The sequence below is a fragment of the Phaseolus vulgaris genome, chromosome 2 (assembly GCF_051622355.1).
Source record: "Phaseolus vulgaris cultivar YP4 chromosome 2, ASM5162235v1, whole genome shotgun sequence".
Taxonomy (NCBI): domain Eukaryota; kingdom Viridiplantae; phylum Streptophyta; class Magnoliopsida; order Fabales; family Fabaceae; genus Phaseolus; species Phaseolus vulgaris.
In genome coordinates this window covers 13247190-13319278 of record NC_143499.1, presented here as the reverse complement: position 1 = coordinate 13319278, position 72089 = coordinate 13247190, and the positions used below count along the sequence as shown (strand labels likewise).

The window sequence follows — 72089 nt, the reverse complement described above, 5'->3', positions numbered from 1 at the left end:
TACTTACCACAATTAATTGTTATCAAAGGGAGGTTACTTACCATTAATTGATTTTATTATTGTTGTCTCCTAGAACCACTATATATAGTGGCTTCCTTCAAGCAATGTAACACAACAAACAACAACATACACTTGCTTCCTCTCTCTTTTCATATACTCTTTATTTCTTATCTTGGGTGTAAGTGTTTAACCCATATAGAGAATTTGTTTTGGGACTATTTATCTATTAGCCTGAGAGGAATTCATTGTACTCCCAGTACCATTATAGTGGAAGTTTTGGCTCTCTCACCGGTGGTTTTTTACCTCTATTGAAAGGGGTTTTCCACCTAAAAATTTATGGTATCATTCTCATTTTCCTTATTACTTTAATTTCTCATAATCTTTGGTTGATATTATCACGCTTCCACACACGATATCCCTACAAATTAGCATCAGATCTTTTCGATAATTCAACCAGGATTTGTTGTTCAATAATGTCGAAATTTGATGGTAAAATCAGCTTTGCTATCTGGCAAGTCCAGATGCTAGCTATTCTCACCCAGAATGATTTAAAGAAAGTTTTGGTAGGTAAAATGACGAGGCCAACCACTATGACGGAGGAGCAATGGGATGAGATGGATGAAAAGGCATTGTCTGCAATCCAGTTATGCTTGTCCCGTGACGTGTTGCATGAAGTCATCAACGAGAAAACTACAGCAGGCATAAAGAGTAAATTGGAGTCTCTATACATGACCAAAAGTCTTGCAAACAAACTCCGGTTAAAGAAGCGACTCTTTACATTCTGAATGTCTGAAGGTACTCCCATCCAATCTCACCTTGATGAATTTAATTCCATCATAATTGATTTGGAAAATTTGGATGTTAAAATTAATGATGAGGATAAAGTCGTTCGACTTACTGTTTCTCTACCACCCTCGCATCGACAATTCAAATAAATTATGTTATACGGTAATTATCTTACCTTAAGCTTTGATGATGTCAAGACTAATTTACTAGCCAAAGAAAAATTTGATACTCAAATTCATTCTGAAAGTTCTGGTGAAGCATTAGTAGTTAGAGGGAGAAACCAAGAGAAAGGTAGGAATAGTAAATATAAATCTAGGTCAAAATCTAGAGGCAAAAACTCTAAATATTGTCGTTATTGCAAGAAAAAAGGACGCGAGATCTCTGAATGTTATAAATTGAAAAATAAGCAAGATAGAGAAGATAAGGGAAATGGTAAACAACCAGAAAAATCTGTCGAAGCTAGTATTGTTGAAACTGAATCTGATGGGGATTGTTTTGTAGCTTCCACATTGAACAAAGGTCTAAAAATGAATGGATTCTTGATTCTGGTTGTACTTTTCACATGTCTCATAATAGAGACTGGTTTACCACATATGAACCAGTTTATAATGGTCTTGTTTTGATGGGAAATGATGCTCAATGCAAAGTTGTTGGTGAAGGAACAATCAAAATCAAGACACATGATGGAACTGATAGAACTTTAACAGGTGTCAGATATGTCCCTGAGTTGAAACGAAATCTCATTTCCTTAGGCACCCTTGAATCTCATGGGTGTAGATACTCAATTGAAGGTGGAGTTTTAAAAGTGTCTAAAGGAGCTCTTGTGTTACTAAAGGCAATTCGATGTGATAGTTTGTGTGTGCTGCAGGGTTCAACAGTTATAGGTTCTGCAGTTGTTGTCTCATCCAACAAAGATAACACAAAGTTGTGGCATATGAGATTAGGCCACATGAGTGAGAAGGGAATTCTAATCCTCAAGAAGAAGGGTCACGTTGGTAACCATTGTACTGGAAAGGTTGATTTCTGCGAACATTGCATTTTTGGTAAGCAGAAAAAGGTTAGTTTTTCTAAAGCCATACACAGAACCAAAGGTACTTTGGATTATATTCATTCGGATCTTTGGGGTCTGTCAAAAGTTCCCTCCAAAGGTAAATGTTGTTATATGATGACAATTATTGATGATTTCTCACGAAAACTATGGGTGTATTTTCTAAAACATAAGAATGAAGCATTTTCCACTTTTAAAGAGTGGAAATTATTGATTGAGAATCAGTCTGGCAAGAAGATAAAGAGGCTAAGGACAGACAATGGCCTTGAGTTCTATTCAAATGAATTCAATGATTTCTGCAAGAAGGAAGGCATTTCCAGACACCTCACCATCCCAAGGACTCCACAACAAAACAGGGTTGCAGAAAGAATGAATAGAACTATCCTGGAGAGAGTTCGTTGCATGCTCACCCATTCTGGTTTGAGAAAATCTTTTTGGGCTGAAGCGGCTTCAACGACATGTTATCTGATAATCGTTCTCCTAACAGATCAATTGATTGCAACATTCCAGAAAAAGTTTGGTTAGGTAACCCTGTTGATTATTCTAATCTTAAAATATTTGGTTGCCCTGCTTATTCTCATGTAAACAAGGAAAAATTAGAACCTCGTGCTAAGTAGTGCATTTTCTTGGGTTATGGCTTAGGTGTTAAAGGCTATCGTTTATATGACCTAGAATCTCACAAAGTAATTCACAGTCGAAATGTGACCTATAATGAAAATGTTATGCTCTCTTCTGTAAAAGGTACTGTCATTTCCTCAATTGATACAGGTGACCAGGAAGATGCTCGAGAGAAGGTGGAGTTTGAGAAAACACCCGCTCATGAGGAAAACGTTCCCAATTCCTCCAGTACTCAAGATGATCAAGTCACTGTTATTGATGGTACAAATGAACATTTGAGTCCACATGAGCAATGTCCACCTCAATGACGAGGGTTACCACAACCGTGGTCTATGGCTCAAGAACTTCCACAACAGAGACCAAGAAAACCGACTCAAAGATTAATTGTAGAATCTGCCAACATTGCTTATGCTTTAACTATTGCACAAGAGATGTGTGAAGAAGGTGAACCTAAGAATTACTCTGAAGCTATCTCTAGTGACGACTCAACAAAGTGGATTGTTGCTATGCAAGAAGAAGTTGAGAGTCTTCTCAAAAATGAAACATGGGAATTGGTGAAGTTACCAGAAGGAAAACGAGTCATTAGTTGCAAGTGGATCTTTAAGAGAAAAGAAGGGATCCTTGGTGTTGAGAGTACAAGGAATAAAGCAAGATTTGTTGTAAGAGGTTTTGATCAAGAGAAAGGTATTGACTTTAATGAAGTATTTTCTCTTGTTGTTCGTCATACTTCAATATGCATATTACTTGCTTTAGTTGCCTTGTATGATTTGGAGTTGGAACAGTTAAATGTCAAAACTGCTTTTCTTCATGATAATCTTAAGGAAGAGATTTACATCCAGCAGCCTGAGGGGTTCATTGTTCCTAGAAAAGAGGACCATGTATGTCATTTGAAGAAATCTCTCTACGGCTTGAAGCAATCACCAAGACAATGGTATAAGAGGTTTGGTTCTTTCATGGTTGGACATGGCTACTCCAGAAGTAGCTATGATAATTGTGTCTATTTTCAAAAGACATCTGATGGGTCATTTATATTCTTGTTGTTATATGTTGATGACATGTTGATTGCCACAAGAGATAAATTTTTAGTTAACAAGTTAAAGGCCCAGCTTAGTAATGAATTTGATATGAAGGACTTAGGTCCTGCCAAGAAAATTTTAGGAATGAAGATCAACAGAGATCGTCAAGCTAGAAAAATCTTTCTATCACAAAAGAAGTATGTTTTTAAGATGCTTGACAAATTTGGAATGCGAAATTGCAAAGATGTTAATACTCCAATTGCCGCCCACTTCAAGTTGTCATCAGATCAGTGTCCAGAATTAGACGAGGGCAAAAGGCGCATGTCACATGTCCCGTATTCAAATGCAATTAGAAGTCTCATGTATGCTATGGTATGTACTAGGCCTGATTTAGCTTATGCTATTAGCATTGTTAGCAGGTTCATGCATAATCCAGGAAAGGCACACTAGAAAGCCGTTAAATGGATACTTCGTTATCTGAAAGGTTCTCCAGATCTTGGTTTGGTATTTGATCAACATAGAGTTGATCCTAGAGGAGCAATTGGTTATGTTGATGCTGACTATGGTGGTGATTTAGATCGGAGAAGGTCACTTTCAGCCTACATTTTTACCCTATGTGGGTCTACTATCAGCTGGTATTCTTCACTTCAAGCCATTGCGGCTTTGTCCACCATTGAAGCAGAATATATCGTTGCTACAGAAGGTATGAAAGAGGCTATATGGCTTTGAGGTTTGGTAAGTGAACTTAGTCTTCAACAAGATGTTCTTGTTATATTTTGTGATAGTCAGAGTGTTGTCCACTTAACCAGGAACAACAAGTATCACTCAAGGACCAAGCACATTGAAATTAAGCACCATTTCATCTGAGACATTGTTGATACGGGAGATATAATTGTTGAAAAAATTCATACGGTCGAAAATCATGCAGACATGTTGACCAAGCCACTTCCACCGGCTAAGTTCGATCATTGCCTGAACTTAGCTGGTATTATCCATACTTAATCAAGGCTTCATGGTGAGAGAGTGTTCCAGTCAAAGGCAAGTCACAGTGGAGATTTGTGGGTTATGACTCACCTTTCCATTTTCTTGGCATAATTGGGAGGTTACTTACCACAATTAATTGTAATCAAAGGGAGGTTACTTACCACACTTAATTGTTATCAAAGGGAGGTTACTTGTCATTAATTGATTTTATTATTTTTGTCTCCTAGAACCACTATATATATAGTGGCTTCCTTCAAACAATGTAACACAACAAACAACATACACTTCCTTCATCTCTCTTTTCATATACTCTCTATTTCTTATCTTGGGTGTAAGTGTTTAACCCATATAGAGATAATTGAAAATTTGTTTTGGGACTATTTATCTATTAGCCTGAGAGAAATTCATTGTACTCCCAGTACCATTATAGTGGAAGTTTTGGCTCTCTCGCCGGTGGTTTTTTTACCTCTATTTAAAGGGGTTTTCCACCTAAAAATTTTTGGTATCATTCTCATTTTCCTTGTTACTTTAATTTCTCATAATCTTTAGTTGAAATTATCACGCTTCCACACACGATATCCCTACAAGAAAGAGACTTGAAGGAAGGAGTAAGGAGGCTACCGGCATATCAACAATTGTACAATCATATCTAAGTTCCTCTTTATCCATATAGGTAGAAAATGTATACTTTTAAAATAATAAATATAAAAAATAAAGGAGGAATAACAAGACTAAGGCAATTATGCAGAGGATTTTAGGTTTGGGGAACACTGTTAACAAAAGTTATTAAAGATATATATATATATATATATATATATATATATATATATATATATATATATCAGAGTATATGTAGATACTATGTTGCAGAAAATAGCTTAGATGATCAACCATGTCAATTTACAGAAAAATCTACTCATCTCGTCCACAAACATGCAAGTAACAACTATTAGTAGGTTTAAAAAACTCGCAGCTACTCACAAGTATTTATTATTATTAAAAAAATAAAACGATTGTTTTTTCATTTTTCATAAAAAATAAGTTAAAAATCATAAAGTCAAATTCAAATTAGTTACTTAATTCCAATTACATCAATTTATAAATAAATTATTGTCTTTAAACAAAAAAAAAATACACGAGTATCAACTAAAACAAATTAATTAATTAATATTTTTCTCTTCCAATTAATCTCACTTTAATAATCTTTACTTTTAAAAATTGTGACAAAAAGTAAAATAAATTCATTAAAAATATTTTATTAATTAATTTTAAACTATCATTTGAGGAGAATACAAAATAGTTTTACATACAGATGTGACAATTGAACTATAATAAAAGTATAAGCATTTTAATGGATAGAGGACACCAGGTGTTTTTTTTTTCTCACCGGTGAAGAATGAAAGCGATATCCAAGAGAAGATACCTCGTAAAACAAAAAGATTAGTCGTGCAAATGTGTAAGATTCCAAAGTAGTCATAAAGGAATCAAATATGAAGTCTTTTAGAATTCTTCAAACAAGTGAAGTTAGGGCAAAATTCTTAGATTTGAGATTTTTTTTTAATATTTTTTATAAGCAAATAATAAAATTTGAGAATTAATATGAAGAGAAAGATAAAAGTGAATAATGACTCAGAAGCAGTTTTTTTTATCAGAAAAATAATGATATAATGAGTCATTTGAAATGGTTTCAATCCTTTACAAGAAGAAGAAAAGAGAAACTCTAAAGGAGAAAGTAGTGACAAATATGGATTATTGGCTTTGAATTGGAAGGTAGCATGAGAAAAGGTATGAAGGAATGTTGATGAGATGTGTGGCCAAAGAAAGAGTGAAGAAAGGCAAACAAATGAAGACAACATATGTGGGAAAAAGCACATCCAGGCTTATACATAAGCATGTTGTTGTTTGGCATTTATTGGCTAACGACCTAGCATGAAGGAACATTGTGATGCTGTGGAAGTATATACCTAAGCTTCCAAGAGACAATGGAAAACATGGAGTTTGAAAAGGTTGTAGAAAACATTTTCCACAAATACCTTAAAATTGGACATAATATTGGCAATGGCTTCTATTCATCTATTTTATCATTATTATTTTTCTAATATTGTCTCTGTTATACTAATAAGTCAATGTTTAGTACTTGATCATTGAACTACAATAAGATTTCAATTGTGTGTAGAAAAGAAAAGTTATAAATTGTAAATATTTTAACTTTTAAATAATTGTATATTTTAACCTTATGTTACCTTTGGGTTTTCTAGGTAGATAAGAAGTGTTTTCAGTAGCTTATATTTTACTTGAGATATATGCTACTTCTAGGTTGTTTTTTTTTTTTGGAAAGTAGTGCAATATCTTTTTGTACATGGGTATTTTTTTTTATAAAAAAAATATGTAAATAGTAGACAATGTGAAAGACTTTAGAGTGAAAGTACGTGTATGTACGAATTCATAAAATAATACAGTTAAATTTGGATATGAATGGTATAATTTCAGTTGTACTATTTTACATTAAAGTCGTACAGGTCATGTATGACTTCACTTAGAGTTAATTTTAGAAAGTTGTCAAAGTGTCATACGTTGTTTAATGAAATTGGCAAAATCGTACTTGTGGAGTATGATTTCCACGTAGAGTCTTTTCTGATCTAAATTTGTATCCATGGAGTATGACTTTCACTTTAAAGTTGTGAACATACGACTCACTCATTTTCATTAAAAAAAAATTAGCCAAAATCGTAATTTACTAACAAAATTACATTACTTTCTTGAAAAAAAAAAACCTACTTCTAACTATTAATAATAATAATAAATCACACTATTAAAAAAATACTTTATTTGCAATTGAAGTTAGTGAATTTTTTTTGTATTTTTTATTATGTTATTGGTAAATTCTAGGTAATTAATTAATTTATGAAAAGTAAGCTTATCCATTTTTTTAACATATTTCTTTTCACTTGTGTTTATTTTCCTACAATATTTTATCCTAAAATTTTGTTAAAAAGTTGAATTTAATTTCACTCAAAACAATGATATAACAAATTTGGGATGTATGGAAGTTAAAGTAATTTTACACATAAGATAAAGTTATAATAAGAAAATATTTAGATTTATAGGAATATGTGGGAAGGAGGAAGAGTCAACTTCACAAATCCTCATTATGTGTAATGTTTCAAATTCAGTATGAAATATGTGCAATAGTTGACTTTGGATTAATATGGTAAACCACAATGTCTTGGTTAATCATTTTGATCATTTTTCTTGTATGTTCTTTAACAAAGAGAATAACAAGTTGTGGAAAAATATATGGGTTTATGTGATTTGATGCATCTGGAAGCATAGGAACAAGACTGTTTTTAATCAAGCAAAGATTGATGCTGAGGAAATCCTTACCTTGGTACAAGTACAATGGGCAAGGATGAAACATAAGTAAGGAAAGACAACTTCTCCTTCCCCCTCCTTAATTTGCATTAACATGGTTACTAAATAATCTGTTTAGTTTAAAAGCTTGACTTGCCTTGTCTTAGCTTTTTTTTTGTTTGGTATTGTTGGTTTTGAGTTTTAAAAGTGGTATATGGGTTCCTTATAGCATAAAGGTATTTTTATGTTTCTTTTTTGAGATGACTGTGAGGTGGGAGAGATATGGTGTTTTTTTGGTGCAGATTATCAAGACAAATGGAAGGTTGGATTGGTTTTGGAATTGATTTGTTGCATTGCTTTGACAACAGTCTTGCTGTGGAATTGGTGGGAGATTCATTCAAAGTTGATCGTTCCATGAGTGGAAGCATCCCAGCATTGTTAGTTTCGTGAATGCATAAAAGCCCAAGCAGTAGCAACAAGGAGATATCTATGGTGGATGTGTGATTTGCTATCAATAGAGGACAATTTATTAAGAATGGAAGCTACATTATGCAACAGTTCAGAATTATAATTAAGGATTTGAAGCAAAAGAAGGAATGAAAATGCATATTTGCTAAAGTGAAGGAGTGCAGTAGCAATAGCTCGGTTTTGTGCAGAATAACCTTTATGTGATAGGTCTTCTTTTGCTTCTTGTTTTGTGCGTCTCTACTAACTATATTGATGTTGTAATGATTTCATAGAATATTTGTTGGTTGATGTAAATGTTATTCTGATTCTTGAGACATCTCTAAAATGTTTTTTTAATTTATTAATTATTTGTTGAAAAAAAAATATTATATAAAAATTAATTATGTAATTTCAGTTCAGGGTTTAGGGCACTAAACCCTAAACTTAAGTTCTAACAACTTGTAGAGTAATTTTAGAATCTTCATGCTCGAGTAATTTAAATTTGATTCTAAAACATACGTTAAATTTTATGTTGGGAAAAACGGGTAATTTTCCCACTAAAACAGAACCCTAACAGAGCTACCCGACAAATAATATTGAATAAACAGAGCGGAATAATAAAAGAGATAAAGAGGAAAAAACACACCAGAAAATTGTTAACGGAGTTCGGCCAATTTAGCCTAATCTCCGAGCACAACAAAAATAACTCACTTTTATTATTATGGGAGAAGATATTACAAATTGGGATATATAACAGTGGAGGAGGAAAGTTTAATTTATAACCCTCAAACCTCCTTCCCAAACAATGAACCCACCGATGTGGGACTTGGGATTAAGCCAAAATCAACAAATCTCCACCTTGGCTTAATTTCAAGTCCCACCTAAAACAAATCTTCTTAAAACATAACAAAAACAAACTTTACAGTGCTTCAAATTTGCGCCTCCGGACGCCAACTTCAAATGTGCAAGATATTAACCAAGTCTAAACAGTGTTCAAGGTCCTTGTAACCACCTTGGTGAGCATATCTGCAGGATTCTCCGTAGTGTGAATCTTCTGGAGAACAATCTCCTCTTCTTCGAGAATCTCACGCACAAAGTGATAGCGAACATCAATGTGCTTCGTCCGTGCATGAAAGACTTGATTCTTTGCTAAATGAATAGCACTCTGACTGTCAGAATATAACTCAAGTTGTTTCTGACCAACTCCCAAGTCTTTAAGCAACCCATGAAGCCAAATTGCTTCCTTCACAGCCTCTGTAATCGCCATATACTCTGCCTCTGTCGTAGATAAAGCTACTGTAGACTGCAAGGTAGACTTCCAACTAACTGGCGCTTTTGGTAAAGTGAACAAATAGCCAGTTGTAGACCGTCGCTTATCCAAATCACCTGCATAATCAGAATCACAATATCCAACTATGCATTGACCAAGTGATTCATCTTGCTCAAATGTCAATCCAACATCTAAGGTATTTTGGAGGTACCGTAGAATCCATCTCACAGCTTGCCAATGTCCCTTGCCCGGATTATGCATGTACCTACTAACAACACTCACAGCCTGTGAAATATCTGGTCTTGTACACACCATTGCATACATCAAGCTTCCAAATGCATTTGCATATGGGACTTTCGCCATGTATTCTCGTTCTTCATCAGTCGTCGGAGATAAACGGCTACTCAATTTCAAATGAGGAGCAAGTGGGGTACTTACAGGTTTTGTATCTTCGTGTATACCAAAACGTTGTAGTACCTTCTGCAAATACTGCTTCTGTGACAGCCAAAGTTTTCCCCTCTCCCTGTCCCTGTTTATCTCCATGCCGAGAATCTTTTTGGCTTCCCCCAAATCCTTCATCTCGAACTCTTTACTCAACTGAGCCTTTAACCTGTCAATCTCAACTTGGCTCTTTGCTGCAATCAGCATATCATCAACATATAAGAGTAAGTAAATGTAGGAACCATCTTCAAGTCTGCGCAAATACACACAGTGATCATATTTGCTTCTCTTGTACTTTTGATCCTTCATGAACTTATCAAATCGTTTGTACCACTGTCTCGGAGATTGTTTCAGTCCGTACAACGATTTGCTAAGTTTACAAACCCAATCTTCTTTACCATCAACCTTGTATCCTTCTGGTTGAGTCATATAGATTTCCTCCTCCAAATCACCGTGTAGGAACGCGGTCTTTACATCAAGTTGAGCAAGCTCCAAATTCAATTGTGCTACCAAGGCCAACAAAATTCGAATGGAGGAATATTTAACAACTGGAGAAAATACCTCATCATAATCAATTCCCTCCCTCTGAGCAAAGCCTTTAGCAACCAACCTTGCCTTGTAGTGAACATCTTCTTTATTAGGAAATCCTTCTTTCTTTGCAAATACCCATTTGCACCCAATTGCCTTCTTACCTTTTGGTAATTGTGTCAGCTTCCACGTCTTGTTCTTCTTCAAAGACTGCATCTCCTTTTCCATCGCACCTGCCCAATTACCACTCTCTGAACTCAGAATGGCTTCTGGGTAAGTGGATGGAATGTCATCAACAACTGGAAATGCATAGGCAACCATATCCATGAAATGAGCAGGCTTCTGAATATCTCGTCTCTGTCTTCTAACTGCAATTGGCGCTGATTGTTGTTGAGATTCTTGGGTAGGAACCTCTTCCTCATCTGACTCTTCTTCTGCCATAGGAGAGTCACTTATAGTATCTCGTGTTGGGATCACCACTGTCTGCTCAAACTCCACCTGCTTCCGAACACACTCCACCTGTTGTGGAGTACTATCAGCTCCTTCTGGATTTACCTTCTTTAACATGGCAGATTCATCAAAGGTAACATCCCTGCTGATAATCGTCTTCTTTGCCTCTAGACACCATAAACGGTATCCCTTCACTCCAGGACTAAAGCCCATGAAAAGAGCCTTCTTTGCCCGTGGATCCAACTTTGATTGAATCACATGATAATATGCAATAGAACCAAAAACATGCAAAGAATCATAATCAGTTGCATGTTTTCCAGACCATACCTCTAACGGGGTTTTGCCATCTATAGCAGATGATGGCAAACGATTGACAAGATGTTGAGCGTATGTCACAGCCTCAGCCCAAAACTCTCTGCCTAACTCAGCATTAGACAACATATAACGAACTTTCTCCACAAGTGTCTTATTCATACGCTCCGACACCCCATTCTGTTATGGTGTTTTTCTAACAGTGAAGTGTCGAGCTATGCCACAATCTTGGCATACCTTCAGGAACGGATCACTCTTGTATTCTCCTCCATTGTCTGTTCGGAGAACCTTAATCTTCCTTCCTGTCTGGTTTTCAACTTGAGCTTTCCACTTAAGGAAAATTTCAAGCACATCATTTTTGTTCTTCATAGTAAACACCCAAACTCTCCTGGAAAAATCATCTACAAAAGTGACAAAATAATGCCTACCTCCGATTGACGAAGTCTTGGCAGGTCCCCACACATCTGAATGCACATAATCCAAAATACCCTTGGTATTGTGAATTGCAGTGCCAAACTTCACTCTTTGTTGTTTTCCCAGAACACAATGCTCACAAAATTCAAGTTTGCAAGCCTTCGTACCTTTCAACAATCCCTGCTTGGTAAGAATTTGCAAGGATTTCTCTCCAGCATGTCCCAACCTCATATGCCACAACTTCGTTGCCTCGACATCCTTCTTAGTGCTAGAAGTTGTTGTCGCTACTGTCCCCACCACTGTACTACCTTGGTAGTAATACAAATTATTCTTCCTCACGCCTTTCAACATCACCAGTGCTCCTGAAGTTGCTTTAAGAATTCCATCTCGCATCGTTACAACTAGGCCTTTAGATTCTAAAGCCCCCAATGAGATGAGATTCTTCTTCAACTTTGGCATGTACCGTACATCCCGCAAAATTCTGGTGGATCCATCATGATTCCGCAACTTGATTGAACCTATCCCAGTTGTCTTACATGGATTATCATTACCCATGTAAACAACCCCACCATCAAGTTCTTGAAATTCAAAGAACCAATCTCGAATGGGACACATATGATAGGTACAACCTGAATCCAATATCCACTCATCTGGATACGATGATGCTGAAAGCGAGACAATTAAAGAGATATTTGATTCCACATCACTTTTGCATTCTGCAACATTTGCATCTTGTGGAGCCTTCCCTTTCTTCTGCAGTTTTGGACAGTCTTTCTTCCAGTGTCCTTTCTCATGACAGAAAGCACACTCATCTTTGGCAACGACTCGACCTTTAGACTTAGACCTCCCTCTTCTCCCCTTTGTATGGCTTTGTTGACGACCTCTTGCCACCAATGCTTCTTCTTCTTGATTTGCCATTACAAACTCAAAATATAATATTCAATATTACAAATAATTTCAAACAACCCAAGGCGAACCTTTGGCTCTTGATACCACTTGTTGGGAAAAACGGGTAATTTTCCCACTAAAACAGAACCCTAACATAGCTACCCGACAAATAATATTGAATAAACAGAGCGGAATAATAAAAGAGATAAAGAGGGAAAAAACACACCAGAAAATTGTTAATGGAGTTCGGCCAATTTAGCCTAATTTCCGAGCACAGCAAAAACAACTCACTTTTATTATTATGGGAGAAGATATTACAAATTGGGATGTATAACAGTGAAGGAGGAAAGTTTAATTTATAACCCTCAAACCTCCTTTTCAAACAATGAACCCACCGATGTAAGACTTGAGATTAAGCCAAAATCAACATTTTATTATGAATTTCATATATTTATATGCATAAATTTTTTTTATCAATTTTGTTTTGATCTGTCATTTCTGAAGTTCACCATATTCATCTTTGTCGTCACTAGTCCAACATACCTTTATCTCGTGTCGTTTTGCGTGATAGTGATATCATTGGAACATGTATGATTGAACAACCTCTGCCAATGAACTTAGGTTTTTTATTTCCTTGGCCAGTGATGAAGTTTTAGTATGTATATAACTTTTAAATTAATTTTAATTTATTTAAAACTTAATTATTTGTAATATTATGATAACTGGTAAAGACGGTTGTTAGTAATTATTTTTTTTACCAATTTATTGTGTTTTTTTGTACAATAAACTAACCATTTATTAATATATTCTCTGATATGTAATTAAATGTTAATAAATTTAATGATTAACATAAATCAAGTTACACGATCTTCTATAAAACTATGGAAATTAATTATAAGTGTTAATATGTGATGAGAAACATTATATAAAATTAACTCAATTAGTTAATTGAATATAGATTTTACTTTTTATTAATTAAATAAAATGTTGAAATTGTCGACATTTAAGACCTCTTATTATCTTATTATTGAAGGATAAATATATGAAAGACATTCGGGTATAATCAACTTCGTGTTTTCAAGTATTTATTATGATATTTTTTTATTTAAATATACATGAAAATATTGTTTTCACCTTTTGGTATTATTTATTTTTGTCAATGTTTATTATTTTGGTATAGTTCATATTTGTTTATTTACTTCAATATATTTTTTATTTTTAGTTAAGCTACAATAATAATATCTGTGTGAATATTGAATATTATTTAATTAAAAAGAAGATGGGTGTCTTTGAGAATTATGTAATGTTATATCCAAATCATCTATATTTAGGAGGGAGGAATCACCAAACCAACAAATTAAAAAATCACTTTTATTACTATAATTAATATAGAAAATGTGAATACAACAAAAAAATTGGAAAACCTAAATGAAATTATAAAGAAAGTATGATTATATAAGTTCTTTAGTTTTCGAAACTAAATGAAAACAAAAGATAGTTTTAGAAATTAAATTCACTATTTATTCAAAATATTTACATCCTAATTAGGACACTAAAAAAAATTATTAAATTAGAAACAAAAATAATTAGTTGATATATTGATTAAGTTATATATTATTTTATAAACTAAAAAAATATCGGTATTTAATTTTTTTTATTATTAATAAAAAAAATTAATTACTATGAATATTTTAACTACCAATATTTTAGTTACTAATTATTTTTAGAAATTAGTCACTATGAAGACCAATTTAGAATCTAAAATAGTTAGTAAATAAAACTTTGGTAGCTAATATTAGATATCAATTTAGAAACTAGTTTATAAATTTTTATTAATAATATAAACTATTTTAGATACCAATAGTTTTTTAGTTTATAAAATACTATCTAACTTACTCAATTTTCCACATCTAATAACCATAATTTACAATATATATAACTCTTTTATTCAGTGTTTCAAAATATATCTCTCCTCATAAAGATTTTAAATATTTACATAAAATTAAAACAAAATATTTCAAATAAAATAAACATTTCCATCATTCAGGTTCTCAAATCAACCTCCTTTTACTCTCACCAACTGAATAACTTCATCTATGTGATCCCATTATATCAGTAGAATCAGGATCGTCTCATTCACATGACACTCACAAATCAATACACTATAATAACAATCTCACAGGACACTCACCATCACTTCATTGCATACATCATTTAACACATCAATGCACCATTCAATCACATCATATTTTAAACTTTCTAAACAATCCAAATATATCTCAAAATTCACTTAAATACATAACTAAGTTCCTTTAATCGTACTTTTAAATAAAATTTAGAATTTTCACTTATAAACAATAGGCAATAATAAACTAGACTTTCAAAAGCAAAAATAAAATTTTAAGTTTTTTTTACTTGAGCGAAAATTTGCTCGTTTGGGTGAGAATGGGTCTCGTCCAAGCGAAAATTATCTTGAGTGAGATAGATAGAACCCGGGAGCACTTAGAATTTCATCTGAAGCCTCGCCTGAGCAAAATTCCTTCTTGCTTAGGCGAAAATGGACCTGAGAGCACCCCATCTTTTCATTCTATTATCACTTGAGCGAGAATTATCTCGCCTGAGAGAGATATGCAGAAAAATTTGCATAATTTTGTCTAATTTCATCATTCGAAGTCAAACAAAACAAAATTCAATAATTCATTCACTTCAAGAATAACTTACACTATATCAACTATACAATTCAACCAATATTTTTATATTCAAACAAAAATATCTACCATAAATCATCCCTATCAAAATCAACATATTCACATTTTATTTCAAACAATACCCTGCATTATTCATAAACAATAAATCCTACAACAAATATTTGGAATTGTTGACCACGTCACCCCAAGATCCATATCTTCTAACCTAAGGTTCTATTTGAAATTAAAACTAGCTTCCCTTACCTGAACTTGAGCAGAAGCCCACTAAAAGCTTCAAACCTACCAAAAGCTCAATGGTAGCTTAACCTGCACCACATAGTCCTAATAAAAAATCTATCTATATCACTAGGACTCTAAGCTAGTAAAGACTAATCTTGAAGCTAAAAGAGTCACATGCAAAACCTAGATTGAGACAAACCTAACAAGTTCAAAATTTGACTCAAAGAGAAAAACAAAAATGAACTCACTTTATCATAGATTCTGATCGAACAGTCTTGTAGTCTTCACTGCTAGGAATGGCAGACTCCGATCGTCAAACTAATGAGCGAGGAGGTCAGAATTTTAGAGAGAATGGAGAGAAAAGGAAAAGAGAAGCTTTAGAGAGATGGTGGTTCTTTTAAAATGAAACATGAATAACTGAATTTTCTATTTATAAATCTTTTTATTTTAATAATAAAATATTCAAGTGTCATTTAAAATATATCACTTATACTCTAAGGTTATTTTATAGATCCTTACATTTTCCACAACAAGGAAACATTTTCATCTCCGAAAATTGACTTACCTAAAAAGAGATAGGGACAAGTTTTTCATATGGTTTCTTCTAATTCTCAAGTTGAATCACTAGATTTATCATCCCACACCACCTTCACCATATTTATGGTCTTTCATATGAGTTGTTTGTTATGATGATCTTCAATTCTAATTGGTTTTGCTTCAAAAAAACAAGTTATCCTTGATTTGCACATTGTACATTTCCAATACGTGACTAGGGTCTGGGATTCATTTCCTTAGTTGAGATACATGAAAGACATTATGCAGGTTTGCTAACTCAGGAGGTAGAGCGATCTCATAAGTCACTGAACCTACCTTTCTCAGGATTTGATAGGGTCCAACAAACTTAGGAGATAACTTCCTCGATTTGATAACTCGTCGTACACCCTTGGTTGGTATCACTCATGAATACATGGTAATGGAGGACCATCCAAAAACCACCATACACACTAATAAAGGATAGAAGCACTATCTGTATAAATAAAGTAGAATACGATTGTATAGAAGTTGTATTTGTAAACATACTTTTTAAAAGGCGTGTTGTAGAGATATTAAAGAAACTCTAGGTGATCCTCATTTTTCACACAAGCAAGGATCTCTAGAGTATCTTAAAAGGATACAAGCGACCCCTTAAGCCACCAACCCTACCATGGTTAAGCAAACTTACCTAGGGTTAGAGTAACTTAAGGAGCAAACTACCTCATTCCCTATAAATACCTTGCCTAAACACTTTGTATTCAGATTTGACATAAATGTGAATGAAGATTTTTGAATTCAGAAATCATTCTCTCTCAAATCTCCTCTTATTTGCAAGCCTAGACGGCATAGGAAACTCTTGGAAGGTTGGCCTCACCAACTTACTCTTCATCCAAGTCTTTCATTGCCTCTTCATCCACAATTCCACAAGCAAGAACCTCACCCTACATCACATGGTCTCCAACTACAAACTCCAAAGGCTTTCTCCTCTAATATGCATATGATTTCTTCCTACTCTGAGAAGCTTTCATCTTTTCTTGTATCTGCCTTACCTTCTCAATGGTATGTTGAAGTAACTTTGGCCCAACCAATACTGCCTCATCATTTTGATACCAACATAAAGGAGTTCTGCACTTCTTCCTATAGAAAGCTTCATATAGTGTCATCCTAATACTGGCATGATAACTATTATTATAAGTAAACTCCACCAGAGACAACATCTCATCCCAACTTCCTAGATGATCCAATACACATGTCCTCAATAGATCTTCTAAGGAAACAATCGTTCTCTCAGAGTGCCCATCTGTTTGAGGATGATATGCATATCTCATTCTCAATTGAGTTCCCAATGCAACTTGTAGAATCTACCAAAACCGTGAAGTAAACCTGGGATCTCTATCAGAAATAATATTGCAAGGCTTTCCATGCAATCTCATAATCTCTTTGATGTACAAATGTGTTGATCAAGAGTGTTCATGTGCTTTGAAGAATCCAAATCCAAGGTGTTTAATGAAAGGTTGGTGTTGCTGCTATGTTTGGGTGGGATCTGGGTAGAATAAAGTGTGATCCACTCCTTTGTTGAATCTAAAATTGATGTGATTTAAAACCTTTTTGAAATTAAGTGTTTTTCCAACTAAGTGAAAACAACTTGTTGTTTTGTCGAATCAACCGGTTGTTTTGCTCTTAGGAGTTTTGAAAAAGGTTGAAAACTGTTTTTGTTTGGTTGACTTAACTGTCAAGCCAAACAGTTGGTTTTTTCGTGGTTTCAACCGATTGTTTCTTTGAAAATCCTATCAGAATTCAATTTTGAATGGTGAATATGTTTTAAATGTTTTCTAACTGAATACGCTCCTTCATTAATGAAACATATATAAATTGTTTGTTTATGTTTGAAAAATAAGTAAGAAACAACTTTGAGAAATTCAATTTGACAGATTTGATTCTAAGATTTCAAGATTCACATCAAGCTTTGGATTTTCAAGTGAGAGTGGAATAGGATAGCAATTGTATTCAATTTAGTTTGTACTGTGATTAGGTGTAATCCTTTCTAAACCTACTGTATTTCTGGTGTTGTGTTGCCAAAGAGTATTGTGTGTTCTTGAGGTGTTCAAGATCAATACTCTTGGTGTGGTTTGCCAAAGGTAGTGTGCTTCTTGAAGGGTTCAAGGTCACTGCTTTGGTGGTTTGTGTTTTGTAATCTGGTTTGATTGCTTAGTGGATTACCCAGTGGTATTCTAGGGACTGGATGTAGCTCTCGGTTTAAGAGTGAATCAATATAAGCTTTTTGTGTGATTCTCTCTTACCCTGAACTCATTTAAATTTTGTTTTTAGCTTTGCTGATATAAACAACTGATTGTTTCGAAGAAACAACCGATTGTTTTTCTGTGTTCTGCTATATAACTGCTTGAGTTCTTGGCTAACTTGATTCCTGTTCTGGATTTATACAAAGAATTTCATTAAACCTGAAAAAGTTTTCAAAAACCCCTTTTAAACAATTCACCCCCTCTTGTTTAAGGTCATATATTCTAACAAAATATGCCAACTTGGCCATATATATCCTCAAATTAATTGGAAGAAAGTGAGCATTCTTCGTCAGTCGATCAACTATCACCCAGATTGGATCATGAACCCTTACGGATCTTGGCAAGTGGGTAAAAAAATCTATAGTATTACTATCACATTTCCAGTTGAGAATATCTAATTGTTGCAACAAAGTTATAGGTCTCTAATGCTCTACCTTTTCCTTCTGACATGTCAAACATGCAACAACATACTAAGTTATTTCTTTCCTCATGCCTGACCACCAAAAAGACTCCTTCAAATCTTGATACATCTTATTCATATCGGGACGTAGACTAAGATGACTCTTATGACCCTCTTCTAGGATCATTCTCTTTAGATCTTCATTTGTAGGTATACAAACTTTGCCCTTGAATCTCAAGATACCATCTTCTCCCATCACAAAGTCCTTAGCCTGATATGTACCTAGCAACACTACAATACGCTTCCGACTAGGATCTTCTAATTGTTTTTCCTTGATCATTCCAAGGAAATCATTAGTTATAGTTAACTTACTACAACTAATATGATTAGTGTTCTTGCCGATTGACTAGCTTGTCGGTTGACTCTGAAGACAAGTTTTGGCTCTGTCTATCTCTGTTAGAATCTGCTCTTCCCTTTGTTACGTTGGAACGCGACTCCGTTTAGACAGAGGGAGCCCTACCTGTTGATTGCACTCCGACGATCAAGTTAGTACATGGCTTATAAGAAACAAGAAGTAACTAGTTTCAGTCTTAGAAACAACGTACCTTTAACCTGGGATCTCAAGTCCCTTTTATAGCCTACCTCTTGTAACAACTTTCTATCATGAGAATATCATCTCAACTAAAAGCATACTCAACAAGAAAATATTTTATTCAAGGGCACACTCTCCTAGTGTCGCAATCGAACATAAATTTTCCTCTCTAGAGTGCATAAAATCATAACAGAATAACCACCAGGGTACCAACTCATGTACCAGCATCAGGGGTCTAATCTGTTTCACGTAGCCACCCTCAGCGTGGCGCTACGCATCTTTTGAACACATGCAACCTAAACTCTTCGTGCCCTAGCACACATGGACTTAGGTTTTTTAAAGGAAACATGTACTTAAGCTAGACCTCTTGCGTACTAAGTACACCCCAAGGTCCAAAATTACCCCTCACTTAGCCGCTTAGGCCTTATGCACAAGGGTTATATGAGAAAAGAACTATCACATACATCTAGGGTCCAATCACATGGTCCACCAACTTGACCCAAGAGTCTAGCTAACCTGCCTACGACAAATGTTGAGGTCCGACCTCTGAGCGCTGAGCTCTGAGCGCTCTGGTCCAATACAATTAGCATGGAATTTTACTCTCAAATTCAAATCTCTGAACTGCTCAATCAACTTCTGTTCTTCAATCATCATGGATGACATCTATACTGACTTCTAGCTTAAAGCATCTACAACTACATTAGCCTTCCCTGGATGATACATCAGTTGGAAATTGTAATCCTTCAAAAATTCCATCCATATTTTCTTCCCCACATTCAACTCTTTCTGATCAAACAAGTATTTCAGACTTTTATGGTCACTGAACACCTAAAATTGAGCTCCATACAAATAATGTTTCCAAATTTTCAAAGCAAACATCATAGATGTCAACTCCAAGTCATGAGTAGGATATTTTCTCTCACAAACTTTTAGTTGCCTTGAAGCATATGCAACTACTCTATTCTCTTGCATCAAGACATAACCCAATCTCTGATGTGAAGCATCACAATAAACCTCAAAAGGTTTTCTTGAATCAGGAATCACCAACACTAAAGCACTAGTCAAGCTTTTCTTTAGCTCCATGAAACTCTACTCACATTTCTCTATCCAAGCTAAAGGTTGATCCTTACGAGTTAGTTGTGTCAAAGGTGCTACTACCTTGAAAAAATCTGCAATGAACCTTCGATAGTAGTCAACTAGACCCATAAAACTCCTTATCTTTATGATTGTCTTAGGGCATTCCCGCTTAAACATTGCCTTCACCTTGGCTAGATCCACTAAGATCCCCTGAGCTGATATCACATACTCTAAGAAGTAATTTCCTTCAATCAGAACTCACACTTAAAGAACTTAGCATATATTGCTTCTCCCTCAAAATTTTCAACACTGTCTTCAGATGTTTTTCATGTTCTTCCTCAGTCCTTGAATAAATAAGTATGTTGCCTATAAATATCATAACAAACTTATCCAAGAAAGAACGGAAAATTCTATTCATGTAATCTATGAACAAAGTTTGAGCATTTTTTACTCCAAACAACATCACTACATACTCATAGAGTCCATAACAAGACCTAAAGGATGTCTTATGAACATCTTCAACCTTTACCAAAATCTGATGGTATCCAGATCTTAGATCAGTCTTTGAGAACACTGAGGCTTCATGTAATTGATCCATCAAATCATCAATTATGGTCAGAGGATACTTATTCTTGATGGTAAACTTATTCAACTGTTTGTAGTCCACACATAATTGAGACCTTTCATCTTTCTTTTTAACCAATAACACTGGAGACCCCATGGAGATATACAAGGCCTGATGAACTACTTCTCTAACAACTCTTCCACTTGTTTCTTAAATTTAATCAATTCAGTTGGAGCCATTTTGTAAGGTGTCATTAACACTGGTCCAACTCTAGGTACCAGATCAATGGAGAATTTCACTTCTCTTTTAAGAGGTAATCTAGGTATTTCTTCTGAAATACAACCATGAAATCTTTAACTAAAGGTATACTACTCATTTCATCTTCATTCTTAACTCCCATCTGAGTAAAGATTATAAAGCAACTTTATCCTCCTTCAGTTCAGACCATACTTGTTGAGTAGACATAAAATCTAACTCACTGGAATTTGGAAACACTATCTTCTGCTGACCACAATCTATGAGAATGTGATTGGCGGATAGCCAACCCATCCTTGGAATAACACCCAATTCATGTGGTACATATTTGACATAAAGGGGTGTGTCGATCCTGAATCATACAATGCTTTCAAATTCATATCAACTAAACAACATCCATTCTACGTGAAACTTTTACTCCTATCCAAGTAATTTCTCTATCTACTACCTTTCAACAATTTTTTCTATCTATCTTTGACCTAAGAATAATTAAAATGTCTCATCTTTCTTCCTACCAATATCATTGATACTTCTAAGGATGCCATAATCAACTTCTAAACTTCTTTCTCCACCAAATCTCAAATTTATTTTTAGACTTTGTTGTTCAACTAGAGCCATCTTATATTGTGTTATCAACATTAACATCTTCCAAACTCCGGATCAAAGAAAAATCCTACTTTCATCTTGGAAATCAACCTTGGTATTTCCTAACCTATTCAGCCTCAATTTGCGATAAGGCACTTTAGATTTCAACCATAGATTCGACCTTTTTCTGAATGAGTGATTCACTGAAAGGATTGACATGAAGTCCTTTGACACATGCATCTATAAACACAGGTTGATGAATTCGTACTGATATATCACAAAAGTGATTGAGGTATTTCTTCAACGAGTCGTTGTTTACTGCTTGATATAAAAAACATAAAAAAAAATCTCAAATGTTTTATTTTGTTAGCTACAAATTATTTCACAAACATTAGAGAGAAAGTCTGGAAAGAGATAATTGTTCAATCAGGAACCACATTGAACCATTACAAAGAGATTCATATGAAGGTGCTCGCATTAGATCGCATCTAAGCCCCCAACATTTGAGCTCGGAAAGCTTTGAGGTGGCTCTCTAGGCCAAAGAATGGTGTGATATTGGATACCATGTAGTATGGTGATACTGACTTGTCAATGATTGTTGCGGAGAAAGGTTGTGTGTCTGCTTGGGCATGGATCAGATACGGGTCAACATGTCCTTGGAGGGTCATTTGTCTGCGTATGGCTTGTTAGAATTCTTCATTATTTTTATGCAATTCTTTATGTGTTCTTACAACCTCATCCATGAAATGGTGTGACATCTCTACTTCTTCATGTAATTGGTTTTGTTTCATCTGAGTCTCCTCTGCTATTCTTCTAGCCTCTACGTTTTCCCGCTACAACTCCCACATATTATCTAGGATTTGCTGCAGGGTTGGAGCATGGTCATCTTCTTCGGATTGATCAATTTGTTTTTGGTTTCTCCTGATTTCATATTGTGTTGTCTTGTGGGGGTAGGAAAAAAATTTACCTTGTGCCATAGTGGGTGCTACTTTGTTCTGGTTCAAAGTAATGACTTTAAGCTAGTAAGTTCAAGTGTCCTTCTTAACCTGAAACATGTCATATTTATAAGGATTTTTCTTCTTCTTAGTGATCGTTAGATAAGTTTAAGTACCAAATAACTGATTCGAGAGGTAGGAGATGTACGATACAATTTTTTTTTTCTAGAATCCAAGGATTCAGTTGTTTCTCAAACCCACAATTTCAGTAACAATATCATCATTCCTACTAATCTTGCTAGGTCTTCCAAAGATGACGTCACATGACCGACAAACTCATAACAAAAAAGGTGACTCATGGTCTATCATCTAAGAGGTGATATTTCGTTACCAAGTTTAAACTTTATATTTCTCTAATATTTTATTTTACTGTGTCCTACTTAGTTAGGCATAAACCCATCCAAATCCAAAAATGGTATTAAAACAATTAAGTTGGTTAAATAAAGAATTTAATTAAATTCAATACGGTTGGTAGACGTTTTTAACTAACACTTATTGTTCATACCATTCATGAAATCTTGTTCAAGGAGATTAAATTTTCTGGTTTTTAATTTATTAATATAATTGTTATTGAGATTAAGAAACTAAATAGACAAATGGCAACACACTCCTGTTTTGCTATTTTAACTGTCAAAAGCCGATTCAAGGCCATAGTGAATCCAACCAAACCAAACAGGCCTAAATCCAATAACTTAAAAAGTAATATATAATATATAATAATAATATAAAGAAAGAGAGAGTATGAAAAAAGAATAGCATAAAACTTCAGTGCCGACGCCGACGAGTGTTGTTGGATGTTCATATTCCAACATGATACCGCGTTCGCTCACTCTCAACTTCAATTGATCAATCACACACCTTCTCTCTCCTTCAAATCTCACCAATGCAAAATCTGAATCAACACTAGCAAAGACACACAACAAACATCTCACTCAACCACACCAACAACACTTCAGATCTACGTTTCCACTCCCACAACACAAAAACCGATTTCACCAAGCGCCCTCAAAATGGCGCCCACACCCTTCACTTCATTCTTCTTCGTCTTCGTTACCCTTCTGTCAATTCTCCACCTTTCGCACTGCAAGACCCTCAAGCGTGACGGTAACGTTAGCTACTTAACTCAGCCCCTTCACCCATGTCGTTTTCTCTCCACTTTTCTCCAATTCGGTTAAGTGGGTTGTTTTTTTCTGCTTTTTCCTGTCATGGGTCGGACTCGTTTATGTCTTCCTCGAACTTTTTGCAGTTAAGGCTTTGAACGAGATCAAGGCTTCTCTTGGGTGGAGAGTGGTCTATGCGTGGGTCGGTGATGACCCTTGTGGTGATGGGGATCTTCCTCCTTGGTCTGGTGTCACGTGTTCCACTGTCGGTGATTATCGCGTCGTTACCGAGCTGTGAGCATCATTTATCAATTTTCACTTGATTTAGAAAAATGCAAAAAATGCCTCTTTTTTGGAATTGATAAGATAAAGGTTTTGATTTTTAAGTTCAGTTGTTGCTGATTGATTTGAGGTGTAAAGTTGGTGTAATTGGGATTTGGTGTTTTTCAGTGAGGTGTATGCGGTGTCGATTGTGGGACCTTTTCCTACTGCTGTTACCAGCTTGCTGGATCTTACACGGCTGTAAGTTTTTTTTTTTTTCATTAATCTATGTTTCATTTAATTTTGTTCCCTGTAACTGGTTTATAAACATGTGGTGTTGATTAACGCCTATGGTTGTGTTGGTGTTGGATGTTTGAAAGCCTAACATTGTGTTCTGTTTGTATTATTTTCATATTGCTTTGCAGGATAGCGAGGAGTTTATTTGGTTGGTGTTTTTTGATTTGTTGCAAAATAATAAATAAAGAAATTATAAATGGTTGATTGAGATATACTTGTTAAGATGATGCATTTTTTAGCTGCAGTTCATCTGCGTTTTGTTCTGTTGTTTTTAATGACAATTACTATATATGTATCATTGGAATGCTTCCATTTCGGTTCTCCCTTTGAAGTTCTTATGAATTGATTTATTGTGTATTTCTGGCAGTGATCTTCACAATAACAAGTTGACAGGGCCTATTCCTCCTCAAATTGGACGGTTGAAGCGTCTTAAAATACTGTAAGAATTTTCTGATCCCTGTTCAGTTTTGCTTTCCCTTTGCAATTTTGTTCTGATGCTTATGTTTTGATGAGATGAAGTTCAATGAATACTAGATTTTTATTTTAAAAACTGTTGCTTTGGAAGACTTTGCATTTTACTGGGTTTTTATTTAAACAGTGGTTGATCATCTAGTAATCATGGTTCTAAGATGTGATATTGGTTCATTATTGACCTTTTTTTCCTTCCAGAAATTTGAGGTGGAACAAACTACAGGATGCAATTCCTCCAGAAATCGGTGAGCTTAAAAGTTTAACACATCTGTGAGTAAATCTTACCTTCCCAATCTCTCTGGGCTTTCTTGTCCTTTTTGTACCATTGCTTCTATTTTATTTAGAATGGTAATTGTAATGTCATATCTTTATGCAGTTACCTAAGCTTCAACAATTTCAAGGGAGAAATTCCTAAGGAGCTAGCAAATCTGCCAGACCTTCGCTATCTTCATCTCCATGAAAACCGTTTAACTGGAAGAATACCACCAGAATTGGGCACTCTACAAAACCTTCGGCACTTGTAATAATCAAATCATTTTAATTTAATAATCTTCTAATGCAGAGTATACTATTTATCTTACTTAATGTTTCCTTATTATAATTATAATTCTGTTGTACTTTATAGGGATGCTGGTAACAATCATTTGGTGGGTACCATAAGGGAACTCATTCGTATTGAAGGTTGCTTTCCAGCACTACGCAATCTGTAAGTTATTGCTGGTGAATTATTTTCCTCAATATATTATCATTTGATCTTAAATAATATTTTCTACATTTTAATGCTTTTTTTGTTGTGGAATCAGATATCTAAACAATAATTATTTTACCGGAGGAGTTCCTGCACAACTTGCTAACTTAACCAGTCTTGAAATATTGTGAGTGCTGCTTTTCATTCTTTCCCTCTGTACCACTTTTCATTCCGCCTCCCTCCATGAGCGCGCGCGTGTGTGTGTGAGAGAGAGAGATGGAGAGGAAGAGGGACAATATTGGTTTACAATATTTTTGCTCTTTTTAAGATCTATCTTATTCCTTGGAATTTCCATAACATGATTATCGTATGATGGAGGCAGGTACCTTTCCTTCAACAAAATGTCAGGAGTTATACCATCTAGCATTGCTCATATTCCTAAGTTGACATACTTGTAAGTTTGTCTTTCTTGTGTTGATTGGAATCTTCGTTAAAAGTGTTGTACATCAAATAAGGACTAAATTATTTTTAATTTTTCATGAAACTCTTGATTTCTTATTTTGTTGCTACTTATATATCTTTTAATTTTAATTTATATACTTGTTCTATGGTTTACCAAATGCGGAAGGGTCCTCACCTTTTTTAGACAGATGTTTGTGGAGAATCTAGTCTTGGAGTACCTTATTAGGTTTTGTAGTTGAAATATTGTTATTTTGATTGATGACTTTTTGGAGGTAGTGAATGATATGATTCAGAGAAAGATTAACATCATGCGTCTTTAAGAAACTAAATGGGTTGGATATGAAGGTACAGAGCCAGATACTGCACAAGTTAAACTTTGGTTTAAACTTAGAAAGCTGAAGGTAAGACAAGATTGGTATTACTGGGGGAAAGTGGTGGAAGTAAAAAGAATTGGGGACTAAAATTTACCGTAAAAATTACATTGGAGGCTAATAATATCATTTAGTGCTTATGCACCATCAGAAACACTTTTAAAAGAGAAATTTTGAAATATTTTGGTTCAAAGGTCTCCCTCCACTAGAGGAAAAGATTCTCACAGATAGGGATTTAAATAGACATGTTGGTAATGGGGCAAGACACTTGACAAGAAGAGTTCATGGTGGTTTTGGTTTAGGAGATCTAATGAGGAGAGACAGTTTGTTTTTTATTTCTCAGTGATATGATTTCAAGATTAGGTAGGCTTTTAAGAAATGAGGGGAACATTTAGTCACTTGAAGAGAATCTCAAGGTCGCAAATTGATTTTTATTTTTTGGTGAGGAGTTTTGCTAAAAGAGGTTGTTAGAAATGTTGTGATTCTTAAAGAAAGTCTTAGCATACAACATACGGTCTTGAACCTTGTTAATTTGAGAGCCATGAACAGAAAAGTTGAGTTACAAATCTGATAAAAAGGTTTTGCTAAAAAAATTGACCACCTTTAGTGAGGAGTTTTGCTAAAAGTGTTTGTAAGAATTTTGAGTCTAAACGAAAGTCTTACTACACAATAATAGGGCCTTGTCCTTGATGTTCATTTTATACATAAACAGACATTTTTTGACAAGTTACAAATCCAAGGAAAAAGTGGTTATAGTAAACATTTGGCTTTTAAGAAAAAATATGGGAGGGAGGTAATTGGGAACCACTAGGTAGTGCTCTAATTTCATTTGGGATGTGAGATGTCAAAGGTTAAAGAAGTTGATAAAGCAAATGGGTGAATTAAAAAGTTTTGGACCTACTGATAAGAAATCTTGGTGGTGGAATAAAAGTGACCAAGGAAAGAAATAAAAGTGTTTTAAGGATTTACACGAGTCCAGCAATACTGAAAATTGGCCAAGATATTGGAAACATAGAAATGAAGTAATGAAAGTTGCGAATGAGACACTATTCAAAGCGGTTGTGGAGTTTTAGCTAGATATTGGGACTAATAGTAAATGAAGAACACATATAATAAGCTTGCCAGAAGTAGGAAAAAGAAATCAAGAATTTTGGACTTAGATGTATTAAAGATTAAGAGAATTTCTAAGTTACTCTTACAGAGCAAGATATCAAAGAAAGATGGGATAGGTATGTTCGAAGTTTTTCAATGATAGGTAAGGACTATAAGAAGATGGATAATGGTAAATTTTATTAGTTTATACAATTTGTTTGTTCACTGAGTTAAAGGGCATCATGTGATCTATATAACTAACCTCACCTACTGGGATAAAGTTATTGTTGCTGTTTTATTGGATTACTGACAAAAAAATATGTTTGTATTGTAACCGGATACATCACAGAAAATCCAATGGTGTGGGCTATTTTGAAATATTAGAGTATATTTGTCATATAGAAATTGATGTAAGTGTATGTCTACCCTTTTTGGTTGAGACTTATAAACCATGCCTTTTAGGCATTGAGTTCTCTAAATGCAATTTATGAAGTAGAAACATATCCTTTACCTGCTTTCATTTATTAATTCTCGCTGGAAAACTGTGGTCTTAATGTGCTGATGTGAGCTTCAATACTATACACACTTGGCTCAGAATTCTAATTTTCTGTTTAAAATGGAAATTTGAACTTTCCTTTCCTTTCCATTTTGCTAGTAATTGATAAATATGTTCTCAAATACTTGGATGAAATTCAATTGGCATCTTTGTGAAGTTTTTAACAATTTCAAGATTTTCTCTCTCTTTATTTCAGGTACTTGGATCACAATCAGTTTTCAGGGAGAGTTCCCGATCCCTTTTACAAGCATCCGTTTTTGAAAGAAATGTGAGTTTCCAACAAAGTTGTGCAGATCACCAATTATTTTGTTCTTAGAACTGAGAAATTTTATATGCCCTTGACAGGTACATCGAAGGAAATGTATTTCGGCCTGGTGTCAACCCCATTGGTTATCATAAAGTGCTTGAAGTTTCTGATTCAGACTTCCTTGTTTAATAAAAGTTCTAAATATTTATATTTTTTCAGGAACTGTACTTGTATAATTATTGGAAAAAAAATTGTTCCTCTAATTACCTCAATGAAATACCCACATAGGTAATTCAATTTTGTCTAATCTGTCTTGTCGTAATAAACAGTCGTTTTTAGAGTACTACTTGAGAGCTTTCCACGTTTCCAACAAGTTGTAATATATAGTCATGAACTCTTGTTATCAGCTTCCAAATTAAAGAATGATATTACATATTTTTTTCAGTAAAAAAACATTACTATGCACGAAATGAAAAATGTATCCCTGTTGGACTCTCTAATGAAAGCATTTGCTTCATTTTGGCATGCACTTGTAACAGGAAAGTATAGGTTGAAATCTTGGCACATGCTTGCATATTTTGGTTTGGAATCCTAAAAATATCATTTTGGATTAACCTAATGTAATATTTTTTCTGATTGTATTATTTTAGTAACTTATCCAAACATATGCAAAACCTAAAGTGTTTTCTAAAAGTAAAACTATTCTGAAACAAACACTAAAAGAATATTCTAAAGTTTGCTTTGATAAATTTCTACTTGTGATATGTTTTTAGTAGAAATTAAAACTGAAGTCCTAAGACTTAAAAAATGGGCATTATATTGAATTTCAACTAAAGTGTAACGGATCTATAAATTTCACAAATGCATTTGGTTATTTTTCTGTAGTCTAATGAGTATTTCAATTTCAAATTTCAACTCCAGCATCCCTGTTCCCTGAGTTAAACGACCAGACTTTGAAGTAGTTGATGGAACACTAGACCTGATGTTCCAAATAAGTCATCCAGCTAAAGGAAATGGTTGAAATAATTTAATAAATAATCTAATGATTCTAGTCTAACTGCATATGCATTTTCTCCAACACTGAGTGTATTTCTTTCATCATTGGATGCGTTTCTTCGCCAGCGATGAACTCACTCACAACCCCACCAATCTCCACAGAGCTACTACCTGGTACCTTGTCCACCCCTTTGTTTCTCATCATATCCCTCACCCTTCTCGCGTCACTGTGCTTCCCAGATGCTGAATATAGATTAGAAAGCAAAACATAGACCCCGCTATGATTCTCCAACCGTATGAGTCTTTCGGCTGCACGTTCGGCTAGTTGGGCTTGTCCATGGTTGCAGCATGCACTCAGAAATGCTCTCCAAGCCAATGTCTCGTCTGAGACATTCCCCAAGTTGCTTATTCTTCTCATCATTACCATAGCTTCTTGAAAAAGCCCGGCTCTGCTTAACAAGTCAACTAGACAACTATAATGTTCATTCTTGGGCTCAATTTTGTACACACTACACATCTTACATAGTAACTGCAAACCTTCATGTGCCATTCCTGAATAACTACAAGCAGTGAAAACAGCAATGAATGTTACGTCATCCGGCCTTATCCCAGCCTTTTCCATATCTGAAAACATCTTGAGTGCACTTGCTCCATCTCCATGCATAGCCGTGCCAGAAATCATGGCATTCCAACACACAATGTCTCTCTCCGGCATCAAATCGAACAATCTTTTAGCCAAGTCCAAATTCCCACATTTGGCATACATGTCTAACAAACTAGTACTTAAACGAATGCTCAATGGCACCGCTGCTCGATTCAAGTATCTATGAATCCAAATGCCAATATCCAAAGCGCCCAAATGAGCACAAGCAGAAAGAATGCTCACACATATAGATTCATCAGGCACCACTTCAGTCAACTGCAACAAACGAAATAAATAAAGTCCTTCCTTGAAGCAACTATTTTGCACATACCCAGAAATCATGGCACCCCAAATTCCCCTATCCTTCTCCGGTGCTTCATCAAAGAACAACCTAGCTGAATCCACATCACCCACCTTTGCATACCCCGAGATCATCACACTCCAAGACACTGCACTCAACCTAGGAATTTCATCAAACACGTACCGTGCAGCTACAACATCCCCACACACAGAATACATTGCCATCAAACTATTACCCACAAAGATATCATACACAAGACCCGCTTTTGAACTGTACCCATGAACCATTTGCCCCAAAGAACGACTATGAAGGGCTGCACAGGCCTTCAATACATAAGGGGTGGTGTAGTTGTCAGGGTACAAACCACTCTGCAGCATCTTGGTGAAGACATGAAGGGTGGCATAGAACTTGGCATTGAGGAGGAAAGTTTTGATGAAAGTGTTACATATGCAAAGAGTGGGGTGGTGAATGTGTTGAAAGAGTCTGCATGCATAGGTGAGGCTTCCCTGATTAGGATAGGAGCAGAAAGCCAAAAGCCTGCTTAGGGCATAGGTGTTGATGTGAAGACCAGTGGTGAATACCTGGGCATGGGCCTGCTTCAGGTGCTTCATGTTCTTGCATTTCTCCAATAGTACTAAGCATCTCTTGCTGCAACTTGACATGGGATGGTGGAACTAACTGCATTCACTGCATCCCAATTTCAGGGAAAACAAAAATTGGTTAAAGCAATGGAACCAGATGGATCAGTCCCATTCTGATTTTTGTAAATCATACAATGGATCAATTTTCTCAAGCATTCAATCTCTCTTCACTCTATCATCTACCCTCAATCTACATATCACTTTATTTTTTTCTTTACTTATAATAAAAATCAACAAACTTACTTATTGGTACTTGATCAAATGATAGTTTGCTATTTTATTGGAAAACAATATATTAATTTTCCAAGTAATGTTTGTTGTAAGAGAAGAAATAATTATGTTCAAGAGAAACATGTTAACCCTTAGAGTACATTATATTTATAGCTCATTCCAAAACTCATTAAACGACACTCACGTATTTTTAAGTTTTAAAATAAAATTCCTATTTTTATATTTAACAAAATAAAACTCCTATTTTTATATTTAACAAAATAAAACTTATATATTTTTTATTTTATTTAAAAGTGATTTATAAACTAAATCTTACATTAATATGAAAACTAAAATTTTAAATTTTAAACTGTAAAAATTTAAGGATGTTTTAAAATAAAAGATTGAAGGAGTTAATTAGTATATATTAACGATGTGAATTTCTTTTATCATTTAGTTTAAAACTTTCTTACAAAAATACAAAAGGATGAAGCATATATTCAAATAATCATTATTTTAATATAAAAACAAAAAATAATTAAAAAATATATAATTAAACTTATATATTATTTTAGTAAAAATATAAATAAAAAATTAAGAAATTTAAGTGCTACTTTATTATCACAATAAAGATAAATGTCCATTTTTAACTAAAAGATTATTAATTAAAAAAAACTTTAGAAAATGAGAGTTTTATTGCACAATTTTTTTTGCTTATTAATGAGAGAATAAACTTTAAAATTATTTTTTCTTGGTTGTTGTAATTGTTATTTTTATATTGACAATAATAATGATAAATAAATCAATTTTTATGAATTTTTTTAACATGTTTTGATTTTGATGAATAATTTTTATATTGACGGTGTATGAGTAATATTTGATTTTTTAAATATGGTAGAAAAATGTGAATGAGTATGTATATATTTGTTTCATCGCCGCTATGCCCCGCAGCTCTGCAGCGGCCGGCCCCCGGACTATGCAAAAGAATCGAGGCCGGGGGGTCTCGCCCATAGTGGTTCCCCATCATGTATGTCTTTCTTCTCATACATATTCTCGTTCTAAATTACTTAAACACTCAAAGTTTATTATCTACTCTAAAAAACGTATTTACATTATTCTATGTTGTTCTTATTGTGATTTCATTGGAAATTTCTTATTATTCAATATTTATAAACTTCACTCATAGTCCTGAGGTAAGGTATACTTCCTCTTTTCACAACTTCGATTATACGTTTTATTTTTCTTTGTGACATTTTATTCAAATGATATATTGCACTTCATGAAACTTAAAAATAAATTTTATTAAATCAAATAGTTTTTAGCTCACACATTTAATTATTTTTATTCATTTTCAATATTTTTATTTTATTTTTATCTTTTTTTTTCACATAAAAATATTTTATTCTCTCAATTTTAAGTGTTTAATCGCGTAAACTCGCAATTTTTTAACATTGAATCCATGATAATATTATATTTTATTTATTGAAATTTTTATATTTTGTACAGAGAATCATTTAATTAATATTTGAAATAATAAAAGATAGGTACAATTATGGGTATGGGATATAGCCGTTACCAATAAAAATTGGATAAAACAAAAATTTCGTTTGTGCTTGTAGTGTCAGGTGTTTTGTGAGTCATTGGCTACTCTAAAAACAATCAGAAACCCTAATTGTGGCTCCTTGTCCGTCATTTTTCCGCAATTTGATCTGGTTGCTTCAACTTTGGTCCTTTGGGAAACACCCTTTTGCGGCTTCACATTCTGTCAGCCAGAATCCAGTGAAGCAGTGTAAAACGGTACACCTCACATTCCATCTACTTTTCTCTCCTTCGCTATCTTTGAATCTTCTGAACGTTTGTTCTGGTGAGTGGGGTGGGTTTTCTCCTCTGACTTATCTCTCTTCTCATTTTATCATCAAACCTAATAATCGCGTGATGTAAGTAGTCAAGTTTGTTTAGTAGGATAACAATGTTACCCCTGTTTTAAAACACTAGTAGCAGTTTCTGGTGTTAGAATGGTTTCCGGGTTATACTGATGAGTTTTTTAGTGCCGATTTTTTGTACCCAACTCTGTTTGTGAGATTCTTTCAAGTAAACTTGAGTTTTCACTTGTGGGATTTGAGTCTAGTTTGTGGAATTTCAGTTGAGTTCCGAAGTGTATGTGCTTCGTGTACAGTGTTTTCTTCACATAAATACACCCCAACCTATACATGTTATGCTTTGTCACAACATTTAAAATCGGAATCACCTTTTCTACATACAAATTTATGCATATTTATATATTTGATCTAATTTTAGATTGATAAATGAAACCTATTGTGAAGATTTTGGCATTGGTAATGGTTATGAATTTAAGTGTTTAGGATAATCTGTCATAACTAATAACCATCATTAATGTTTTGTTTGTTTAGGAATTGGTGCCATTTGGAATATGATGTAAATCTCTGTTTTGAATTTATTCATTTGATGTGCAATGAAATTTGTGTTCTTGGTTTCTTTGATCTTGTGACGTGGATTTTTAGTTTGTAGGTTAGTACATGATACTTCCAAGTGATGCTGGAAAGTTGCGCAAGGGTTTTGAGTTGCATTAAACTATGAAATGAATTTCATGGAGATTCCACCTGATGGAAGTGGCAAATAGTTTTTAATTCAATTAAGTAGTCATGTAGGATTTGGTAGCCTCATGAATGTGGTTACATTTGATTATTTATTGTGACCCTTGCCTGGCGGTAGGAAATGATAAAATGTTGTATGTCCTTACGTTTTTTAGCTGTGATTGCATTGATTTACTGATTGTCAATAAGTTTTAACTTTTAATGCTATATTAGCATTTTGAATACATTTGATGTGTGAATGGTTTATGTAAACCTCTGTTTTGAATTGATTCATTTTATGTGCAATGAAATTTGTGTTCTTGGTTTCCTTGATCTTGTGACATGGATTTTTAGTTGGTAAGTTAGTACCTGGTACTTCCAAGTGATGCTGGAAAATTGCGCAAGGGTTTTGAGTTATATTAAACTATGAAATGAATTTCATAGAGATCCCATCTGATGGAAGTGGCAAATAGTTTTTAATTCAATTAAGTAGTCATGTAGATTTGGTATCCTCACGAATGTGATTACATTTGATTATTTATTGTAACCCTTGTCTGGAGGTAGGAAATGGTAAAATGATGTATGTACTTAAGTTTTTTAGCTGTGATTGCATTGATTTACTGATTGTTATTAAGTTTTGAATTTTAAGGCTATATTAGCATTTTGAATATGTTTGATGTGTGAATGGGTTATCTAATGAATTTAGTGATTTTGTCTGTCATCGTTTGATTTTTGTTTTATATTTCCACCAGTTGATGATCTTCAGGAATTCTTTATTTGATCTAATTTCAGATTTATAAATGAAGCATATTGTGAAGATTTTGGCATTGGTAGTAGCCATTACAATGTTATGGATTGGCCTTTTACAAGCTTCCGTGATTTCATATAGCTATACTTGGCTGGTAGGTCTTCATGTTATTATATGTTTGATTTTTTATTTTTGATTTGGTTTTTGGGAGAAGATAGTTTTTAGTTGGGGAGGCTCTATTTCCAATAGTGTGGCATGCAGTTGTGCATGTAGGTTCCCAATCAAGGGGGAGTACTAGCAGCTAAATTCAAACCTAAGCCTTATAAGCAAAGTGCTTTGATCTTTTACAGTTTCACCAATCTTGTTGTAACTCTATTTTATTGAATTCTATTTACATAATGCTGACTATTCTTTGTTTTGCCCTCTGTGCAGCTACCTATATATTTTGTTGTGTCTTTAGGATGTTACGGTTTATTAATGGTTGGAGTTGGTCTGATGAATTTTCCAACCTGTCCTCAAGAAGCTCTATTGTTGCAGAAGGTATTTTTTTGTGTCTTTTGTTCATTAGATATTGCAATGTAATGTAATTTGCTTGGTTTGTGCTTATACAGTCCCTATGGAATATGCATGTTACTTTATGTGTGTACATTAAAATTTCTGGACTGAAAAGATGACTATGTTTAATTTCCACACACATATTGTGGATTGAGAATTAGATATTATTTATATTTATTAAATTAGATGCTATTTAAAAAATTTATAAGAGAAGGATATGTTCTCTTATTATAAATTACATAGAAGTAAAAAAATGAATGGAGTCTTAAAAATGACCGACAACACAAACATGCCAGTCATATTTCCCAAAACACCGTGCCAAAGAAGTCATCTCAAAGCACACCTGTTTTTCACCGGCCACTTTACACTTTGGGCCTTAATAACTTTGTGGTTTCTAATTTTTATTATTATTGTTATGTTTGAAACGTTTGAAGACTCCACTATAGTTTATAGCATGGGGTGTGTGTCTCAGTTCTAATTTCTTAGGGAGTTAATGACTGTGTCAGTTACCACTGGAGTTGGTAGGATTCTATCTCCAAGATCCCTTCCCTCAGGTTTATCATTTTTATTTGAAAAGAAATTCTAGGTGCAGAATCTGGAGTAGATATGGGACTTATCGAAGGATACTTTTGTAATTCTAATGTAATCACAAAAATCTTCCAATGTCATTTGGCATACTGCAGACCTAGATTATAAATCATTTCTCTCTTCCTTTCTTGTATACCGATCTCCATCACATTATCATCATCCTCATTATCACTCAACGATACTCTGTCACTGATATATAAAGTCTGCGACATGTTCCATGTCAAGCTCCAATTATTCTATTAAAAAGTAATACAGGATTTTTGTCTGGATCATCAACAGGACCAACCACCCAAAGCTTAAGCTATTATTTGGTAGAATATTTTTTCATATCCAATTTCTGAAATCATCAATGAATTGTTATCTTATTTTATTGCTCCCCATACGTTTTTGAATTTTAGTTGACACTCTCTTTCCATATGCAGATAGATAGTAAATGTCATCAGCTAAATAGAAACCTAATTTTTCTATCCCTGCTCTCCCTCTTCCGAATTAGCACTGCATCTACTATAAGAAAATGATTTTGCTTCCACAAATCTCAATTCTATTCAAATTACAGTTCAATTGTGATGATGGTCATTATGCACTTACTACTTTTATTCTCCTAATTGCCCTTTTTTTAAAGAATATAATCGTTATGGCCTGATTACAGTAGACTGATGCTGGAATCATAACGTGGAAAAATGTTGCTTATTTTGGTTCTTTTCAGGACATTGTTGAGGCCAAGGAATACTTGAAACAACAAGGAGTTTATCTCACTCTCGACTGATGTGGTTTCAGATCTAACGAGATGTTCTGAATAGGCTTCCGACAATTACCCGATTGGGAGTTGTGAAAGATTTTTTGACATAATATATAACTTCATACTCAACAAAATACTTTCAGCCAATGTACATGAACTCTTTTACAATCAATGGATAGTTTTTGTTGTTAGTGTTCTTTTATTTGTATATTTTAATTTTGATTACAAATCTGTGGCCTTTGAGAACATTAGAGAGAATTTTTGAATTTGCTCACCCATTAGGGTCGCTTAGTGATAGTATTATTGAGTATTATAATCAAATACACAAGTTTTGATTATGATATCTCTGAGCCACTAGTAATATCAGTAAGATTGCTTGTCTTGTATGAATTATATTTTATATCGGGAAAAATATATTATTCACCCAAACTTAAAATATTTTAAAAAATTATATAAGAACTAAATTACTAATTCAATTCAAACTTCTTTTTAATTAGATTGAATTAAGTGAATATAACATTGTATTTAAATCATTCTAAAGAAATTACTTTATTTAAATAATTAATATTGATATATCTATATATCCATTAATATGTATGTGAGAAATTTCAATTAAATAAATATGTTTGTATGGGTGCAAGTATAGGGCACTGTAGATACTACATCCATCTCCATTGAATTTATCTTTCTATTTCTTGTGGATATTATAGCACTCTATTGCAAGGTCCCAGTAGGTTTGACTTGTTTAAAGATCCAAGACCATTAATATTTCATATTAAAGTTTAAATATTTAAATAATATAATAATTTTATAAGTCAATGAGAACTAATGTTAAACAAATTATAAACTATACAATTTTAAACCATCGTTACTCTAGATATATGATTATTGAAAGTAAGATGAATTTTACGAGTGTCAAATATAATTATAAACTTGCTTTTAAAATTGAATGATTGTAATTTTAATTTATTTAAAACTTGAATTTTCTTTTACTCGAAATTATAAAGGTTAATTATCAGGAAAAATGAGTGAATATTTCACATTTGTAAAACAATGGCCGAATTAAAAATGAAAGTATATTTTAAGAATTCAAAGTTCGAATTGTGACACTACAATATTGGATACATAATGACAAAACCAAAGTATTCAAACCAAAGGAAACTTCTATAAAACATTCAATAATACCAAGAGAATTCCTCATACTGACACATTCTATTATTTTCATGAGAGTCCATTACTGTGTAACTATGTTTTGAATTATGAATTTAGCTAAAACAGTAATATGAAATAAAGAGTTGTTAAAGCTAAATTAGCAGAAATTTGATGGGAATAATAAAGAGAAGTTGCCAAGGATTATAATAAGATGTAGATGATAAAATTCTTTGACTAAGCATGCAAGTTTAAAACTTAATAGAGCATTTGGGTAATACAAGCACAAGGTTGGGTGATCAATAGATCATGAACTTAGTTCACTACAGAATGTGAATGTAGCGTCTTTCACTAGTTTGATGAAAAACGAACACAAATAGTATTTTTTACAAAACTTTTAAGGTGTAGAGTACTTCATCAAAGTTTTAGTACTTGAAAATTATGGTTCACTTTCATGTTCTTCTCTTTGAAGCATGTCTTCTTATAGGCTTGAGAAATGTAGTAGTTGCTGAGTATGTTTGAACTCTCATCATTGTCTTTGTTCTTCTTCTGCTATTGTTTGATTAGCTCTTACATTGAGAATCGTTAAATGCATGACATGTAACATCAAATTATCTTCTCTTATTCACACAAGCTCTCTAAAGGCTGCTAGCACTTATCTTCCTCGGTAGAAGATCCTTTTACACAAATACTTATCGTCCTTAGTATCATGTCCTTGAACTCAAGGGGGGATTGAGACTGTGTATTTAGAGAGGTTAAAATATTTGATAAACCTGCAGAGGTTGAGAATATTGTGTACCTAGAAAGATTAGAATACTTGGTGAACCTGCAGAGGTTGAAAATACTATGTACCTGAAGAGGTTAGAATACTTTGTGAACCTGAAGAGGTTGAAAATACCTATGTGACATGAAGAAGTGTATAATACTTGTTAGTGAAATGTTCTTGAGTGAGTTGTTCAAGGGGACTAGACGTAATCCTTGTTGATGGATGAACTAGTATAAATTTTTGTATATTTCTTTCTATACTCTTTGTTTGGTTATTGTTTTGATTTCGGCTCCATTCAACCCTTGATCTATAGCCAATTGAACCTTCAATCCTAATATTTTTTAGAAATATAAAATTGAGAATTTTTGACACTTTGTATGTGAAACAATACTGAGCCATCTTCTTTTTCTACAAGTATCACATAATTCTTCTTCCATTTCTAAATCTTCTCATCTTTTTCTTACTTTCTTTTAATAATTTAATCATATATTTTCAAGTTCTTGTTTTAATCAAATTTTCTCAGTCTATTTTTGTTTCATTCCATATTAAATTTGTGATTGAAATCATTCATTAAAAATTTAATATCAAATAATTTCATGATAGCAACACAAGAGTTTATTCTACTCCTACTTATAATACATGTTCATACACATCTATATACCTCCAAATTAATTTGTTAACATTCTATGACAAAGATTATGTAAAAAACGCAAAAAGACTACGCAGGTGTGGGAATAGTTTAGGGAGCAAAATGTATGAGACAAAAAACAAGATACGATCCAATCGACATACGATGATGAGCAAGACCACAAAGGTGTTTATGTTGTTTTTGAATCAAAGAATAATGGCAATACTAAGGCCTTGAAGATAAAACATGTGGTTTGCAAATAAAATTTAGGTTTAGTACGATAGTTTCTTTCTTTATTTTAATCATCTTCTACAGTTTAAAATAATTACTTTTAGTCTTTTTATAATATAACTAAATATTTTGGTTTTAATCGATATAAGCTTCTGATTTTAATTTTCATCCTCAAAATTTGAAATCATTATATTCAATTACGTGTTGATATTATATCACATGTAATTTTGTATTCAACACATAATTATATTACATAATATTGAAAATAAATATAAGATTTTTAATTTTATAGACATGAAAAATGGATTCTTTTAAGGAATTAAAATTTTTTATTTATAAAAACAAAAATAAATTCTTAAAATATAAATTAAGGTGTTTTGAAGATTCTTCTAGCATAAACTCATAGTTAAATCATTGCAAATCATCTTATGATCAAATACTCGTGTATTAAAATAGAAAAATTTATCAAAAGTAAAGAAAACTCTAAAATATTTTTTGATTAAACTTAAGTCTGATTCCCTATTACATCCTTTAAATTTTATCAATCTTTCATTAATTTTTTACTACTAAAGTTTAAAATTATTTAATATTTCAGTTTCATTATCTCCTAATTATTGTTTTGATAAGGGTTGCAGGTGAAAAAAAACAATGAAAGGATTATATTTGTTTAATTTTAAAATAGAAGGATTTAATTTGTAAATATAAAGAGTAATCAAAGACTGTTTAATCTAGAAGCAATAAAATCAGAATCAAACCACAAAATAAAATAAAAATATACACATTTTTCTCCTTTGAAGGTAGAATTATAATTATACTTTTCCTTTTTAAATTTTAAATCCAAATAAATAATTTTTTTTTTATATTATTGTGAATACATTGAAGTTATCTTAAAGTTGTTCTGAGAAATAACAGAACCAACCTATGTTAAAAGTTGTTAAAACAAAAGAAAATCTTAACAGAAAAGTTACTAGATAGTGTTTGCTAAATACGTTCTTACTAACAGTATAAATTTCACTGACATTTCACTTACATACACAAGAAGAAGTGCTTCTGTTCCATAACTCAATTCTTCATTCACAATGGAAATCAAAGCAAGCATATGTTGTGTTCTCCTCTTGTTACATTCCCTGTCTTCAGCTAAAGATGTGAACCTTGAAGTGAAAGGGGTGACACACATCGCTACCACAGATGAAAATTTTATCTGTGCAACTATAGATTGGTGGCCACCAAACAAGTGTGACTACAACCAATGTCCCTGGGGAGAAGCAGGCATTCTGAATCTGGTGTTTATTCTTTTCCTTTGACTTCTCAATATGATATTTAGTATTTACCATTAACCAACCATCATGCATATTTTCATCATGCTATGTTATGTGTTTTTCAACTTCTGCAGGACTTGTTTAACGATATTCTGATAAATGCCATCAAGGGTATGTTCATTTTTCTTAAGTCAAATAATCATAGTCGATTTTACTGTTATTAGCCTTTGTGGGGTGATTAAAAGATAAGATTTTTACTTCAAAAGCTTTTGTATTAAATTAAATATATTACATATCATTTCTAATTCTTGGTAAAATTTTGGCAGCTTTTAGCCCCCTAAGGATCAGATTAGGAGGTTCACTGGAAGACCAGATCGTTTACCAAATTGGAGAAGAAGAGGAATGCCCCGTTATGAAAAAGAAAAGTGATGGTCTCTTTGGTTTCGGCAAAGGATGCCTTCCCAGAAAGAGATGGGATGAAGTTAATGAATTCCTTAACAAAACAGGGTATTAATTTAACACATCCTTTTTCTCAATGTCACTATGCATGTTACTAAGTAATCTCACATGTTCCTTTTCTCTTTTCAGAGTGAAATTCACTTTTGGGTTGAATGCCCTAAATGGAAAGGAAAATTCTAAGGAGGACAAGGTGAAGTGGGTAGGAGACTGGGATCCAACAAATGCCATAAGTCTTATGGAGTACTCAATTTCAAAAGGATATAAAATAGATTCATATGAATTAGGTAGCTAAAAGCCTTTTAAATGGAAGCTTTGAATTACACACATATATCCATAAGTTTTTAATATTTTCCTTGATGCATTATGACTTATGAAGTTTTCTTTTAACATGGTGCTTATCAGGAAATGAGTTATGCTCTGGTGGGGTATCTGCCAAAATAAACAGTGTTCAATATGCTAAAGACATCACTCAACTCAGAAGTTTAGTTAATATGCTATACCAAAATACCAGTACAAGGCCAAAGGTGCTAGGCCCTGCAGGTTTCTATAATAAGGAATGGTTTGATAGCTTCTTAGAGAATGTTGGACATGGTGTGGTTGATGGAGTGACCCACCACATTTACAACCTTGGTCCCGGTATGTATATAGATTCTCCTATCTAGTCTTGTCTAATAATAATATATGTATGTACATAGATGTCTTGGTGATTGTTTTCTATACTAACCATTATTCTAAATGAAGGTAATGATAAGGATCTTATTAACAAGGTTCAAGATCCATATTATTTGAGCAAAGTTGCTCAAACATTCAAAGATGTTTCAGAATCAGTCAAGGAATTCACTCCACGGGCAGGAGCATGGGTTGGGGAATCTGGTGGAGCCTATAACAGTGGTGGCAACGATGTGTCAAATACTTTTGTTAATGGCTTCTGGTCTGTCAAATGTTAATCAATTGAGTTCTTTTCTTCTTCTTCTTTGCTTTTTTCTCTTTTCTCATTCACATGTTATCAATGTGTTCTGAATGAATAACTAGGTACTTGGACCAGCTTGGCATGACAGCAACCTTCAACCACAAGGTTTATTGCAGACAAGCACTAGTTGGAGGAAACTATGCTATGCTAAACACCACAAACTTCATTCCTAACCCAGATTATTATGGGTAACTCATCATATATGTTTGTGTGCACAAGTCCTAGTGTACATAATTATCAAGATTTTATATTGATCAAGGTATAACAGTTTGATTTAATAGTTATGATTGCCTCTTTCAAATTGGCATGTTTTTTTTTTCAGAGCACTTTTGTGGCATCGGCTTATGGGAAGAAATGTGCTTTCAGTCTCTCATGAAGGATCTCCACTTTTGCGTACATATGCTCATTGTTCAAAGAAAGGGGTAACCCATCTAAAATAAATTATCTTCTTCTAAGAAATAATTTCTTTTGGTGAGATAGTAACAGTAAAAATAATAGGAACATAAATTCCTAATTTAGTGAGATAATAATGTTAGTCAATTTTTATTTTGACAGTTTATGAAAGAAGTACTTATACATATAGGTTTAACTCAATTGGCAACAACATTGAGTTTGATTATTCAAGAATACATCTTTATAGATGAGTGAAAAGTCTTAAAATCGAAATTTGTTGAGAAACTAAAATTTCATGAAGTCGAAAACTCTAATTACACTGGTCATCAAATAAAAAAACATCATGCTACAAATAATCATTAACAGAAAAAAGTAACAAACTGAAACCAAGAAGTTTCTATTTCCTCTAACTCAATGGCATTTGTTCTTGACCTTGGTTCTTGTGCTTCGTTCTTTTCAGCATGGCATCACTGTGCTGCTCATAAACATGTCCAATTCCACAACGTTCAGAGTATCCCTGGTGAATGACATGAACCTGTACCTAGATAAAGAAGGAGGATCACCAAATCAAATGAGGGAAGAGTACCATTTGACTCCCGAAGATGGCAACATTCAAAGTCAGGTGGTGCTGTTGAATGGAACTCCACTAAAGCTCACACAGTCCCTAGAAATTCCAAAGATGAAACCAAAGCTTGTCGATCCATCTTCCACAGTCAAAGTCAAGCCTGATTCGATTGTGTTTGTGAATAGCAGGAGTTTCCATGCACCAGCATGTAGTTAAGTACCATGCACATAATTTGTTCATAGTTTTTTAATCCAAAATCATGTACATTTCTTTAGGGTTTTCATAGGTCCTTAGTCCCTTTAAATTTCAGTATCCATTAGGGATTCCTTTTCCTAGTTTTAGAATCCATTTCTTTCTTGCCCATCTCCATTGTTGGAATACACCTTATCCATTCAATTCATTGCTATATTTAGTCAGATATGTATATATATATATATATATATATATATATATATTACTTCTATGTCTCTGTTTACACTAGAGAAAATGGAAGAAAGGAAATGATGTGAAGAGAAATTAAATGATCATATTATGTGCACGTTAGGCAATTATTTAGTTCAAATTCTAATTATAAGGTTTATATATTAATATTTTTATAATTTGGTTAATAGTATATTTACAACTCTAATACTATATATAGTATCTATTCTATTATATATTATTATATAAGGGAGTTTTTATCATCATCATGAGAATAAACGTCATCACACGATAGAATTATATCATTTTCTTAGCAAAATTCTAAATTTATACACATACATTTTTTTTACTCATATTATTATTTAGTTATACTTCCCATTCGTGATTTAAATATTCTAAATTATTTAAATATTACCTTTTTTAAGGACAATACCTTGACAGAAAACAAAACTAAAAAATACAATACACACGAATGCGGTAATTAATCTATGATACCATCTTTTGGACTTAGGTCGGAACAATTACAATTGATTAATAATACAAAATATACAATTATTATATGATTTAACTTAAGTAATAATACAATTATATATTTTGATTTCAATAAATTAATTAGGGAATACTTTAGGCAAATGAATCTTAAAAATTGAATGCATGCCTAAAGTACAAATGCTTTCCAATTTTCAATTGATTAAAATACATAATTATTCTGATTAAGATAACTTTATTCAGTATTATTTTTATAAAATTTCAGCATTGAGATTTATAAAAAAAATGTATTCTGATTCAAATTAATTGATTGTTTTAGGTAATTTGCATTAAAAAATAAACGTCTCCCTAAAACATAAATGTTTTTTTTTTCAGTTTTAATAGATAAACTAATATTTTTTTCTTATTAAAATAATTGTATTGTAACATTCTCTTTTTCTTAAATAGAAATAAATAATATAATATAATTTTTATTTGATTAATTTAAATTATTTAATTGGCTAAGAAAATAAAATAAGAACTTTTGTAAACGTAAAATAAAGTTAGACGCAGAGAAAATAGAGTTAGGTTGGTTGGATTTGTTTTCTTAAAAGTACAATTCTAGACACTCATTAATGTATAAATAGAAGTTATTTGTTTTTCTTTAACGTAAACCTTAAAGAGAGGTTGTGTTTAGATTCATGATTGAAAGTGTGAAAATTTGAGGAGTGAAGATATGAAGATTTAAGAAGAAAATGTGAATAAAGTTACCTATCCTATTTGTATTCCTTTAGAAAAAATGCAAAGTTTTAGATAAAGAAAACGCAGAAAATAAGAGAATAAATATAAGAAGTTTTTTTAATCTCAATTTTTTTTTCTTCTTATAAGAGATCTGCAAAGAAAGTTTTAAGGTTTTTTGGATCATGGGGTTGTTTTTTTTTTTTTCTTTTTATCAAAATGGGGTCCGTTTTAAAAAAATTATAAATTTAGACAAGTCGTGCCAATTCGGCACGACTTCATATGCACAAATCGTCCCAATTATACACGACTCTATCATGTCATACTGAAGTCGTACCAACTTGGCACGACTTCTGCCACGTCATAATTTTTTTTTAATTTTATTTTTTATATATTGGGTAGTAAGTTATGTAATGTTAAAAATTAATTTGATACATAATTTTCTAAAAGTGTTAGTTTTAAGGAACAAAAAATTGGATAATCATGTATGGATCATGTTTGAATTGAATGAATAAATACATAGATAAAGAAAATGAATGTTCTAAGAGTGTTATGAATAAATACATAGATAAAGAAAATGAACATTCTCCTTCGGGTACTTTTTCCACTCCACCAAATATATTTGGAACTTCGGCATTCACCCCTCTTTCTGCATATAATCCAACATCATCCATGCACTATCGACCCACAATGCCCTCACCAGCTTCTCATAATGAAGCCAATAACAACGATGATGAACATGTCGTTGATGATCCTCTTCCACGAAGACCTCGACGACAAATACGAAGACCACATTGTGGCACGTCTTCCCATAAATAATTTACTTCTAGTTCAACTTTATATTTTTATTTTATATCTTGTAATGAATCTTACTAATTTGTTTAGTTCTAATTAATCTCTTCTCATCATTACGTGTTATGTAAAATCATTACTTCTCAAGCTATTTATTTTGCAAATTCACAACAATAATTCTCTATTTATTTTCCAAATACAATAATTTTTCATTTATCTATTTATTTCCAAATTCAATATCAATTTTCTTCATTTTTTAATTAATCAAATAATCAAGTTATTGTATTACATTACCGTCAAACAGGATCCATACACGATTATCCAATTTTTTGTTCCTTAAAACTAACACTCTTAGAAAATTATGTATCAAATTAATTTTTAACATTACATAACTTACTACCCAATATATAAATAATAAAATAAAAAAAAATAAAAAAATTATGACATGGCAGAAGTCGTGCCAAGTTGGCATGACTTCAGTATGACAGGGCAACACGACTTCAGTATGACAGGGCAACACGACTTCAGTATGACATGACAGAGTCGTGTCTAATTGGGACGATTTGTGCATATGAAGTCGTGCTGAATTGACACGACTTGGCTAAATTTGTAATTTTTTTAAACGGATCCTATTTTGGTAAAAAGCAAAAAAAAAAACCCCATCATGATCAAAAACCCAAGTTTTAAATATATAGATTTATATAATTAATTATTTATAATTTACTTTCTATTTTTTATTTATTTTGAACTCAAATAATTTTTATTTAAAATAAAATTACATAATTAAATATAATATAATAAAAAAAATAAAAATATTAAATGTTAAATATATTTATGTTATAAAATATATAATAATTAATAATTAATAATTATTATAAAATTATAATTATAAATAATAATAAATAAATTTATATAATAATTATATTAATTATAAAAAAAATTAATAAAGTTATTTAATATAAAAATAAGTTTTTATTAAATATTTAAATATTTTTTATCAAATTTTATATCATTTGTATTTTTTCGAAGTTAGTTCTAATATATTACTGAAAATAATATTTCAAAATCACTGAAAATAATATTTTAATTAAAAATAATTATAATTTATAGATAAATCAATCAAAATAATTTTTTTAATAATTTTTAAATATAAGGGTAATTTTGTAAACTTACATTTTTATTAATTAAAAAGTATAATTTTAATTATATCCATTCAAACTTTCATAAACTTTCCTTACACCTTCTGTTCTATTTACCTTAACCCAAACAACCTCACTTTCTTCACACTTTTTCTACAAATCATCTCAAATTCACTCTCTCAAATCCACTCCTAATCCAAGCAAAGCATTAGAGTGTTTGGATTGAGATATAAGCATTAGAGTGTTTGGATTGAGATATGTTAGAATAAAATTTTGAGAAAAGTTTATTGAAGTTTGTGAGTGATGTGATAATTGTGTGAATATTTTTATTTGTTTAAAGGTTTAAAATGTAAGATTATAGATTTACCCTTGTCTTTAAAAAAATAGAATCTAATATTAGGTATTTTTGTGTAAATTTGGATAAATTAAAATTATTAGTAGTATATTTCGATATAGTTCAATAATTAATTTATGAAAAAATACTAGTTACTTGATAAAAAATAATTTACATATAAAATTTTAAATATATGTAAAAATTGACAATTGTTATATAGAAATAAGTAATAACAAAATGCATAAATATAAAATATATAATTAGAAAAAAAATGTTAATTTACATTTGTAATAATAATAATAATATAATTTATTCATTATAAATAAGTATATATGTTTGTCTTCTATAAAAATTTCATATTATTATTAAATATTGGTAATTATGATTATTTAATTTTGTTAAAAATATCAATAAATATTTTTGTTAGTTAAATTGATATAATAATTAATATTTGTATTTAGTTTATTTTAAAACATTTATTTGTATTTAAGTTGTATTATATTATGTTATATATAACAATATATATTTGATATATTATAATATTAATAATAATAATAAATATAACTATATTATTATTAAAAAGTGAATATATTTTAAATGAATTGAATATTTACATATATTTTTTAAATAAAATTTCAACACCAAAACCTCCAAAGCAACTAAGGATCCCACCACCACAAAGAATCTCAAATAAACTACAAAAACACATCACCAACAAAGCAAATAAAATCCATTATTCAATGCATGCAAAGTCGGGTTAATAGATTAAGGATGAAAAAAATAACAGGGAAATCCACACACAACAACTAGGAAAGTCGATTAAGCTAAAAAAAAAACCATTCACATGCACGTTTAAACACTGCAAAAGCTAACAGTGAAAAGGAAGGGCAAAAGTGTATTTCATTTACTTGTTGAGTTGTCTTTCCTTCCCTTATTCTTCCTTCCTCGCAACAATGCTTAGATGTGATCAACAGTGATCACTCAAGCAAATCGGCACTCGTGTTTCTCACCATATTAGCAGATCTAAACACGTATTCACTCGCCTTTTATCTTTGGGAACAATATATCATTGGATCCAAACGCAACATCTTGTTGAACAAGATGTTTTGATGTATATCATGCTCCAAAAGTGTTGCAAAAGAAGTCATATGCATCCAATGATAAGTCAAGAGCATTTAATTAGTCTTAATGTCTCAAAGAATGCTTAAACACAAAAAGAAGCAATGGTAAAAGAGAACCAACAACACGACTATAAAAGAAGTGAAACGACTCTTTTATTCTCAAGTTATAAATATTGAAGATCTTTTATAAAGAAGAAGGACTAAGGTTGATGAAGACGAAAATGAAAGTCTTGCTACAAGAACATGCATAAGTTCTTAAGCTTATAGGTCTTGTAGTAGTGAGAGGGAACATTGTTCGCATTCATTAGAGACCTAAAAGAGTGATAACTCTTGTATACGTCCTAAAATGGTACTTCTCTTTCTAGTGAGAGTACATGTGATATTTTTAATCGTATTATTGTATACATTTCAAATTTTAGCTGTGAGTGACTGCATTCAAAGAATACTTAGTGCATTAGTCAAGAGTGGCTACATTTTTAGGGGTAAAATAGCATAGAGTCTGTAATATGTGCAGTAGTTGGGTGGGAATCCTTTCAGTGCAACACAATACACCCTTGTGTCACTTTGAACAATTCTACTTATTTTAGTTTAGAGCCAAATAAAATTTGTTGGAGAGACTTGTGGGTGCGATAATTTGGTGTTTATGGGAACAAATAAATAGAGTAATTTTTAAGGAGGATAAGGTAGATGCTGAAGAAGCCTTCCACATGGCTCAACTGAAAGTACTATGACCTTGTTAGATGATGTACTTAGGACATGCACAATTGGTGTCATAATTGACATCATGACTTCATAAATTGGAAAAAAAAAAATTTAAGTGATTTACCTCTGTCTGAATACATAATTGTGTACGTCCAGGTATTAGTTTAGATTGCACTTGTCTGAATGAAATTGTAATATATTAAATGATAAATGACTGTAATGAGAGGGCTTAGACTATGGTCAGTCACAAAGTGCATTACAATTTGTCTATGTTTGTTTCCATAGTACATGGGAGGATGGTTAATATCTGAATCTGTAGGTCAACAATAGTAATTACATATGGAGACATTGTAGCAGTAAGTAAGTATAAGGCTAATGAAAACACCAATGTAGCAGTATTAACTCTAGATATTTATGCTTATTTACTTCTCAATAGACTTTTGTAATTAATAATTACCCTATTTCTTTTGGATTAAAAATACATTCAAACTAAAATTGCAATTGAAAGCTAATAGATACCTCAAGTGCGTGACCCGACAAGTGGCCTTTTCTGCTTGTGTAGGGAAACACGTTAAATTAATCTGGGTGAGCTTTGCACCAAAAACCAACTAAAGCTCGACTGAACAAAATTATATACATGAACAAAGTCATAACATCTCGGAGGATGAAACTAGCCTAAGGGGGTAGTCCTGCTCCCCCATGGCATGGACCATCATATTTGAGATTTGGAATTACAAAAAATAAGGTCTACAAAGCATGTAATATGAAGCATGGCCTCACTAGGAGAGAAAGGGAAATGTGTTTGAAGCAACTAACTAACCAATATTAAAGCAGGTTATACACCCATTAAATGAGGGAGATGGAGCAATAGGTATACAAAACTTATGCATGCTTCAAAATGCAATGCAAAACAATCAAAAGTTTATCTGGAAAAATCAACAAACAAAATAAGCATTCAACCATCCATGAAAGAGAACACTTTGTAATGTAACACTTTAGGGGAGAACGATTTTCTGAAGTCCAATTTTAGGATTAGGTTTGGTGAAGTGAATGTTAATTATCACCAAATTGGGTTGGATGGGTCTATGTAGAGAATATTTGGCTAAAATATGCTATAATGAACCTTGTATATATGTGTATAAGGGTTCAAGCACCCCTCCTCTACTCATTTTTATTTATATAAATTTTTTGTGATAAATTTTTTTTTGCATCATTATTATTTGCATGTCTCCATTTAAAAAAAAAAAGAAGAGACAATTAAATTTTAAATCATAAATAAATTTTGAAATTTTCAATTGAGTCCCTAATAAAATTTTTATCGTATTGAGTATTCAAAATATGTATATATTCTATTAAGTATTTGTTGTTTGATTTTGTGGTCAAGTGAATTAATATTACTGTTTGATTTTGCAGTCTCAAACGCAACATCACAAACTTAAAAACAATCAAAAATAAATATTTAGAATCGTAATTATCTTTGTAAAAATAATATCATTTAGTTTTTAAAATTAAATACTAAAATAAATTAAATCAATGTAGATATATGAAATATGTCACTTGGTAAAAAAATTTAAAGTTATAGGGTTTATGAACGAAAGTAGTGCAATTTTTTTAAAAAAAACACGATTTTGGGTATTTTTTTTTATATGAAAACGGGTAAGTCATAAACCAGCCGGAGAACTTTAGAGTGGAAGTCGTACCCCATGGATATGAATTTAGATTGGAAAAGAATCCACGTGGAAGTCATACTCCACATGTACGACTTTAACACTAAAGTTGTTTCGCACCCTAACAATTTCATTGTAAAATATTTTAATTGACGTCGTATCACTCCTGTACGACTTCAGTGTAAACATTTTACACCGAACTCGTTTGGTCCATCTACAACTTTAGTTAAAATATTTTTAAAAAAAAATTCAGATTATTAAGAAAAAATAAGAGTTGGTTGGTTGTTTTGGTTATTATATTTTTACATCTTAAGTTTTAGGAGATAAGGTTGTGAGAGTTTTATGAAAGCCCAACTTTAAAGTTTGGGCTTTTTAAAAGTATATATTATTTGTGAAATTCATTATTTTTAAGGTTGGGGCTTTAAGGTTTGGTACTTTCCATTCTCGTCAAGTGCTTCAGATTGCACTATCATTGACGAATATTCGACAATTAGCTCCATTGTGGCAGCCTTAACTAGTGACGAGAGGAAAGAGACATTTGAAGGCTTCAATGATTGAGTACTGGGAAAGGTATTGTGACTCTTTCTCTTTCATTTATTGTTGGTGAATGTGTAGTTGACTCCAGAAAGGGGTTGAAAGGAACCTAAACTCAAATTGCGAATTATAACGAAAACATCACCAATTATAACCAAAACAACGTTAGTGTTTAATAGAGTAAGAGTAAAGATAATTAGACACATTTATATTGGTTCACCCCACAACATGGACTACGTCATTCCTCTCAAGAAACCCACTTAAGAACCTTCATTAACACAAGTATTCTTACACCTTTCCATGTACATAAGTATTCTTACACTTATCCAGGTACATCAGTATTCTTACACCTTTTCAAATACACAAGTACTCTTACTCTTCTTTAGGTGTACAAGTATTCTTACACCTCTTCAGATCACCCAATATTCTTACACCTCTACAGGTTACCTAATATTCTTACACCTTTGCAGGTCACCATGTATTCTCTACCTCTCCAAGCAATCAATCATAATCTCCTCCTGTGATCAAGACCTCTTAATACACTAAGAAAACACTCTCTCTACCAATAGTAACAATGATAGAAATCTTGGGAGTTAATTAGATACCAATTTAGAAACTATTTATCAATAATAGAAACAAATTTAGAAACCAATAATTTTTTTAGTCTCTAAAATAGTATCTAATTTAGTCAATATAGCAACTAATTATTCTTAATGTCTAAAATTGGTTTCTATTTAATGATTTTCTAGTAGTGCTTGTTCACATAGTCGTTAGACGACGTTGGATATGGAAACTCTTTAATTTGATTAATTATTTTTCTTCTTGAAATTTAAATGTATTTTGAATTGTTTCTTTCTTTGTCCAAATGATACTTTAATATTGTAATCTTGAATATCTTTACCATATCCTTTATTTGTCGTGTATTGTTCATCATCTTATTCTCATCAGACGTTGGATATGACAACTTATACTTTGATTAAATTTGAACGTCTTTGAGTGTATGAAACAATTTAAATTGTTTCCTTTTAATCTTCTGATGTGAACATTTGACATTTTAATGCTTTGTGACATCTTTGTCACATTGCATCTTTATGAATGCAGTGGATGCTTGATAAGAAAATGTTTCCTTTGAAGAAATCTTCACATCATCTTCATTTTATATTTGCATCAATGAATTCTTAAATTCTTTCTATATTTGTAGTTGTATAAATGTTGAAGATATATCTGGAAAAGATTGAATGACGTTCTCCACTTATTCATTTGAATATCTTTTATTCTTGCACTAGACGTTGAATTAAGAATGTTTTAATATAAGCTCGGAGTACATCTTTGACACATGATTGTTTTTAGAATAAATTTATTGTGTGTGTTTCTTCTAAGCAAAGACTAAATGATGTTTTAATGCTTGATCATACTAATCTCGTTCATCAACTTCATGGATTCCTTAATCAGACACTGAATATGGAAACTATAGATGTTGACTTTGTATGATCTTTATGTTCCTAAAACTCATTTAGAAATTATTTGTGAATATCAATAATTGATATAATCTTTATATTAAAGCACGTGTATCACCGAAAAAACATCTTCTAATATTTTTTAATTATCAATACTTTTTATTCTCATATTTTAGTTTAGAAACATATTATCAAGACTTTCCGAATTAAATTAAATTAAACATTTAAGCACAAATAATTTAATATGGTTTATATATATATATATATATATATATATATATATATTTCTGAAAAACTCTTTTAATATGCATATATTATCAATCATTTTGAAATCTTTCTTATAAAGAATTGAATTTGATCAAGAATTGAAATTGTTGTATTGTAAATCAATTTATAATCATCCAAGAAATTATATTTTTTCCTTGAAATATTAAAGCACATGATATTTCTAAATTATCTAGACCTTCTTATTTCAAAATTTCTACTGTAAATGCATTTTCAAAACTTTCTATGTTTGTATAAGTTTTAATTTGTGATAGCAATCAAACTTAAATAACATTAAATACACCAAATCATATTTTTGAAATCCATTGAATATTAAAACTAATTATCATTTAAACACATGAAATCACTAAAACAATAAATTTGGATTTAATTTCTTAGAATGTTTTTCAAAAAACCTTTTAATGTAGTGAATGTGTACTTTATTTTCCGAAAACTTTATAGTTAAAACATTATTTGATAGAAACTTTCTATATCAAATTAATAATATCGTTTTGATTAAATCTTGGATTTATATGAACTAATTATATAAAAAAAATTAGAAAATATTTAGGAATAATTATAGAATATAAATATTTAGCTTGGAAACTTCCCTTTTATTTGATCGTCTAACACAATTCAAAAGCGTGATAGTTGTCACATTCAAAGTTGTATCATTGTCTGATGCATTAAATGTTGGACTTTGTATAGGGCTTTGATTATATCATTTACTAACATCATCTTTCTTCTTTGGACAATATCTGGTGTATATGCATTGTATAGCATATAGTTGAAAAAAATAGATGAAATATATTTCTAAGGTATTTTACAAATGTGATTACAGTATCTATTTATATAGACTGTGTTACAACCTAATTAAGAAAAGAAATAATAGGTAATGAAAGCCAGAAATAATGGGTGTTTAAAGCTGTACAAATAAAATAAAATAAAATAAAATCACTAATAAATCTGTCCTAATAAATGTATAATGGAATCTGCACTTAATTATAACATAATTCTCCTGATTATGCAACACTCCCCTCAAGGTTGGTGAATGTATATCTATCATTCCCAACTTGCAAGTAAGATCTTCGAATTGTTTTGTGGGAAGTCCCTTAGTAAACATATCTGCCAATTGGAGAGTCTTGAAGGGATGTACTCAGTGGCTATAATACCATCATCCAACTTCTCTTTAATAAAGTTTCGGTCTATCACTACGTGCTTTGTTCGATCATGTTGAACCGGATTGTGTGTAATACTGATAGCGGACTTATTATCATACGCCAAGCCCACAGGAGCTTCATATTTTATTTTTAGGTCATCAAGTATGATCTTCATCCATAAGAGTTCGCACACCCCTTGAGCCATGGCTCTAAATTCTGCCTCTGCACTTGATCTTGCAACTACATTTTGCTTCTTCCTCCTCCATGTCACCAGATTTCCACCCAAGAACATGCAGTAGCCTGTGGTGGATCTCCTATCAACAATCGATCCTGCATAGTCAGCATCAGTATATACTTTCATGGATAAGTTTTTCCCCTTTTTGAATAACAATCCTTTTCCTTGAGAGGCTTTTAAGTACTGAATAGTTCTATCTATTGTCCACAAGTGTCTTTCTCTTGGATCATGCATAAATTGGCTAACCACACTAACTGCATCGGCTATGTCTGGCCTAGTGTGTGATAGATAAATGAGTTTTTCCACAAGTCTTTGATATTGTGTCTTCTCCACTTTTGGGTTTTCCTCATCATTCCCAATCCTATGATTTTGCTCTATTGGCACTCCAGTGGTCTTACAACCCAACTTACCAGTCTCTTTGAGAAGATCAAGGATGTATTTCCTATGAGAAATAAAGATGCCCTGTCTCGAGTAAGCAACCTCTATCCCAAGGAAGTACTTCAGCTTCCCAAGATCCTTCATTTCAAATTGAGCAGCTAGTCTCTCCCTCAAATTTTGTTTTTCAATCTCATCATCAACTGTAATAATCATATCATCTACATAGACCAAAAGTAGAGTGAGTTTACAATTATGAGAATGTTTTATAAATAGAGTATGGTCACTTTGGCTTTGTCGGTACCCCAAAGATACCATAGCTTGAGTAAACCTTCCAAACCAAACACGAGGTGATTGTTTAAGACCATATAGGGCCTTCTTAAGTCTGCACGCCTTATTCCCTTCATTAACAACACCATAACCAAGTGGAATCTCCATGTATACTTCTTCCTTCAAGCTTCCATGCAAGAAGGCATTTTTAACATCAAATTGATGCATTGCCCAACCAAAGTGTGCTGCCAGGGAGAGAATAATCCTGATTGTATTCATTTTTGCCACTGGAGCAAAAGTCTCCCCATAATCGATCCCATAGGTTTGAGAGTGTACCCTTTTGCAACCAACCTTGCTTTATACCAATCCAGTGTGCCATCAGACTTATACTTAACTGTGTATATCCACCTACAACCTACTGCTTTCTTATCTTTTGGTATCTCTACAATCTCCCAAGTCTCATTCCTTTCTAACACGCTCATTTCTTCATTCATGGCTCGAATCCAATTCTCATATTTTAAGGATTCTTGTATCGATGTAGGGATTCTGATAGAATCAATAGCTGAAAGAAAACTTTGGTACTACATAGAAAGTTTTTCTGTAGACAAAAATTGTGATATAAGATATTTGGCACAAGATCTTTTTTCTTTTCTCAAGGCAATAGGTAAATCATTTAGGTTAGGTTCAAAAGCAGTATTTAAGGTGTCCTCAAGAGTCTCATAGGTATGAGTTCTTACCTCCAGTTCGGACAATTGAAGTTGCTGTTCGACCAGGACAAGTTCTTGTTTCTTTCGCTGATATTGTTTTCCAAAATATTTGTCTTCATTATTCTTCTCTGGTAATAATGTTGGTGCAGGGTCTTTGTCATCCTCCCTAAGAATGAAGTCCTGCAACAAAGGAAAAGGTGGCAACTCAAGATTCTCAGCTTCTTGAATACTTTCCCCCTGAAGTTGAGAAGTAAGAAAGAAAGACTTTGTTTTATGAAAGGTGACATCCTTGGAAACATAGACTTTACGACTTTGAGGGTGATAACATTTGTACCCCTTTTTGTTGGGGCCATAACTAATGAAGACACATTTGATGGCGCAAGGATCTCACTTACCTCGATAAGGACTATGAACATGGACAAAAGCAGGACAACCAAAGACACGATTATGAAGACTAGTCAACATGGGAATAGAATGATAGAATGTGGTCATAAGCTGAATAGGAGTAACACCCTCTAGAACCCGAAAGGGTAATCTATTAATCAAATAAGTGGCAGTCAGGACTGCTTCCCCCAGTAAGATCTAGGAACAGATGTTTGGAAAAGTAAAGCTCGAGTAACCTCAAGGAGATGACAACTTTTCCTTTCAGCAACCCCATTTTGTTGAGGAGTGTCCACACAGGTTAATTCATGAACAACTTCATTTTCCTAAAGGAACTTGGAAAGGTTTTGGTTCACATATTCTCTTCCATTATCAGAACACAATCTCTTAATTGGACTTTCAAATTGTGTTTGAATCATTCTGTAAAACTTTACAAACAGGTGAAAAACTTCAGACTTATCTTTCATGAGGAATATCCAGGTAACCCGAGTACAATCATCAATAAATGAAACAAACTATTTTGCACCCGAGATATTAGGAATACGTGAAGGTCCCCATACATCTGAATGAATAAGATCAAAAGGCTTAGAACTTTTATTACCATTGGGAGGAAAATTTTTCCGATGGTGTTTAGCAAACTAACAAACATCACAATGAAATGACTCAGCAGACACTTTTGTAAATAAAACAGGAAATAAGGACTTTAGGGTACTAAATGGAGGATGACCAAGACGTCTATGTTGAAGCCATATCTAAGAGGATGACCAAGATTCACGACCTTGCTGAAGATTAGAAGTGTGTGCCTGTAGTCTAGCACACTTTTTTATTTTCTTCATGCTGTAAATAATATAACCCGTCCTGCTCTTTAACAATTCCAATAGTCTTCCCCGTGGCAAGATCCTAAAAAACACAATGGGAAGGGAAAAATACCACTGCACAATTTAAATCTTGGGCAACCTTTTGAATAGAAAAGGGGTTATTGGATAGTTTGGGAACATGAAGCACATTTTTTTAATGGAAATGAAGGTTGAAGGTGAATGTTACCACGACCAATAACGGGGGTAGTGGAGCCATTAGCAACAGTAATATATGGGTTACCAGATAAAGCAGTGTAGGATGAAAAAGAGGAATGAGGTGTCATATGATCAGTAGCACCATAGTCTATAATCCAAATATTTTCAGTACTAGAAGCATTAAAGGATAAAAAACTAGAACTCTTACCACTCATAGTGAAGGAACAATAGCTAGACGACTTACTAAGGGAGTCCATGAGAGCTCAAAACCAACTGAGTTTTTCAGATTGGCAAAATTTGATCTTGTTCACACACAAAAAATTCACTAGAAAAATTTTTTGGTGGCGGTTTCCGGCAGCCAGCGACAGTTTTCGGCGAACGGTGGCGGCGGTCGGTGGTGGTGGTCGGTGACGGTCAATGGTGGTGGCAGTAACGAACAATGGTGCAAAGTGGTGGTGGTGGTCAATGGAGAAAAGATAAGGAAAATAGAAAGTTGCAGCAATTAAGGCTGTCAAAAAAAAATTGCAATAATGAAAGCTGCCAAGGAAAATGATTACAAAAATGAAGGCTGCTAAAAAAAAGATTGCAGAAGTAGAATCTCCCAGATCAGGAGCTCTGATACCAAATTGAAAGAAATAGATGAAATATATTTCTAAGGTATTTTACAAATGTGATTACAGTCTCTATTTATAGACTGTGTTACAACCTAATTAAGGAAAGAAATAATCAGAAATAATGGGTGTTTAAAGCTGTACAAATCAAATAAAATCAAATCACTAACAAATTTGTCCTAATAAATATAGAATAGAATATGCACTTAATTATAACATAATTCTCCTGATTATGCAACACATATGCATCTTTTGCATCGTCTGTCATAGGTGTACAATATTTCATAAAGTTATCATCTTTCACTTTCCTAGTACATTTGATGTACACTTGTATTTTATGCAACGAAAAATCACATGTATCTTTTGATATATAATTTCTAATGATTATGTACATGAATGAGCTTTGTTATATCACAACACAATACATCAAGAACATATTTGAAACAACAATACATCAAAACAACTCAAACTAAACTGATTAAAATGTAAACAAAGGATATTAATGGGTAGAAAACATAAAAAAGCACAAAAAAAAAATTAAGCTCACGAAAAACTCAAGAATAAGTGATGAACATTAAGAACATGAAGAAACTTGAAGAAGAAGTGATATGAATAGTTAATCTTGAATATAAATGGTGGAATACAAAACTAAACCATAGAAACACGATATTAAATAATGGAAATGAAAGAAAAAGTGAAGAAAATATAAAGAACATTGAAAGACATGAACCAAAACTCAAGAACACATGAACCAAAACCAAAAAAAAAAATTGGATTTAAGGCTTATCTTAATCGTGTTGCCTTGCTCTGATCCACATGATGCAATGTTGTTCTTTAGTTTTGGAAATGATTAATGGAGGCATCAAAAGAGTTGTAGAAGATGGAGGTTTGCACCGAGAATGAGTTTTGGAAGGAGAAGAGGAAGGGATGGTTTTAGGTGCTAGGGCCAAGGAAGAGGTTAGGTCAACTTTCTTGAATTTCTACTATGCTTGAGAGTTTCTTAGAAGGAGAGAATTGAAGAGAGTTTTACTGAAAATTCATAAACAATTTAGTTAATCCAAGTCTAAAGAATACAATGAGGGAAGTCTCTTATTTATAGGCTAAAGGAGCTCTTAATCATGCCTCTTTGTATGTCTTCTTCACCTTAGTTAAGTTATGGTGAAGGTTAAGGCAACTAAACCGTGTGGCTCTCCTAAAGGTGTTCTAGAAACCTTTGCTTCAAGGCTAAGTGAAGGTTTTTATAGTGTCTTAGGATTATTTTTGACCTATTCTAAAAATGGTTCAGAAATACAAAGTCAAAAGAAATATTATTCTACTATTTACAAATTTATACAAATTAAGACTGAGATTTCCTTTGAATTTTTGTGTTTGACCTTATGCTTTTAAGTGAGAGTATAATGGCTAGGAAGTGAAGATGGTCCTCCATCACTACATTTGATTAATAGGAGAAAAATGAAATGCAATAAAATAAATAAAATATAGTTAAATAGAACCTTCATTCTAGTATTAGGATGTTTTCAATGTATTATTAGAGAATGAGTCTAAGTCCATATCAATCATCAAGCTCAAATCTATGATAAAATGTAAACTCAAAATTCAATTGAAAATTGAGGAGGACTTTTATACAATTTTATTTTAATTAAATATTTTATTGGTAAACTTAGTAGTTTTTCTATAGTATACATAGACTTAAGTTGGTTTAAGATATATTTTGAATAAAAGTTTTTTCTATATGAAAAATTCTTCAATTTCTTTAGTATTTTTTTTTATCTTTGAATATCTTCCACTCTTCCTTTACCTTCTCTATAGAAATTGTAAAAAAAAAACTATCGATTTTCTCAAATTTGTATTAGGCGTTCATCACTACTCAATTGTAGGATGTAAGGAAAATACAAAATAAGGATCTTTAGTAAAATGAATGCAGTACCATGTCAGAGTGATCCAATGCACCACATTCAGAAAATACAATGATCAAAACAGTCATTTTTAAACTGAAGAAACTAAAACCAATTCTGACCAAAACTTAAGTGAGTTATACCACATTTTACCCTAATAATTTTTAGTTTTATCATAAATGTGACCAACACTTCAGATCTAAAAGATAGGTTCCATATATCATTGGAAAGAAAGTTACTTCTTAAATTCACGTTTCAAAGCAGTTTATATATTAGGAGCTGACAACAAAGTTTTAAAGTAAACATATTCGACATGGATGATGGATGTTTTATTTTAGGGAGAGAAATTCTGAGTAATGGGCTGAAATAAAACTTTCATTTGATTGTTAAATAACGTGTTTAGTTTCATGCTTAAGATGTGATTTTAAGAAGCTAATAATTATAGCTTTCACATCCTAAACGTGACTCTTTACTTCTGAAATAGCTTCCTAACACACCAAAAGACTTTTAATCAGATCAACAAAATCAAGTTCCACAGTCTGTGAAATAAGTATTCCTTACAATGCAATCAGACTAGTCACAAAATCAACCTACTCAGATACTATCTCTAACATCCCCAAAACTGGCATCCATGACTTAGACAAAACTTTTCACCCAAAACGCAATGAAGTGTGCACAATCATTGTTCCAAACAATATGTTGGGCTTATTTTATTCAAGAACAAAACTAGCAACATAAACATACCTAAAAGAACTTGAGATTTTGGGATACTACATATATTTAGGAAAAATAGGTTGACTATTGAGATTCAGAATTTATGGGACAACCATTAACAAATGTATATTCAGATTAAAGATTATTTATCAAATTCCCAACAGCAAAATGGACTTAAGAATGCAGTATACCAATTAAGTTTTAATCATACAGTGTAAGTGAATAAATTCACAACACAATTTTCAGACAATACGTTGACAAATCATTAAAGGGCTTAACTATAAGAAAAACTCCCTATCCTTGGCTGGCAAATGCGGATGTATTCAATCAGTAATCCTACCCTCAAAGCAGAAGACACAAACAACTAAAGGGTGTGGGTAATGGGATTGGCATATGTGTTTCTTCTTTATGTTCAAACTTCAAGGACACACAAACTCAGATTTAGTTTAGAGAACCATATATTTTGGCCTCCATCTTAGATTGTTAAATTTTACATTTCAAAAAGAAAAGATGCACCACAAAGTTAAAAGTTAATTAGGTCTTAAGGTTCCTTATACTCCACATGAGAAAAGAAAATATTGTCAGACACGGGATGTTCTCCAACAAGAAATGTCATTCAGCCCATGATTTTTAAATCTTCCGTAAAAGGGTATATACAAAATGTCAGCCTCTTCATTTTTACATATATAAGGGTATATACAAAATGTCAGCCTCTTCATTTTTACATATATAACTGAACTAGGTCGCTCCATTATGAAATATAAGAAAATGAAAATAAATAGAATGAATAACAAAACTAACAATTGTTCTTCATGTTGAGAAAGAAAAAATCATACATTTCACGTCAATTTGATGGGTTCAAACCTTTTTTAAGATTTCTAAGGATGCTCCACATGAATGTGGAAACAAAGAAAAGGATGATACCAGTAATGATAGCATACTTCAGACCAAGGTTCACTATCAAATTTACTAGCAGCCCAGCAAACACCACACCAAAGAAATTAGCAGATACAGCAGCCCAAAATGGCATATCAAGAATGGCTGCTATAAACGCTCCAGTCCATGCTCCTGTTCCAGGAAAAGGAACAGCCACAAACAGCATCAGACCTAGCCACTGAAACTCCTCCACTGGACCAGCCTTCTCTTTGGCATTCTCAAACAGCATGTCAAGCAACCGCGACACATAAGAGCTCCTCGCAGCGAGGAAAGAGGCAAATCTCTTAAGGTAGAGTACAATGAATGGCACAGGGACCATGTTCCTACATCAATTACACAAAAATGGTTCATCCAACCATGGGAGAACTCCACTATTACCGAAAACCAATCTAAATTACATCAACAGTAAACAAACAAGGTCATACTCTCTAACATAACTATTCCAAGTAAAGATGGAATGTCACAACAAACCAAACAAAATAACCATGAGAAATCCTAGAGAGTCACGTAAGGACAAATAGGTAGCATGATTGCAGTGAATTTCAAGAATATCTCACAAAACTTAGCTATAGAAGAGTGTGCTTAATAGAAGGAAAAGAATTAAAAGACTAACCCGAGAATGGACAAGATTGTTAAAGTTGTGGGGTTGAGTTGCATCCAGTAACCAACAGGAATAGCCCCACGAAGCTCAAGCACAGGAAGAGTAGCAAGGGTGAAGACCACAACCCCATCAGGCCAACCCAATTTCCTCAACGAATTGGCAATGTTCAAGCCAAAGCCAGAGGCTTTGATGGAGTCAACCGCAGCATTAGCATCCTTGGAAACTGCAAACCAAGCCAGGGACAAAGAGGCCCAAAATATGACCCAGAAGGCGAATTTAACTGGCTTTTCCCCAGAAAGCAGCAACCTTTCGGCTTCATCAGCAGGGTCAAAGCATTCATCAGAAGAAGCTCTTGTTTGGGTCAGTGGAGAAGGGGAAATTGCAATAGAAGGTCTGAAATGGGGGGAACCGTGAAGGGTTGAAAATGAGAAGTTTGATTTAAGAGATTCTCTGCCCTTTTGAATGAGAGGATGAGCATTGAAAGGTGAAATCCTGTTGTGGGTTTTTCTGAAATGGAATGGGGATGTTAGCGACAAAGATGAGGCAGCCATTGTTAACCGACCAAGAGGGGAAAGATGAAAACTTTATTTGATAAGAGAAAGTGTGGAACTTAGAATTGAGAAAGCTTGGTGTTCAGGTTCATTACATCATCATCTTCAGTGACTGAGGCTTCAGAAGTTAAATGCTCTATCTATACCCTTCCAAACCAAATATTTTCAATGTTTTTTAAATGAAGAAACAAATATTTAAAAAAGAAAATATAGATAACCGTATTTTATATTTTGTTTAAATCCACTAAATTTTTTTAAAAAGCAAAGTATTAGAGAATTTTTCTATTAATGGTTACTATAGGGACACATGTTTATTATAATAGGTTTTCTGTTATTTTTTGTTAAAGCTGTAAAATTTATAATATGACTCATGACTATTTTCTCTCACATCCCGTAGAATTTATCGTACTAATCATTTCTCTCACATTCTTTTTTTTTATCATTTTCACTTCTTTCAATTACGGGACTTATTATATTATCCACACTTAGTTGATTTGGGAATTTATCATATTATTCATGATTCCTCTGTAAACACCTTTCCAATATTTTTTAATTTTTTTGGACTTTCTTTCATTTCTTTGTTTTCCTATATGGTGTTCTTTGTTGCAAGCACCATCTTGTGTCCTAGTTTTTCTTACTTCCAACATTTTCAGTGAGTGGAAGACGAAGACGAATAAAAAAGTGAGGGTACATTTTTCATTAACATTTTTTTTAATGATGTTGAAGCAAAAGATCAAAATATTGTTTAAGAGGCAAAAATAAAATTTTATAATAAATCGAACTCATGACTGTTAGTACAATCCTTGTAATGACAAACGTATTAATTTTTTAAAAGGACTTGTACGAATAATAATTATAATTGATAACTAAATTAGAAAAAAAAATATTTTTATAAATTATATTAGTGCTTAAGAAATTAAAAGCGGTGCAAATTTTGAAATTTTATCAAACATTTAGAATAAAAAAATACATTAAAATACATTAGGAATGATACACTCTCTCTTTTTAGGATTAGACTTCATCAAATCTGATTTTCATGTATATAACCACTCAACTTTTTTAATTTAATGCTAAAGTTAATTCGCAAGTTTACTTCGATCTTAATTTCTTGGTAGAATGAGTTTAAGTTTTCTTATTAAAAATCAATTCCTTAATTACTTAATAAGCAAACGTAGTTTCACAACAAGAGTTTAAAATAACTAAGTCAAGCTCTCTTCCTATATGCAAGCTTCATTATGTACTTTGCTTTAGTTCTAGATTACAAAGATATTTTTCAATACCCAATGGATCAAATATTAAGCTATGGATTACCAAACCACAACAAGCATTAAGCATATAAACAAAATACTAACATTGAATGAAAAAATATTTATATATGTAAAACAATACTAATTACATGAGAGTTTAGTGGTTAATTCTAACCCCAACAAAATGGCTTTACCTCTTCATTATCATGAAGAGTCCAAAAAAGAAAATATGCACAATGGTGGAAGATGGATAACCAAAGAGAAGAAATAAGGACTCTAAGGAACCCCTAGTAAATTTAATGGTCTTCAAAAACCCGTTCTCAACTACATCCCAACAAAAAATGTCCTCTTTCACTAGAAAAACAGTAAGAAATAAGTCAAGGGTGTCATGTTAGTCAAAGCAACCCCCATTGTCAGACATTACACACTAGGTGCATCTATCAAAATGAGTTTTTTGTCCAACTAGCGTTCAATGCAATTAATCCCATGTTAGGCTTGTCCATCATAAATAGCTTTCTATGCAACTGGCGCTGAACGTAATTCACTTGAAGCCCAACATAGATCACCACTAGGAGGTGGCGTTAAATCTTAGTGTGCCTAATGCAGGTAATCTTGTGGAGATTCCAAATTTGTTCTTTCATTTACAATTTCCTGGATTCCAATCTTGTTTTTCTTGATTGAAAAGCCTCATATTCAATTGTTATACAAAAGTTAATAGGGATTATTGATATAATTAGATGATAGTAACAAATATCTAAATACTAAAAATTATTAAAAAGGGATTAAGTGGTTTAAAAGCTAAAGAATAGTATATTTTGTTAATATAAGGTGACTAAATATAGTGGTGAAAATTAACATTATCAACTTCCCCAAACTTATAACCTTGTTTGTCCTCAAGAAAAAGGTAACTTCACACATATATACATTTAATCATTAATGGTATAACAATTAAGAGGCAAGTTCACACAATCACTTCAGATGTCATTCATGTATGCTCTTTGTTAAGACACTAGAAAGTTAATCAGTCTCTTGATATGAATGCGTTAACATTTTGATGATAACAAAGATTATAAGGTGTGTTACATTTTATAACAAAACTAACTTATGTGCAATATTACACAAAAATATTAGAGAAGTTGAGCAAGACTCATTAGACGATCTCACAATGAATAGATCCGTTAGACAATCTAGTAAAGGCATAACAGACAATCCAATATTCATTTAGTGATAGGAATTTAAGTATCTGTATGATTTAAAGAGAACCATTTGGAACAAAGAATGATGTGCAGATAGATAAGTTCAACTGTGAAGAAATGCGTCATTTAGAGGGAGTACGTGAGAGTTTGTTGGTGGTTTTTCTTCTTTCATTGGGGTTCAATAATCTATTTTTACTAAATTCATGGGAGCTATCATTGTTATTGAACAAGCTCAAATAAATGGGTATTGTAGAAATTTGGAAGAGATGAAAATTATGACGGCGAATCTAAGTGAAGTTAGGTCAACACTTAGTTTTTAGAGTGAGGTTAGGCCAAATTGCAATTCATTGATTCTTCACTCAATCACAGTACCATTAGTTTAAGAACATAATTGCAGCTGCTTCAATTTATCAAACAATGATGTTAAATCCAATTATATCTCAAAATACAAAATAGATTTCAAATTCAATCTGATGGTTACCACACAACTCAAATCCAATTCACCAAATAGAAATTAAAAAATGCGCAAAACCTGTTTCATGAATTGTCCAAACCACTTAGATTCATTTTTCTTACTCCAATTTCAGTTTTCCACATACAAATTCCTATGTTAGTTCACCAAAATCACTTTATTATGATTCACTTTGAATTTCACTACTCTTGTTTACAACGATGAAACAAACTTCTCTGATCGTCTTCTCCGTTCACCGGTTTCTATTTGCCAAAAGCCGCAAAACCTCCATTCGCGATTCTTCCAACACTAATTTCAAAATCGCTCCAAATAAGATATAGAATAATATAACTGAATGAAAGCGAAAATGAATTTCTGTAAAATTTTCGAGAACATATAAAATGAACGCCACTGAATTTTCTCTACATTATTCAACTCTAATTTACATCGGCACTATTCTAATCTCCACGCGTATTGATTCAAATCACGTTTCGCACTTAAATGCTGAATTTTCAAACAGAAACTCCACAATCTTCGAACTATCACTAACGAAGCTCCAAGGCGTTGAGGTAGCGAGTCAAATTGTGGAAACTGACAATGCGTAATCACAATAACAAAGCACATAACCAAGGTTTCGAAAATGAAAATGGAAGAGGAATTTGACTCTGTTTGTTAGATCTAAATAAAAAATCGCGACAAAAGTTCAAGCATATTATGAATCGGATGAACACGAAACCAAAAAAAAAATCATGAAATTCCAAAAACAGATATGGATTACTGAGTTCACATCTGAAAATTTCTTTTCGAACCACAAAAAATTATTGGAAAATTTTGGAGAAGATGATAATGGGAACCTAACTTTAAAGAAAATTGATAATGATCTAGTAGAAATTTATGAACTCAAAAATGAAAATCAAAAGCACTCAAGAGCTCTAATCTATGAAGAAATTTGAAAAGAAATTCAAAAAGTTAACTATTGGAGTTTATGACAATTTTTGGACTAAACATGACTCTAGAAAAAGCATATATGATTTAAAATCAAAATGACTCGATTATCACCAAACAAATTTAAAAAAAAAAAATCAAAAGAACACATAAACACAAGAAGACCTAAAAGAACATACATGAAGGTTGAAGTAAGAACAATTAATTTGAACCGAACAAAAAGATAAAAAAAAAAATCAATCGATAAACATTCAAGACAATCAAGAAAATTATGAACAACACGGAAATTAGAAAAAATTTCGAAGAAGAAGCTACTTATCTCTTAAACCAAAGCTAGGATACCAAATGATGCAATCCTAATTTGCATCTTCATTTGTAAATCTTCTTCTTAATTGTTTAGATTTGAATATCCTCTACGAATGATGGAAACTATTGTGAAAGCATGAAGAATTGTAGAAATTTGGAAGAAATGAAAATTATGACGATGAATCTAAGTGAGGTTAGGCCAACACTTAATTTTTAGAGTGAGGTTAGGCCAACTCTACTAGGAGGAGTCTAGAAATTTGTCTAGCAAGAAGACAACTCTAGAGAGAACTTTGAACAAGTAAAAGTGTCTCAATTGAACAACATTTCATTACTCAAATCAAAGTTAAAAATCATGTACAAGAGACTCCTATTTATAGGAGAAAGTCTCTCAAAACCTCTCAAATGAGAGTATGATAAGTGTCACCACCTTATTGGTGCAAATCCTCTCCATTGAGGAGAAGACATGTGGGGTCTCATGCCTTCCTGACCTACATTTCTATTTGCACCCCTCTTTTATTATTTTACACTATACTTTCTTTTCTATTTACATCCTTATCTACTTTGTCCCAAAATACAAGGCCCAAAACTTCCTAACTACTCTATACAATTTTTACAAGGCTAAGAAAAAGAAAAAGATTTTACAATATCTTCAGTAAGTCTCGATCTTTGTCTATTTTCTTAGCCAAAAGTTTTGAGGCTGGATGGTTTTTATGACCATTTCAACAATTTTTTAATTCCTAGTAGTCCTCATAATGCTAGAAAAAAATTCTAGAACTAGTGTATATGATTGAGTCCCCTATGGTTCTCCTTCAATTTGGATCCTCATCAGCCATTTTTTCCTCTGAGGATACTTCGAAATTCTGAGTGGCAGTGGTAGTGAAAAAGGTTGTAGGACAACTTCATGAGTTAGTAATCTCTGTCTCCTTATGTCGTTGTTTCTTCTTGCAGACTTTTTAATTTAGTTCATTAAATAAATGTTTCAAAGAAATAGTTTTCCTTGTTTGAATGGTACCTTGCATACATAAGAACACAAAAGAGACTAGAACAACAAATTACCAAATAAATTGTATGTAAAAAAATGAAAAGTAAGAACAAAATAATAGAGTTTAAAAGAGTTATAAATGTACAATTATATTTTATTGGAACACAAGTCCCCGACTTCAGTGCCAAAAAACTTGTTAGTACAATTTGTTCAATAGCAAGTGTACTAACACTACTAGAAAATTATTAAATATAAACCAAATTTAGAGACAAAAATAATTAATTTTTATATTGACTAAATTAGATAATATTTTAAAAACTAAAAAAGAATTTGGTATCTAAATTAGTTTTTATTATTGATAAATAGTTTCTAAATTAGTATGTAACTACCTACTGAGGTTTTAACTACTAATTATTTATATTCGAAAGTTGGTATCTAAAACCTTTGTAGCTAATTAAGTACCAATTTAGAAACTATTTATCAATAATAAAAACTAATTAAGATACCGATAATTTTTTTAGTCTCTAAAATAGTATCTAATTTAGTCAAAATAGCAATTTTGTTCTCATACGAACCTCTTGTCTTCAGCTATTGCGAATCCAATTTCCGTACCAACTCAAGATATGATTTTATTGGGAAGTATAAAAATTATTAAGAAATAATAGAGATAGAGTTGTAGTTATAATTGTGATAGACGGTTTAATGAGAGGAATGGAAGTTATTGACACAGGAACTCCGATTCAGTAGGCGCAGCAACTCTAAGACGAATTTTCAACATGTTTGGAGAGCCGATTGATAAGTTAGGTCCTGTAGATGCTCATACAACATATCTCATTCATAGATATGCTCCAACCTTTATACAATTAAATACAAAATTATCTATTTTTGAAATAGGAATAAAAGTAGTAGATCTTTTAGCTCCTTATCGTCGTGGAGGAAAAATAGGACCTTTTATTCTATTAAGTAGGAATTCGCTTCTCCATGTCCTTCCATTTTCACCATTCGCTTAATACTAGAAACCTAAAGTTCAAGCGTATAAGCTTGGTAAAACTACCGACCACCAGTTACTTTCTTAAGGGTTTCTATTCAGTGATTTTCTTGTATGCAATCACACAATAGCAAGTAGTAAGTAATTATTGTTCTCCCAAAATATTTGTGCAATAGAGGGAAATAATTGTAATTGATAACTAAAATAGAAAAAAGAATATTTCCATAAATTGTATTGATGTTTAAGGAATTAAAATCTGCGCAAAAAAAGTAAAACCTTTTTTGGGATTTTTGTCAAACATTTAGAATGCATAATAGATTATGAATTATATGGTGTTATTGTTAGGGCTAGACTTCACCAAATCTCACTCTCATGCATATAATCACTTATCTTCTTTCCAATTTAATGTTAAAGTCAAGCCACAAGTTTACTCAAGCTCTAATTCCTGTAGTAGAATGAATCTAAATTTCCTTATTAAGAGTCAATTCTTTGAGCATTTAATAAGAAAACTTGCTTTCACAATAAAGGTTTAAGACAACTAATTCAAGCTTCATTCCTAAATGAAAGCTTCATTAGGTATTTTGCTTTAGTTCTAAATTACAAAGATATTTTCAAATACCTAATGAATCAAATATCAAGCTATGGATTATCAAAGCACAACAAACATTAAACATGTAAACAAAATATTAGCATTGAGTGGAAAGACATTTATATATGTAAAGCAATACAATTACATGAGATTTTAGTGGTTACATCTAACCCTCACCAAAATGGGTTTAACTCTTCATTGTCATGAAACGCACAAAAATAAAATTTGAACAATGGAGGAAGATGGATAACCAAAGAGAAGAAAATAGAATAAAAAACCCTAAAAGTTCCAATGGTCTTTCAAATCTTTTCTGCACTTTAACCTAACAAAAAAAAGCCCCATTTCACTCTAAAAACAAAAATAAATGAGCCAAGAGTGCCATATCAACAAAAATAGCGTCCATCACCAAACACTACACATTTGCCGCATCCATTAGAAGTTCTGTCGAACTAGTGCTCAATATGCAATTCATCTCATGGTGGGTGCATCCATAAGACTTAGGTGAAAATTTTCCTCACTACATTTAGGACATTAGGCTTGATTCAAGTGGCGTTTAATACCAATAATCGTATTATCTGAAAAGAATAATGTATTTCTAAAACACTTATATGTTATTAAAGAAAATACTATAATATAAAAACTAAAAAAAAATTTTAGAGCAGTTACGATGTAACTATCTTCTTTAGAATCTAATATGATGAAATTTCTAAACACGAATATCTTGAGTACACAAAATTTCTTCCACCTACAACTCAAATAACTAATCCTTTTAAAATAAAAATAACTAACGATATATTTATATTTTATACGCCTAAAATGAAAATAGTATTTAAAATTAATTTTTAGTCAAGTTAATAATGGTCTTCTCACAGACAAAACGATTAATTAATTTTTTTTTTAACTTTTGTTAAAACTATTTTTATATTATATACACCATTAATTAAAATATATTATTAATAAGATAAAATAATATCAATAATAATAATAATAATATATAGAATAAATTATAAAAAAACATTTTTTTAATTTAAAAATAATATAAAAAAAGTACAACAAGCCGTACTTATGGAATGATTTAAACTAATCATTATTATTATTATTATAATTATATATATATATATATATATATATATATATATTAAGAGTCTAGAAATTTGTTTAGACTTGCGATTTGTTAATATTGTATCCCCAACATTAACACATTCTGTTAAATTTTTGAATTAATTAATATTTAAATTACAGTGGTTGTGATCTCTGGAGCAACCTAGAACTAATTAACGAGAGGATAAAAACAAAATGATGAGGATGTAATGTATTACGATAGAAACAATGGGAGGACTTAACTAGGTGTTTCACTTCTCCTTTTGTTGTCTACCTTATAAGAAACATTAATTTATAAATTGGTGTTGTTTTGAGTGGATATACCAATCCTCTGCTATCTTTATCATACAAGTACCAATATCTAACTTTGAACTTTACACCATTCATGGATTTTATGTGCATTCGCTCACATTCGGGAAAACTTCTACACAAGAAACAACGATTTCATTTTTATCATTTTTACATAAGAAATAATGATTTTTTTCATCCATTTGGATTTCTACATTGCACTTATATTTATTAAGTATAAAATTTCCAGTCAAGAAATACTTAATACTATTTTATCTCAGTATATAAAAGATTGGGAATACATTCTTTAAAATTTCTACATATCAATTAAGACAAGTATTTTATCATTAAGGTGTAGTTGGGATGTCGAATCAATTACTAGTAAAGATGATGCCGCTTACTTGACCTACTCAACCAACCAAAATATCATAAATAGTAATAGAGACATGGAGATTAAATAAGATTATCGTAATTAATAAACAATCAAATCATCCGATAAATAGTAATAGGGACATGGAGATTAAATAAGATTATTGTAATTAATAAACAATCAAATCATCTGATAAAACATAGGCATTATAAGAGTTGGACGTGCATGGGGCCCACAAGTAAAGGTCCACCTTAAAAAATAGAGTCCCGGTATTTGAACAACTCCAAATTTGTTGCTCCAGCATACAACTGCCGACGTGGCAACAAAAATAATATATTATTTGTGTTGTGGGGTTGAGTTAAAATTTCTGAAAAGAGGACATTTGGGTGCCCTTGGTGACATTGTGAAATTAGGTTAGAAATTAGGGTTGCACCTCTCAGTTTCCCATTTCCCCTCTTCTCCTCCACATCCTCTTCCACCTTTTCCTCAAACTCCTTCACATCCTTTTCCACCTTCTCCTCAAGCATTCTCTTAAAACGTTGGTGGTGGTTGTGGTGGGTGCGCCCCTTTTCACGGTGGTTGGTCGTCGTGGTGGGTTTGCATGTTTTCACAGTGGTTGGTCGTGGTGGCGGGTGCGCGTGTTTTCAAAGTGGTTGGTCGTGGTGGTCGATGTGGCTGTTTTGACGATGGTTGGTCATGGTGGTGGGTGCAGTTGTTTTGACGGTGGTTGGGTGGTGGTATTGGTGACCAAAGGTAATACATTTTGTTTGTGTTTAGTATTTGATTATTTTTCTGGAGTATGATGATTTTATGTAGAATATACTGTTAAACCGTATATATTTTAGTGTACTTAGTTTCTGTATATGTGCATGGTTTTTCAAAAAAAATTTATCCAAAAAAGGCCTTTTTTAAAGCTATGATATTGTGAAGAAAAATGATGTTGGTATGAGTTGTCCAAATATGGAGACTCTATTGTGAATTTAGTCACTGTTGAGTATATAGACAAAGAGAGAGAGATGTCACTATATACTGATATTGTATATAGTTAATCCTTGTATGAATATCTATTACATATATATGTGTCTTGGTGTATAAATAATGCAGAGTCTTGCTTTGGATAGATAATCCTGTGAGTGATTATTGCATATATGTGCCTTAATGTATAAATAATGCAAAATGATTCTTTGGAATTTGTTAATCATGTGAGTGATTATTGCATATATGTGTTTTGGTATGTAAATAATGCAGAGTCTTTCTTTGGAATGTTAGGTTGATGGGGAACCAAAATTTTTAAGGCAATTGTTTAATCTCGATGGTTGAAATTTTATGTTCCTAATTTATTCACAGTTATTACTTTAGAAATGAAAATGATTCTGTGAAGTTATCTCTGCATATTTTAATTTGAGAAGAACCCACTTCCATTATAGTACGCACATAAACAAGTTAAGTAGTTGAAAGTTATGGTAAGAAAACCTTATTTGTGTTCTCTGTGCAGATTAAATATATCAGAACATATTATAATCAAACACAATGGTAGCCAAGAGTTTGCTATTACTCTGAAATAATCAAGAGACAAAAACTGTCCAATTCATGTTTTCCTCAACAAATTGTTTTGTGGTAAATTGTGTCACTATTCTATGTAACCCTTATTCCATTAACCACATTACAAAAGTATTTCATTAGTAGCAAAATGCCAGAAACTTCTGAAATTTTAATAAGATACTGTGACTCTATGCAAAATGAAGATTATATTAAGTTAAATTATTGAATTTAGATCT

At 32.3% G+C, this 72089-nt stretch overlaps 6 protein-coding genes across 6 annotated transcripts; 4 read left to right on the top strand and 2 right to left on the bottom strand.

Annotated features, from left to right (window-relative positions):
- Window positions 1-473: 473 nt before the first annotated feature.
- On the top strand, window positions 474-4197 carry LOC150029009 (uncharacterized). Its single transcript, XM_090297879.1, has 5 exons — window positions 474-708; window positions 1446-1934; window positions 2477-2713; window positions 3206-3887; window positions 3990-4197. Exons 1-5 carry the CDS (start codon window positions 474-476, stop codon window positions 4195-4197), a joined length of 1851 nt encoding a protein of 616 aa, XP_090154005.1.
- A 19302-nt stretch (window positions 4198-23499) lies between these two features.
- LOC137810720 (Leucine-rich repeat (LRR) family protein) lies at window positions 23500-28635 on the top strand. Its single transcript, XM_068612130.1, has 11 exons — window positions 23500-23887; window positions 24030-24177; window positions 24334-24405; window positions 24809-24880; window positions 25111-25182; window positions 25289-25432; window positions 25538-25618; window positions 25716-25787; window positions 25983-26054; window positions 28278-28349; window positions 28427-28635. The coding sequence occupies exons 1-11, from the start codon at window positions 23794-23796 to the stop codon at window positions 28515-28517; spliced, it is 990 nt and encodes a 329-aa protein (XP_068468231.1). The 5' UTR covers window positions 23500-23793; the 3' UTR covers window positions 28518-28635.
- A 493-nt stretch (window positions 28636-29128) lies between these two features.
- LOC137810719 (pentatricopeptide repeat-containing protein At2g22410, mitochondrial) lies at window positions 29129-31095 on the bottom strand. Its single transcript, XM_068612129.2, has one exon. It carries the CDS (start codon window positions 30928-30930, stop codon window positions 29377-29379), a length of 1554 nt encoding a protein of 517 aa, XP_068468230.1. The 5' UTR covers window positions 30931-31095; the 3' UTR covers window positions 29129-29376.
- A 1633-nt stretch (window positions 31096-32728) lies between these two features.
- On the top strand, window positions 32729-36534 carry LOC137810718 (dolichol-phosphate mannose synthase subunit 3). The gene is made up of 4 exons (XM_068612128.2): window positions 32729-32916; window positions 34506-34615; window positions 34894-35001; window positions 36311-36534. Exons 2-4 carry the CDS (start codon window positions 34514-34516, stop codon window positions 36368-36370), a joined length of 270 nt encoding a protein of 89 aa, XP_068468229.1. The 5' UTR covers window positions 32729-32916; window positions 34506-34513; the 3' UTR covers window positions 36371-36534.
- Window positions 36535-40196: 3662 nt separating this feature from the next.
- On the top strand, window positions 40197-42979 carry LOC137809620 (heparanase-like protein 2). Its single transcript, XM_068610727.2, has 9 exons — window positions 40197-40400; window positions 40511-40547; window positions 40703-40883; window positions 40965-41119; window positions 41238-41471; window positions 41577-41766; window positions 41868-41993; window positions 42128-42227; window positions 42659-42979. The coding sequence occupies exons 1-9, from the start codon at window positions 40197-40199 to the stop codon at window positions 42977-42979; spliced, it is 1548 nt and encodes a 515-aa protein (XP_068466828.1).
- A 17569-nt stretch (window positions 42980-60548) lies between these two features.
- LOC137810714 (small multi-drug export protein) lies at window positions 60549-61980 on the bottom strand. The gene is made up of 2 exons (XM_068612121.2): window positions 61310-61980; window positions 60549-61019 (listed from the first exon to the last, which is right to left on the bottom strand). Exons 1-2 carry the CDS (start codon window positions 61846-61848, stop codon window positions 60605-60607), a joined length of 954 nt encoding a protein of 317 aa, XP_068468222.1. The 5' UTR covers window positions 61849-61980; the 3' UTR covers window positions 60549-60604.
- Between the last annotated feature and the right edge of the window lie 10109 nt (window positions 61981-72089).

Bases quoted from the DNA above. Each gene is read 5' to 3' on its own strand.
- LOC137810714 (XM_068612121.2), bottom strand. From the start codon at position 61,848: ATGGCTGCCTCATCTTTGTCGCTAACATCCCCATTCCATTTCAGAAAA. The intron at 61,020-61,309 runs GTTAGTCTTTTA...TAATTGATGTAG, and splicing joins ACAATCTTGTCCATTCTCGG to GAACATGGTCCCTGTGCCAT.
- LOC137810719 (XM_068612129.2), bottom strand. From the start codon at position 30,930: ATGTCAAGTTGCAGCAAGAGATGCTTAGTACTATTGGAGAAATGCAAG.
- LOC137810720 (XM_068612130.1), top strand. From the start codon at position 23,794: ATGGCGCCCACACCCTTCACTTCATTCTTCTTCGTCTTCGTTACCCTT. The intron at 24,881-25,110 runs GTAAGAATTTTC...TTTTCCTTCCAG, and splicing joins TTGAAGCGTCTTAAAATACT to AAATTTGAGGTGGAACAAAC. The intron at 25,619-25,715 runs GTAAGTTATTGC...TTGTGGAATCAG, and splicing joins TTTCCAGCACTACGCAATCT to ATATCTAAACAATAATTATT.
- LOC137810718 (XM_068612128.2), top strand. From the start codon at position 34,514: ATGAAGCATATTGTGAAGATTTTGGCATTGGTAGTAGCCATTACAATG. The intron at 34,616-34,893 runs GTAGGTCTTCAT...CCCTCTGTGCAG, and splicing joins CATATAGCTATACTTGGCTG to CTACCTATATATTTTGTTGT. The intron at 35,002-36,310 runs GTATTTTTTTGT...GGTTCTTTTCAG, and splicing joins AAGCTCTATTGTTGCAGAAG to GACATTGTTGAGGCCAAGGA.
- LOC137809620 (XM_068610727.2), top strand. From the start codon at position 40,197: ATGGAAATCAAAGCAAGCATATGTTGTGTTCTCCTCTTGTTACATTCC. The intron at 41,120-41,237 runs GTAGCTAAAAGC...GGTGCTTATCAG, and splicing joins AATAGATTCATATGAATTAG to GAAATGAGTTATGCTCTGGT. The intron at 42,228-42,658 runs GTAACCCATCTA...CGTTCTTTTCAG, and splicing joins CTCATTGTTCAAAGAAAGGG to CATGGCATCACTGTGCTGCT.
- LOC150029009 (XM_090297879.1), top strand. From the start codon at position 474: ATGTCGAAATTTGATGGTAAAATCAGCTTTGCTATCTGGCAAGTCCAG. The intron at 1,935-2,476 runs GTAAATGTTGTT...GTTATGGCTTAG, and splicing joins GTCAAAAGTTCCCTCCAAAG to GTGTTAAAGGCTATCGTTTA. The intron at 3,888-3,989 runs GTTCATGCATAA...TGATCAACATAG, and splicing joins GCTATTAGCATTGTTAGCAG to AGTTGATCCTAGAGGAGCAA.